This window comes from Orcinus orca, chromosome 10, assembly GCF_937001465.1.
Source record: "Orcinus orca chromosome 10, mOrcOrc1.1, whole genome shotgun sequence".
Classification (NCBI taxonomy): Eukaryota; Metazoa; Chordata; class Mammalia; order Artiodactyla; family Delphinidae; genus Orcinus; species Orcinus orca.
The window spans coordinates 20,705,131-20,777,219 of NC_064568.1; the positions used below are offsets into that span (position 1 = coordinate 20,705,131).

The following is a 72,089-nucleotide window of genomic DNA, read 5'->3' on the forward strand; positions in this document are numbered from 1 at the left end:
GTCATGATAGTTTCTAAGGTAAAATGTTATTTAATCTCTTTATTTCCTCATGAAAATTACATTCTTTAGATGAATATTTTAAATTTTTAGTATATTTTTTCTTAACTCTTAAAGATGAACCAAAGAACAACTGCTTGGGGGAAGGAGGAATTGTAGCATGACTTTCTTTCTGCTTTTTGTAGTTGGAGTAAAATTAATATAGTTAAGGTTAGCAGGAGAAATTTCAGGAGTTACACATTTGACAAAAATAATAGTTAAGAAGCATATACTGAAATTCCTTATATTTCATGGTTAGAATGATACAGTATCTTTAAGAACTGGGTTTCAGTCAAATGTTCCTTCTTATTTTTAATATTTAAACAAAAAAACCCCAAAGCGCTACCACTTCTCAGACAAATCCTGAATCATCTTCCCAAATGCAGAACGTTATAAACGCAACTGTTTTTTTATTACATAGAGTTAGCAATATACCCCCCCCACCCCCGCCAAATATGATGAAGCAACTCCCAGGGGAAGGAAGGACTTTGAGTATCCCGTGTGGAGTACGTCCTTAGCTCAGTACATACGATGGGAATGAAGGTCCCTGAGATATTCATTAGTGCTAATGGGAGGGTTGTGGCCAAGGCACGTAAAAAGTGTGCAGCGTTGGAAGTGTCGGATTATTCGGAGAGGACAGCTAGCATCTGAGTGATCAACACCCTTAGCATTTGTCCTTTGGGGACCTCTTCTTTTTCAGAGAGTGTCTTCCTGTCGTTTTCAGTTGGTCTTCACATCACTTTTTTGAAAGCAGAATACTTTTCCAGAGATGGATAAAATGGTAGATTATTTTACTATAATTACCAGACTGGCCAAAAGAACTGAAAGTTCTTGAGTCTTTTCCTTATTCCTTTCAGATTCAGAAGGTAGGTTTGGAAACAATATGTGGTGTCATTAAGGAACCAATAGCAGAATCATTTGGACTTTGCTTTAGAAAGTCGATGACAAAGACGACTCTCTGCCAAGTACCTTGATTGATCTCTAGAGTCTAGATTTGGTGGAGACCGCTGCTGGCAACACGAGGTTGGACCAGATGACACATATGATGGGACACAAAAGTACACATTAAGCCAAGTGTTCATGTTCCGATACTGCCTCATGACTCATGATGTGACCTTGAATAACTTCTCTAACACAGCTGCCCTAATGGGTAACATGGTAACAAATTCATCCTTCACAGAGTATTGAAGCTCTGTGAATTAGTATATATAAGCCAAACCTAGAATTGTCCTGGTGCTGTTTATTACTCAGATATTCAGATTTGGAAGCAGGGAAAGACACTCCATCCCACCACATATTTAATAACACAACAGAGACTCTTAAGCACTTTGTTAAGTACCTCCAACCACGATGACTGTTTAGAGTCTTATGTGTTTTGACAGTTGTGTCAATGACCTTAGCCTTTAATGAGAATCAACTACAACAGATATGACTAAATGACCAATGGTTGGCCCTCGATGGAACAAAGGATGCTTTTCAATAACCTAAGTGATTTGGCCTGTGTAGTTCTGTACACATGATGACACAAATGAATTCAAAATAGGAAGATTCTTACATCGTGAGTTTGAGGAAAAAAGCAGCTAGAGACTGAAACTGTATTATCTAACATTGGAAATAAGTCTGTTTCTTTGATGGCATAGCAGATGAAGCAACTAACTTTTAGGGGCTCTTTTGTGCAAACATCTTTCTTTGAAGTAAAGGGAACTGCTCATTTTTTGTTTGTTGGGTGGATGTGTGTGTGTCTGTGTGTGTGTGTGTGTGTCTGTATGTGTGTCTGTGTTTGCAGCGTACACTGATTGAGTTTGCTTATGCTACAACTCTGCTATAAAAACCTGGAGGTCAAGAACTGTGTTTTTACTACCCACGACATAGGAATAAGTATTTAGAGGGTGTTTTTTCTTTTTTTCAAACATAGACTTTTTTTATTTTTTTATACAGCAGGTTCTTATTAGTTATCCATTTTATACATATTAGTGTATATATGTGCTTATTAATTGTTTTGTTGTTAGTGCGGTAACTAATTGTAGCTTTTAATGTAATTACTGATTAGAAAGCTTTGAGCCATTGAACAGAAATATGTTGGATCAGTGCTCTGGAGTCCTGGACAAATACTTAGAAGGGTTCCTATCACGGTCTTCCTAGATCTTGATTCTGAGTTCTTCCTCTCATCTCACTGCCCAAATTCAGGCTAACGAAGTTCCTATCCCTCTCTCCCCATCCAGCCCTGGCCAGTGGCCATGATGAGTCTGTTGCGAGGCAGACACCAGCAACCTCGTCTGTCTGCTACTGCCTAAAGTCTGGTCTGGTCCACACTGCAATTCCTCACTCTTCCTTTGTGACTCCATGGTCACACCTGTGATTTCAGGTATCTAGTTCCACAGGCCATTGTGAAACCTACTCAGCTCTCTTCATTTGCCAAGGTGGGGTGTGCTGACCATGGGAATGTGAACCACAGACCTCCAAGAGCAGGGAGGACTATTCACTAAGCCTCAGCTGCTAGGTCTCACGTACATCACTGTGCTTGGGCTGAGGCCACGCTTCCACTGGCCAGGGACTGACTGTCGACGGATACTGAGGTAGGCCCATTCCTGGAGGGCACAGAGCTCCTCTGATGGATGACTTCAGCTTGAGAACTCTTGATGGCCTTGCCAAAGTTTCCTTAGAACTGCACTTAGAACTTTTCTCTCTTTTTCATTGGGAACAGATTTGCAATGAGGTAGGGGAGAGGGTCACCCAGCCTCTCCATTTTCTCTCACAGCCATTTCCCCTAATCAATTTTGTACAGTTAATCCTGTGTTAGCATTTGTTTCTGAAAGGACCCAAACTAACATATTGAAGCTGGACTTTTATACTAGGAATGGCAAATTGTATACAGGGATATCAACCCTATGAGGAATTCTGAAACTGGAACAGCCCTTCAGAGTTGTCCCACTGCCCCAGTGGTATGGCTCTTAGAGCCCTGTGTTGAGAAGGATTCTGAAGTAACAGGGTTTAGGCAAATGTGCTGCCACTCCTCCTTTCTGTGCCCATGACAGACATTGCTAATTGATCATACCTATGTATGGAATAGAGCAGTGCTGAGTTAGCAATCAGCCATCAGCACAAGCGCTTACGGATGCCAGGCACTTGTCATTATGTTTCAGACCTGCCTGCAGAACCTAAGTGTGAAAGTGTTGTATCATGATGGTTTGATTTTAGGAAGTTCAGTCTTTTATCAGGATTCCTTTGTCAAGGTTTTCTAGCAACTCCCAGGGAATGCTTGCATGTTCTATGAGTCTGTGCTGGTTGATGCATGCCATCTCCATCAGTCATCCAGCTCTGCATCTTTGCACTCCCCACTTGTCACCATCACAATGGAGCAGGCCATTTTCTACCACCTCTAACTTTTTTATTAAATAACTTAAAAATCTTTTTTATTATTATAAATGCTTTATTTATTTATTTATTTAACATAGAGGAAGCTTGGTGGCGAATATGTAGCCATTTGATGTTTTTATGACTAAGAGTTAAAGCTCAGGCTCTCTTTCTTATAGAATGTAAATGTGCACCAACACATGTATATGTAATTGTTATCAAAATTACACTTAGTCACTAAAAGAAGATTCGCTATCTGAACTTTCTTCTGTATTTTTTTCACCTTCACCATCAGGCACTGGACCATCTGGCCTCTGAAGAAAACCTGGGTCTAGTCCTTCCGATATCATTTTGTTTCTTATTGCTGTCACTGGAACACCCACTTGAACCATTTTGAGGTATCTGGCATATCTTGGATCCTTGACTACAGTTAAGATATTTTCTGGTGTTACTTCACTTTCCTGTGTCCAGAGTCTTGTAAACTGCTGTGATTGCTCTGAAGTGGTTTCACAGTGTGTTTCATTTGTGATCCTAGTTACACTTATAAGAGATACTTCAAATGTGGCATCATCTAGCCCTGGGATAGACATCAACTTTGCATCTAAAATATTGAGAGTTGTTTCAATTTTCTGGATACGAAGAGAAAGGTCTGCCAGTTTCTCCTCACAAACTGTAGAGAAGTGGTTGAGGAACCATACAATATGCACCACAAATTGGTTTAGAAATGCCACCATTCACCATTCTTCTTCTTTTTTTTTTTTTGTGGTACGCAGGCCTCTCACTATTGCGGCCTCTCCCGTTGCGGAGCACAGGCTCCGGACGCGCGGGCTCAGCCGCCATGGCTCACGGGCCCAGCTGCTCCACGGCATGTGGGATCTTCCCGGACCTGGGCACAAACCCGTGTCCCCTGTATCGGCAGGCAGACTCTCAACCACTGCGCCACCAGGGAAGCCCTGCCACCATTCTTTTTATGCCTGACCCATGAGAGGAAGCCCATCCTCATCCATCTCCTCAGCAGGCGGGGGACCCCATAAATTTTGTATTTAGTGAACACATGCACATAACCTTAAAAGTCTAACATAAGCAGTCCTTAAAGGTTTATAATTTTAAAAGTTATTCCTTGCACTGACCTTCATTTCTGTCCCCCAGAAGCAATGCCTCCTTAACTCTTCTAGCTACCTCCCCCAGTATTGACTTCCTTATTTCTAAAATTTTGCATATACTAAGGTATCCACTGACTTCTCTACATGCTGCATAAGGACTTAGACCATCACCATGTCCCACCATTTTCCTTTTTCTCCATAACACTCCAACATAGGCATATGTTTTACTAAATCAATACTCCATGTTTACATTTTTTATGATTTTGCAAATACTATTCAATTCACTAGAATTATGCTTCCTTTTGTGTCCAAACATATATTTCTGCTGGAGTTAATACTTTATTAATAATGAGTATTAATTTTCTTGGTTCCTAGAGCCCTCCCTCCAGGAGCCCTCTGTCCTCCTCGTCCTGCCTGTGCTGATTTCTCTCTTAGCTTGCTGAAAGACAGCATTCCTAGGGCTGGCCCTTGGCCAATCTTCAGGATAACATGCCATATTTTCCTACACCTCATATCTCCCTCTTTCTTGGTTTACCCCTTTGTTTTGGTCTACTATCAATACTCAGTTTGCTGCTATTCCTCCTTGCATCATTTTACTCCAGTCTTTTCCAAAGAAAGATTGAGAAAGATACTGATGTATTGAGTACTTGTGCACATGAAACATTCTTTATGCCATCCTTGCACTTATTTTGATAGTTATATATTTCTAGGATAAAATCTAGAGTCTAGGAGTAAATCTAAATCTAGGACAAAAATATTTAAAAGGTGCTTTTTAAGATTTCAATACTGCTGTTGTGTTGAGAAAACGAATGTCATTTTGCTTCCAGTTCTGTTATAGTTGATCTACTGTTTTTCCTCCCTGGAAGATTTTACGATCATGTTTTTTTCCTTTGAGTTATGAAACGTTACCACAATACGCCTTGGTATGGTCTCAGCTTGGGTCCAGAGACGGAGATTAATGTGCAGGAAGCTTACTGGGGACTGCTCTTGAAAACAGCGCTGTGAGGGAGAGGGCTGGCAGGACTGGGCAGAGGCAGAAGCTGAGCTGCCACAGAGACTCCAGCCAGTTCTATGAAGAGACTTCAAAGCTATCCCACCTTAGGCAGGTAGGCTGAGCCTTTATGCACCCTTCTGCTGTTGAGTAATCAGGGATTTGAGCCATTCCCAAGAAGGGACTGATCGTGGATGAGGCAACGCCCTTGAGACAGTGTTAAACACCCAAGAGGGAATCACCTGAGAATTGTCAACTATCAACAAAGCTGGGTCATGTGGAAATGAGTGCTTCAGTCCTGTAGGGAAATCTGGGTGGCACACAACATTATCCACTATAATATGGGTCTTATTGTAATAATTGTGTTGAGCTCCTGCTGGACTTATTCAGTCTGAACACCTAAGTCCTTCAATTTGGGGAAAATTTTCTTGTGTTTATTATTTGATAGTTTCCTCTCTTCCTTTTTCTTGTTATCTTCTTTTTTTTCCTATGAGTCATATTTTGCTTCTGTAGAACTAACCTTCTAATCCTTGTCTTTCTTTTTCTATTGACTGTCTCTGATCTTTTCATCCCAAGATGTTTCTTCAACTTTATTTTCCAATATGCTTGTTGCGGTCATCTAATAGCATGATGAATTCAAGAGATATGAATAGGGCACCAATAGCACCTACTATATGGATTAATAACTTACTTATCGCTTTGGTGGCATTTTGTGGAATTTTGGGAGGGGGAATACATAAACCCAGGTGGTCTATCTGACATTTTGAACCAGGAAGCATCAGTTACACACTGTCTTTACTCAGTCTGCTACTGTTCCTCTTCGAATCACCTCACTTCAAGCGTAATCAAAGAGAATCTACTCAACTCAATGGGAGGCTGAGATAAGGCTATAATGTTCAGCAAGACTTTACCAAAGACCGCAGACCAATTGAAGTTCATTACCACACAGGAAAATTTTAAATTAGCCGTTAAATATGTCTTCTCTCAGAGTCCATAGGTCCAATTCATTTCAAGAGGCATCAGTTGCGTGTGTAATTAATCCAAACTTTGCCCCATGTTTCAGGGAACAGCTCACATCTCCTCTTTGGGACACCTTGAGTACACCTCTTCTGCCTGTGTCTGTAAAAACCAAACAGATGAAGGAGGTCTCCTTTTACCCCTGAAGTCTTAGGCTTTCCAATGAAGTCCTTATTTTGGGGTCAGGACTGGCCTCTTTCCAGGATGACTTGTGGTGGGAATTACCATTCTCTCCATAGCTCTAAGGCTTTCAACAGGGCCATGTTTTTCCCAAGAGTGATCTCAGGGCTTCCAAAGAAGTGCTGTCAGACATCAAGAGTTTAGGGAAAGCACAGATGACCAAGGAATTCCTCTGGTTCATTTTGATAATCAGGTCTACACATCCTCCTGCTATTTTATTTTCTTGGCTCTCTTTCTCCAGCATACAACTGTTTAAATACACACACACACACACACACACACACACACACACACACAAACACTTACACACACTCCACTCCAAAACCAAGCAATAATATATAGGCATTGTAGGAACCATAGTCTGCAGAGATGGAGACTTTCATGGACTAAAATAGTTTTATGTGCTCCCCTGCAGAGCATTTAAACTCCTCAAGCCACAGTTCCTCCAGCAAGAATCTTCTGTCACATTTGTATAATCATTGCTTTCCCCTAACCAAGGGACATTTAGCCCCAGAATAATGGCAAGTGTCCATCTCCTGCAAACAGAAAATTGCTCCATTGGGGAGATTTGTAATTACAGAATTTGTTTTTCCATGTACTAGAGCCTAATATTTACAGCCTATGACTGTGAAGTCAGACAGTAATGGGTTCAAATTCCAGCTCTGTAACTTCCAAACAATGAGTCCTTGAGACAGTCATTTCATTTCTTGTGCTTCAGCTTTCTCATCTGCAAAATGGAATAGTTAAGAGAACCCACCTCACAGAGGTGTTGCTTAAGTTGGGTGAGGAGATTCATATCAAAGATCTTCAAGCAGTGCTTAGTGAAAAAAAATTCAATAAATATTAACTGCCATTATTATTAATTAAGAGTGTGGCTCCTTTTTCTGCTTCACAGTTACAATATGTTGAGTGATTTGTTAGGTATTAAGACAGGACACAAGTGATGTAAACTGGAAAATCCAGGCTGTTATATGGAGACTACCAATTAAAAAACCATGGATGTCAGAGGTCAGAGTAGATGTTTAGCCTCAGCTAGTAAGATGACCCCCTTATGTGGCTTGAATCCCATTTCAGAGAATTCAAGAAAGGGGCCCCAAACTCTGCAGCTTTTTTTTCTTCTCCTCCTGACATGAGGGAGAGGCTTCAGAAATCCTTGGCCAATTTAAGGCTTGACCAATTTAAAGCTGACAATTGCCTGCCAGTCTGTACTGTTCAAAAGATGAGTGATAATGAGGAGTTTCCTAATTACCAGGGTTTCAGGCTTCTCTCATTATAAATCTCCTCGTGCGGTGTAGCTAATTGGTACTGTCAAGGAGAGAAATTTAGAAAGACTTAGATAATAAGCAGATATTGAATTCAGTTAGGATGACTATTTTCTACTATTTCTGTTCATAGCCCTCTTATATAATAAATCTCCCATCTCTCTGCTCACTTGTTGGAAGAAACGGGGTTCTGTCCCTCTTTCTACCTCAGTGGTGCATTGGTAAGAAGAGAAGTTTGTGGAATATTACTCCTACTCGTCACTGGAGGGTTTAAAAAATCTAAACCTGAAATCATTAGATAGCATCTCACTAGATTAGTTTTTAAGGCTCAAGTACCATGTCTTGTGAAAGGAACTTGGACTTCTAAAAATGGAAGACAAAGTTCCAAATCTCATCTTGCTACTTTATAACACATGGGAACAGAAGTGGCTTACGCCACTACTCAGAGACTCGGCTTCCTCATCTGTAAGACAAAGAAAAGAACATCCACTTCACAGAAATTTCAGTAAGGTAAATTAGATAAAAACGTAAGCATAGTGGCTGCCCATAGAAGATAGTTGGTAACTTTTTAAATTAAATAAGTAGGACTCTTATTAGATAGATTTTTTAAAAATACAATTTTCAGGCACTTCTTCTTACCTATGCCTGATTGCCACTTCAAACCCAAACAAGTAAACTTGAAAACAACAAGATATTTAAAGAGAATGTTTCATTCAAATTCTTATCACTATCATAAGAAATTAATGTGACGCTCTCTGAAATGCACCCCTTAGATTTACATATGTCAGCAAACATGTAAGTCCAAGTGTGTGTGTGCATGTGTGTGTGGGAGACACACACACACACGTACATACACATAATATTACTGATTAGTAGCCCAACCATCCTTCAATAGGATATAATACTGTGAAGAAGTAGTGTGCAGGAATAATAATACTATGCACACAATAAAACTAATTAGATACTTCTGTATTTCAGATGTCACATATGATCTCAAATATAATATTGTTAAGTGAAAAATAGCAAGTGTGTATGGTTTTCTACTTTTGATATAAAAAAGAAAAGGGTAGATGGGCACAAATACTTGTATATGCTATCTCTGGAAGGATGTACCCAAAATTAGCATCTCTGAACTCCAGTGGAGAGGCAAATGGTGGACTTTGGGTCACGAGCCAGAGGGAAACTTTCTTCTGTAAAGTTTGAATTTTAACAGATGCGCGCATATTTTATTGCAAAGAAAAAGAAAGAGATGAAGAGTGCTGAGATAATTTGTAATCACCTGCAACAGGAACTCTAATCCTAGCAATTTAGGAGAATCACCTATAGAGCTTATTAAGCATACAGATTCTGGGGCCGCATCCCAGAGCTTCTGATAGAGAATTGAGGTGTGTGGCAGCAAATGAGGAATTCACATTTAAGTGTAATATCCTTTCTTTCTGACAAGCAGACAGGTTTGAAAATCACTGGCCGAGGACAAAAATCTCTCTGTGCTTTTCAAACTAAGCAATTCAAACTGTCTTCAGGTATCAAGGCAGTGTCTGGGGCCTATGGTTGGAACTGGTAGGGGTGGCAGTGGCTGGGGGAGAATGGAAGTGAGGCCAAGGGCAGTGGTTAGTAGACAACGATGGAGACACACACATACAAAAGCCCTGCTTTCAACTACTACATATTCTGGGAGATTACCAGAAATTTCTTTTGAGAAAGGGATTCTGCTGCTAAAAATATTCCAAAATTATTGTTCCATCTGAAGGAAATTATTCCTATGGCATCACTTCCAAGCAATGGGTCATCCCCAAGTGGAAAAAGAGCCGATTTGTTTTCCTCCTTTTCTTATTCTCCAAAATACATGTATGCATAAATACATGTGCACTTGTATTCACATACACAACATACAATATGTGCACATGTAGATCTCTTGCCATAGGAACAAAGACTTCTTCATGTGTATATCCTCCACCACAAAGGACAGTAAGCTTTTTCCATAAAGGACAAAGGAGTAAATAATTTAAGCTTTGCAGATCATATAGTCTCTGTGTAATCGACTCAGCTCTGTCGTTGACATGTGAAAACAGCCATAGACAATACATAAATGAATGGGTATGGCTGTGTGCCAATAAAACTTTATTTATGGACACTGAAATCTGAACTTAATATAATTGTTTTAAAGACAATTTTTCACAGCAAAATTGAGAGGAGGGTACAGAGACTTCCCACATACCCCCTTTTCCCACACATGCAGATCTTCCTCCCCCATTATCAACATCCCCCACCAGAAAGGTCCATCTTTCACCAAGGGTGAACCTGCATCGACACATCATAATCACCCAAACTCCGTAGTTTGCCTTAGGGTTCACTCTTTTTTTTTTAGGGTTCAGTCTCGGACAAATGCATTACACGTATAATGATTATCCATCATTACAATCTTAAACAAAGGATCTTCCCTAAAAATCCTCTGTGCCCTGGCTATTCATCTCAGCCACCACCCCTCCACACACACACTCCACCCCGGCAAGCACTGATCTTTTTATTGTCTCCATAATTTTGCGTTTTCCAGAACGTCACAGAGTTGGAATCATACAGTATGTAGCATTTTCAGATTGGCTTCTTTCACTTAGTAGTATGCTTTTAAGTTTCCTCCATGTCTTTACATGGCTTATAAGCTCATTTTTCTTTTTAGTGCTGAATGATATTCCATTGTCTGGATGTACACAGTTATTATTTTTCCATTCACCTACTGAAAGACATCTTGGTTGCTTCCAAGTTTTGGCAATTATGAATAAACAGCTGTAAACAGCTGTGTGCAGCTTTTCAAGTAGAAATAAGTTTTCATCTCCTTTGGGTAAATACCAAGGAGCATGACTGCTGGATCATATGGTAAGGGTATGTGTACTTTTACAAGAAACTACCAAACTGTCTTCCAAAGTAGCAACTTCATATAATTTTCACATATCATGAAATCATGGTCACCTTTTAATTTCTTTTCTACCATTTAAAATATAAAAACCATTCCTAACTTGTGTAACATACAAAAACAAGTGGTGGGCTGGATTTGGCCATCCTATAGTAATTGGTTGACTGTTCCTTTGTCATCCAATTTTTTTTTGTTTTTTTTCTGTACACAGGCCTCTCACTGTTGTGGCCTCTCCCGTTGCGGAGCACAGGCTCCGGACATGCAGGCTCAGCGGCCATGGCTCACGGGCCCAGCCGCTCCGCAGCATGTGGGATCTTCCCGGACCAGGGCACGAACCCGTGTCCCCTGCATCGGCAGGCGGACTCTCAACCACTGCGCCACCAGGGAAGCCCTGTCATCCAATTTAAATGACATTTTTTCCCCTTCTTTGGCATTCGACAAACTTATTCATCTCTCTTAGCATCAGAGTTCTCATCTTTAAAATGGAGTGGTTGGTGGGCCGAATATAACAGAACTACTTGAGAATTATGTTGAAACATCTATGTCTGGTACCCTTCCATCTCCATACACTAATGCATTCACATTTTCTTGGTGTTTTATTTGTCAGGATTCTTTCAAATGCAAATAATAAAAATCCAATTCGCACTGGCTTCAACAGTAAAGGATTTTTTTTAGCTTATACATAACAAAAAGCTGAGATATAGTTGCATCCAGAGGTTTAGGCAATGTCACTGGGGACAGATCCCTCTCCATTCCTCCATGCTGTTTTCTACCTTGTTGACCATACTGTCAAACAACTTCTCTTCCAAGGATGGTATCTGGCAGCTCCAGGCTCACATCATCCCAAGTTTATGGTCAGTCGAAAAGGAGCATATCTCTTTTTCAGGTGCTCAAGCAAAACATCAGAATTAGCTTAGATTGAACCAGATCGGCTTGGCTTAGGGTAAATATCCATCTTTGAATATATCGCATGGTTTCATGAATGTGATATTCTGCTGATTGGGTCTTTGTCACACATCTACTCCTGCAGCAGAGGGTGAAGGGGAGGTGAAAGCCATGCCATTCAAAGATATGAACTAAGGGACTTCCCCAGTGGTCCAGTGGTTAAGAATCCATCCTGCAATGCCGGGGATGCCAGTTCAATCCCTGGTCGGGGAACTAAGATCCCACATGATGCAGGGCAACTAAGTCCACGCGCCACAACAAGAGAGAAGCCTGCACACCTCAACGAAAGATCCCACGTGCTGCAACTAAGGCCTGATGCAGCCGAAAATAAATAAATATATTTTTAAAAAGAAACCAAAAAAATTACATTATTAAAAAAAACAAAAAGATATGAACTAAGAGTGGGAGAAAGATGCTCCTCCAAAACAAAATCCCCACGCTGTTATCTGATTAAAAAAGGACAGAGTTGGGCAGCAAAACTCACAAATGTAAACTTCAGAGTTCTTACTCACAGAATCTGATATCATTGAGAGTCTGGCCTAATTTCTTGCCAACTCCATGGCAATGGAATGAGAGATATTTGCATAACTGATGCTTTTGTTTTTGCAGTTGTTGATTTTATTGGATGTTTTACAATGTTTCAAAGAACTGTGCCTTTTCAGTCTTTATGTTGTTTGTCTCTCCAGAGAGAAATGACTTCAGAGAATTAGATCACTAAGGTTTAATCTCTCCCAAGAGGCCTAATGTGGATAGCACTCTCCTTTCTTGTACCATTTCGTTATTCTCAACAAATTCCTTCCTTCCAATGATTCTACTAGATGCTGAAAACCCAACCACAGAAAGTTTAAGCTTTCTTATCAACCACCAGGCATTCAGTGGGCGTACCTCAGAATTCTGTCTTATCCACTGCTTTTAGTAAAGACACAGATCATTCAAGACACCCTAATCTTTTTCTTCAGATATTTCACTAGTGACAGTCCAGGAGCAGTGTCTGAATTTTAATAAAAACATAAAAATATACTCCATAAACTGTAACTATTCATTGTAGTAGGGTTGACTTGCCCTTTTATGGCCATTAAAATGCACCCTACCTTTGTTCTTTTCCTGTCATTCCAATTGGTCTGGTTCTTCTCTGATCCTCTCATTCCTGCTTTCTATCTCTCTGTGAATCATTTTCTTTCTTCTAGTCCCCACTTGTCTTCTCCAGGCTAAGAGCTCTTCTCTTTCTATACCTACTCCTTTATTTATTTCATTTGTTCTCACATTTCAATGATCACTTTATCCTGAGTAGTACCAGCTACTGTTTGTTGAGTGTATTCTGTATATTTGCTGCTCTCAATGGCTCTGAGAGGTAGCTGGCATTACTTACATCTCACAGTAAGGATCAGTGACTTACTAAAGGTCACACACATAGTAATTGGGAGAGTTGGAGTTCAAGACTGGTCTATCTGACTTCAGAGTCCACTCCCTTTCCACTACACTTCACTATATTGTCTTGTTCTATTATTCAGCCCAGATCTCTTGAGCACCTGCTGTGAACACAAAAGACCCAGTCCCTGTCTTCAAAGAGCTCACAGTCTAGCAAGGGAGATAAGCAGTCAATTTAATTACAATATAACTGCTATGACAGAAGCATGCCAACTTTGCAAAATTACATCTACATCCCAGACCTCTTGCCTGAGTTCCATGCCCATATCACCAAGGACCTGTTGAACATTTTCATTTGGATATTGTTTTTATTATGTATTGCTGCCTAACAAAAACCCAAAGCGTACTGGCTTAAAATAACAATGATTTATTATTTCTCATCAATTTGCAGATTGACTGAGCTCAGCTGAGTAGTTCTTCTGCTGCAGTTACTTCCCTGCCTACACTCAGCTAGTAGTTTGGCTGAGGCTGGAACATGCAAGATGTACTCTCAATAGCCCTGTATCTCTCTGCCCAAGTCCTCTCAACATTCTGTGGTTTAGCCTGAGCTTCCTTATATCATGGTGGCTGGTTCCAAGAGGACAAGACTCAATGCACAGACACTCATGAAGCCTCTTCCTGCACTATGTTAATGTCTCATCAGCCAAATAAGTCACATGGCTAAACACAGAGTCAATGTGGGAGGGAACTATACAACAGCATGACTACTAGAGCCATAGATCACTAGGGACCACCAAAGAGACGGTCCACCATAGGGGTCCATTTTTCACTTCCATATCTTAAACTGAAATCACCATGTGACTTCAAAACAAACTCACATTGCAATTTTTACTTCTGGTATCACCATTCTCAAAATTTAGGAGTTATTGTTGATTCCAAAATCTATCCTAACTACATCTAATTCTTTTCCACTTTTTTCTGTAAAATATCTCACATTCTTTCCTTTCTTTGTCACATACACCACCACTACTTATTTTATTCAGGACAGTCTACTAACTTAGGGGATTCCAGCTGTGCGCTGGTACTCACGACCATGCTATGAAAAGGTTATAAGGTATGAGGATAGGGTGATCATCATTTGAAGATCTTGGGATGAACGCCTAGGGCAGCTGGTCTCTGGACTGGTCACTCCCGACCAGGAGCTGTATTGTCTAATTGCCACAGTGAGCAATACATTCATCTTTTTTCATATGTGCCATAAAATGAAAATTTTGGAAAACACTGTTGTAATTGAATCTTCTGCTTTCTATCCATTGTTCTTACCATCACCAGGCTAATCTTTTTCACTATCACAAAGCTAATGGTTTCCCACTTAGGAAACCACTTCATATTTTACTCTTCTCTCAATATCGTAAGTTGCCCATTGCACACAGTCCAAAAATTCCCGCCATCTGACTTAAATCTGCTTTTCAGTTTTCTGTCCAGTCCTCTCCAAAAAATACATTTCTGCCTAACTGATCTGCTTAGCATCTCCCAAGAATGTCTTATTATTTTCTGCCTCCTTGTCTCAGGGCAAGTCCACCCTCTTAGAAAACTTCCAGACCCCAATTATTCTTCAAATCCATGTCAAGTTCCTCATCCTCCATGAAGGCTACCAGATTATCCTGGCCCACAGCTATGTCTCTGTTGCCTCTCACCTCCAAGAAGACACTGTTTATAATTCTACCCTGTCCAGTAGAGTAGATGCTAGCCTCATGTGCCTATTTAAATTTATATAAAACTAAAATTCAGTTTCTCATTCACACCGGCCTCATTTCTAGTGCTCAGTAACCACAGTGACTAGTGGCCACTATATTGGACAGCACAGACATAGAGCACTTCCATCACTGCAGAAAATTCCTTTGGAAAGCTAAGTCTATGCCAGTTATTTGGCATTTAATCACTATTTTTGACTTTGGGTTGGCTTTTCCATAGCCAATTTCCAACTCCCTTACTGCTTTGTTGCCTATTACAGATCCTGAAAAACTCAGATACTTCTATTTCCAGACTCCCTTGCAAGTAAGCTTGTCCAGATCTGGCCAATGCAATATAAGAGTATGCTTGTCGGGAGGGCTAAAGTTCTTTTGTATGATCAAAGAGAGAAGTCTTCAAGGAGATCTCTCATTGGATACAGCATTCATTGCCTTTGGACACAGCCATGTGCAGATTCTAAACGTGTAGCAGGTGTCTCATGATCCTAAGGAAAATACCAGGACTATCTCAGAAATTCCTATCCCTGAAATGGTTAAATCAATCAATCCTAAGAATACTAACCCCCCAAAATCTTGGTATGTACTCAATTACATTATTTTACTGTTTAAGCCTCTAGTAGTTATAATACTAGTCATGAGTCTTAATTCTTAGGCACTAGCTGCACCCTTAGTAAACGTGCCTATATTTAGGCCCTGCCTCTTCAATGACACTGAAAATACATTAAGACAAGAACATCTTTATAACATCTCTCTGACTCATCCACAGCACAAAGTAGGTAGTAAACTCAGGGGAACTGAATGATTTCTTCCTTCTCCTGGGCTGGACCATGGGCTTACAAATTTCTCTTCTGAAACTCTCTAATCTTAGCCCATGTGAAAAAGTGTGTCATTTTAACAACAGCAACACTTCAATTTATATTTGTACCTGAAAGTTACGCTAGAAAGGTGAGAAAGGAAGAAATATAGTTCTTCATTTTTACCTCTAAGATACACCCAAGACACATCAATTTAAAAAAATTAATCTGATAGCATGATGTCAGCAACAATTTAAAAGGAAGCTTTTGAATCTCATTGAAAGCTTTGCCAGGTAATTTAGTCACACATAGCTTCAAGAATCATTTGCAGTGTATGGTGTATGTAGTGTGATGTGTGTGTGTGTGTGTGTGAGTTTTGTATGTGTTCACCTCAGTGGCTTATTATCAAAGACATGTGAACTAAAATAGGATATTATTGAGTCCACTTTATCTGTTTCTTTAAGCCTTTTGTTTTCTAACCCATGTTAAAGTTCTAGGTCGTGACCCAACAGGAATTCTCATTTCAATCATTCATTTAACATCCATCACTGAGTACGCAACAGACACCAACGATCCAAAAATGCAAAAGACACAAACTCTGACTCATTAACATTTTTATAGTGCTTCCACTTAGAAATTTATCTCCTTTGATGGATTCTTCAACCCCAGGAGGAGGGATCCTTCATGCCCTCAGGTATGGAGCTAGCTCTATGGCCAGCTCTAAGGCTGGAAGTGACTGGACAACAAGGCTGCCAGAGTGAGTCCCAGAACTGAGACTGAGCTTGATTTTCCAAGCCCTGGTTTTTCCTCCCTTCCATGCTGGGAGTCATTATGGGAAAAGGTTTTAGGACACTGGCTTTGGTATCAGAGTCAAATTCCTACATCTCCCTTTTGCTAAGTGTGATGATGCATTACACGACTGCTCTAGGCCTCCATTTCTTTCTCTACAAAATGGAGATCATAATAGTACCTATAATAGTACCTATCCCACAGAGTTAGTGGGATTATATAGGTATACTCTTTTTGATTAGCATGTATTAAGTGCTCAGTAAATGCTAGATTGTATAGCAAACCATTTAAAATCATCAGTTAATGTGAACCAAATGTGTGGTGCAATGAGCAAAAATGTCTGGAGGTGATTGTGTGTATTCACTCCAGATTAAGTGGACAACAGGCTAGCTGGGATCACATCAGAGGTGCGCCTGTCTTCTACAAGGAGGGGCTGCACTCAAGCTCAGCTTCCCATGGAACCAGGGGCTCCCTTTCCCTTCTGGGAAAGGTTGCAACATCGCATAGGCTCCAAGGTCTCCAGGTGCTGAGTACCTGGTATTGCCAGAAAACTCCTTCTGAAGAGCTGATCCCCAAATTGAGGCCACCTAGTACCAAGAAACCTGTGACTTCCAACCCACTCCTCCCACACCACCACAGGAGAGAATGCAGTGGAATACCCTGATCTGGTGTGGACTTCTGTGGAATAATGGGAGAATGGGGACTCAGGCCTTCTCTTCTCTTGCTGATACTGACCTGTGTAAGTTTCTCCCTTCTCCAAGAAAGGCTATTCCTTAAACCACAGAGTTTGTCTTGAACTCGAGTGCATGACAGGTGGAGGCTCAGAGGGGACCCAGCTTGTCTAATAAGTAGGTACAAGATAGATGCTAACTGACTGGATGGTAGCTAGTCTCTAAAGTCTCGTATACCTGCAGGAAAAGAACCAAATAAGCTTTGAGAGAAAGAACATCCAGAGAAGCTGAGCATACCCTAAATGAAACATAATTTGAGTCCTAAATTCCCCTTTTCTCATTCCGTGCATATATTCCCTTTCATGCACAATATTCGTATTTGTGATTTTGTACTCTTTTGCTTAAAGGGGTACCCCCAGTTGTACAAGTTTCAGGCCCCCCAGACCTTGGCTGTGATGGATCAGCAATGGTGTTTCGCAGCAAGAGGAAAGAGAGTAGCTGCACACATGTCACAAATGTAGCACCCTGTTACACCCAACCTCTTTGCTTCACATATGAAGAAACTGAGAATCAGAGAGGTGACATGATCTTTTTTGGCCCCACGACCGGGGATGAAAATGGGAACTTTACTCTCCCATCCTCATGCTTGTATTAGCAACAGTAATGAAGTAACACATCCAGCCTTTCTTCCCTCCTCCCCAAGAAACAGGTAACATCTCTGAAGCACTTTTGGGGAATGGGTAAGTGTGAGGGTTCTGGAACCAGACAGAGCTCAAAGTTCAAGTTCATCACTTGCCAGCAAAGTAGGTAATCTCTCTGCACCTTAGTTTCTTCAGCTGTAAGAATGGAGGTGGTAATAATAATACATTCAGCCACTACAAGGATTCAATGAATTAACTCATGAAAGCATTGAGAAAGTTGGCCAGCACACAGAAAGCACTCAACAAATGTTGGGAGAAGGAACGGAGCAGCATGATTCTTTTTTTAACATCTTTATTGGAGTATAATTGCTTTACAATGGTGTGTTAGTTTCTGCCCTATAACAGAGAAAATCAGCTATATGTATACACATGTCCCCATATCCCCTCCCTCTTGCGTCTCCCCCCCACCCTCCCTATCCCACCTCTCTAGGTGGTCACAGAGCACCGAACAGCATGATTCTTGACTCTCTTTTTTCTTCTGGTTCTGGATCAACATGCACTTGGGATGAAATGAGTGTTTTACGCTCTGTTCCTACTACCAGATAGTAGGGATATAAGAGCTGACCCCAGGACTTCCTTCAAGAATCAGGTTCAGAAGTTCATCTTTCTTTCTCTGTTCCAGGAAGAGGGTAAAGTAGTAATTCCATGAATACAAATTCTTGCTTGGGACATGCATAAAGGTCTACATTTGGGCAGAATACTTATGAGGTCCAGAAGTGGCTGCAGATCAGGCTACTTTCTTCAACTGACTTTTACCAACAACAACAACAAATATGTCCTTAGATCTACTTCTTTCTCATGTGAGTCCATCTTTTCCTTGCTTATGAACTGGGGAGGTGGGTAGGAAGGTAGTGCTATTCATTGGTCTCCTTCAAACACCAGTGAAGTCAACTCTGTAATTTAGGACAAACCAACTCCAAATGTAGCGCTCTCTTGTTGGTTGAAGTCAGAGACTTTCTGTTTCCCTGCCACGTTGCAGGGCAGAGGAATCATTGCTGTGGCCAGAGGTCCAGGGTACAGCCTCCCTGGTGCCCCGCTAGAGCCATTCCCTTCTGAGGTCTTGCCAGCCCCAGACTCCCTACCCAGGGCATGGCCAGCCAGTGGGCACGGGTCCTCGTGGTACTGGTGGGACACAGAGACCTCTGGCCCTTTCCTAATGTTGAAAATACTATTCCTTCTCTCTTTTCACTTTTTTCATATTCCTAGTACCTAGCATCATCAATTAGTCATAACCTAACTGTTTTTCCCTGCTGTGTCTGGCTGCTTTTACCCCCCATGTGATTTTATCATACATCTTTTGCTTCTGTCCCAATCGAACCTTCTTCTTCTTTCCCAGAGCATGAATTCGGCAGTTAGACAGTCTAAGTTAAAATCTGAGATCTAGTCCTTACTGACAGTGTGACATAGGCAAGTTACTTAACCTCTCTGTGCCTCAGTATCCTGATCTATAAAGATAACAATAGTACCCACCTAATAGGGTGCTTGTAAGGATAGTAAGTTAATATATACGAAGTGCTGGGGACACCCTGGTATGTAACCAGTTGCTGATTACCATCACTCAGCCTTCACCAAAACCCCAAGAGGCTGGGTTTCCCTGGTGGCGCAGTGGTTGAGAGTCCTCCTGCCGATACAGGGGGCACGGGTTCGTGCCCCGGTCCGGGAGGATCCCATGTGCCACGGAGCGGCTGGGCCCGTAAGCCATGGCCGCTGAGCCTGCACATCCGGAGCCTGTGCTCCACAACCCGAGAGGCCACAGCGGTGAGAGGCCCACGTACCACAAAAAAAAAACAAACAAACAAAAAAAAACCCAAGAGGTAAAGTTAAAATACTAATTTTATAGACTGGGGTGAGGCTACACTGCTACTCTGGGAATTGTGTAGACATTGATTTATATTAGGTACCATATTCCCATAGGGGTTTTTAAAAAAGGACTGACTTAGGCAATATCCAAGTTTATTTTTAAAGCTGGAGCAAATTATTCTCTAAGTATAATTAAGTCCTTTTGAGAGTCCAGTAGGAAATGATTATTCACTACGAAATGGTAATCTCTGTAATTCAAGATAATTTAAAAAAATCTCCCTCTGACTGATCCTCCGGGAGACACAGCTTTTTCAAGCAGTTGGGAGATATTCTAGAAATCTCAGGTAATGTTATTCCTGTAATTCATTATTTATTTACACATAGGCAGTTGCTAACTCAACTGGCAGGAGATGGGTCATTACTTCATTAATGTCTCATTATTAATCTCATTATTCCCAATACCTCTATATTGGTGAGAGGTCCCCAGATCTTCTGGGACAGCTCTAATTTTAAAGATCCTATTGTGTTCCGCCTCAAATCATCAAAATCTCTCTCAAGGAAGTGCCATTATTAGAGCATCTCAAGTCATCTCCCAGATCGACAGTGGCATACACAAGCAGAATCGTCTTTTCATAGTGTGTGTGCATGTATTTCAACTTGGAAAAAATATCGCCCGCAAGCCCCATAGATTTTTTTCCCCCATAGGTTATTGAGGCAGTAAATTTCAGAGTACAACCATGAAAAATGTCCCAGTGTTAGCAGAGTCTGGATTATGGAAGCTGAGGGTCTAGGGTGAGACCCTCCCTTTGCCACATAGCTGTGGGACCATAGGCAAATTGCTTAATTCAAGTTTTCTACTTGGAAAATAAATGTCTGTAGGCCCCTGTCACTTGCCCTTCTTCTACTTTAAAGCTAAATGTGCAGGTTCATCTATAAACTGGCAACAGAGAACAAAATGCTGTCTTTTCATCTTGGGCTGAGTCAAGAGTTCTTATTTAAGATAGAGCTGATATTTATCTGGTATGCACTGGTAAATAACAGCTGTCTTCCTTTCTGGTTAGGCCAGCAGCTATTCTGTCTGCTCAATCTCACCCTGCACTGAATTTTATATATTTTGGCAACATCCCTTTCCCCCTCCTCCCCTCCCTAATTAAGAGAGTTAAGGTGTGTGTGAGTTCTGGGGTCAGAAAGACCTGGGTCTGAATCCTGACTCTGCCTCCCACCAGCTCTGTGATCTCAGACAAGTTACTTAAGCTCTACTGCCTCAGCTTCTTTAAAACGGGAACAACAGTAGGCACTACTGGATATTAAATGAGCACCAAGCTCAGGGTCTGGCATAATGTACACACCCAATACATGTTTGCTATTATCATTAAAGTAAAAAAAAACCCTGAAAGTCTTCAGCTATAAAATGGTAATTAAAAACCTGTCCAATAGGAGGATTAAAGGAAAATCTGACAATTGTGGAGAAAACCTACAATTATAAAAAGGAAAATTATACCAAAAAGAAGACGAAGAAATGTAACCAAAATTTAAAGTTTGCCTCATTAGTAGATAATATTTAGTTCAGCATATCAAGGTAATTAGAGAATATCAGTTTAACTAAATACATTGTAATAGATCTATATGGGGAGGGTGAGTGAGGGGAAGGAAAATTTTAAGAGTAAAGTTCACATGTACTATAAGAGGCAGTCATTAAATACCAAATTGATTAATCAAGAAAAAGCAGCAGGGCTTCCCTGGTGACGCAGTGGTTAAGAATCCGCCTGCCAATGCAGGTGACACAGGTTCAAGCCCTGGTTCGGGAAGATCCCACGTGCCATGGAGCAACTAAGCCTGTGCACCACAACTACTGAGCCTGCGCTCTAGAGCCTGCGAGCCACAGCTACTGAGCCCACATGCCACAACCACTGAGCCCGTGTGCCACAACTACTGAAGCCCACGTGCCTAGAGCCTGTGCTCCACAACAAGAGAAGCCACTGCAATGAGAAGCCTGCGCACCACAACGAAGAGTAGCTCCCACTCACTGCAGCTAGAGAAAGCCTGTGCACAGCAGCAACAAAGACCCAACACAGCCAAAAATAAATTAATTAAATAAATAAATTTTAAAAGGAAAGAAAAAGCAGCAAGAGCAAATGATTTAGAAATGTGGATGGAAACATGGGAAGAAACAGCAGGAAGTGTTGCACATGGCTGGGGAGCTGGACACAGGCCAGGAAACTACTATTTTTTTCATCATTAGCCTTATAGCACTATATTAGTTAGGGTTGTACTAGGCTGCAAGTAACACCAACAGCAACAAAATGTATGCAAGTAACAATTGCTTAAATATAAGAAAGTCTATTTCTCGCTCAGAAGAAATTCCATAGGGGTGTAGTCAGTTCTGGTGTGGGAGCTCCATTCCATGAATAAAACTCAGGAGGACAAAACTCCTCCCAGCTCACAACCTCTAGGAAGTAGCCTTTGCAATCCAAAGCCACCTTCCTCCCAACAAGGTGGGGAAGGGACAAAGAAGAAAGCAAGTCAGGCTGGGACTAGCAGTCTTTCCAGGAAGTCTCCTTGAAGCCACACAACACTTCTGCTTGCATCCTATTGGCCAGAACCTATCCCATGCCCACATTTGGCTGCAAAGGGAGATTAAAGTACAGTGTTTATTTGGGACAGACACATGCCTGGCTACAGATTTCTTGCTGTGGAAGAACAGGAGATTGGATATGGAATACAACTAGTTGTTCCCATAAGCACTTATTGATTACTTTAAATTTCTGAAACTTTAATCAAAATAAAATCTAAAAGCAAACCAAATACAACACCTTGTGTTACGTGGTAGTTAAGAGTTCAAGCTCTAGGATCAGAGGGCTGGGGATTGAATCCTGTATCGTGCACTTAGCACTACATTTCCTTATCTGAGTTAACAATTAAAGGAGGCGATCCTAAAAAGTACTTATAATAGTTGCTGGCATATGATAAATATTCATTTAGTGTTTGTTTGTTGATGTCATAAACATTCTACAATTATGAAAATAAACAAGTACCTAAGCCTTGGATATCTGAGGAAAACCAATAAATGGAAGAGCCAAGATAAACAAATAAAACAAAGAATCTCCAAGAAACATTTAGAGAATCATAATACTGAATGCATAAAAAATACTGAATGCATAAAAAATAAATAAATGCATAAAAAGGGGCAACAAGACAGTATAAGATACAACAAATACAACTAAGGTACAGCCTCAGATTCTCCAAGCTTCCCCAGTTTCACAGACGCACAGTGGCATTCTGGGCCTCAGCCCACCTAACACTGCAACGACTGCCAGGCAGTTACATCATGTGAGGCCAACCAGTTACACCCCATAGTTTCTGGCTTCTCTCACCATTTCTGGAAATGGTGTGCATTTTGGCTTCCCCCAGAAGGGATGGATGATATAACTAGCATTGGAGGTGAATTAATTCCAGTGGGGCAAACTTTGACCAGTGAGTGATAAGAGATAGGAGGAAGGTGGACCACAAATATGTGAACAATAAGTATGCAATAAATGAGTTCATGAATTTTCTCCTGAGTATGAAAAAGTTAGCAAATGTGTTTTAAATTTTATATATTAAAAATGGAAACTTACATGTACTATTAATCAAAGCCCCAAAATTAATCAGTAGGAAAAAAAACTGAAAAGGTCGAGTTAACAAAAATTGGGACTTTGCTGGGTAATAACAAGCTAGCAAGGAGAAAATAGCTATGCTGTGAAGAACTAACAGCATAAATACAATATGGAAGTTTAATGGTAAATGCCAGGGAAAAAACCCCAAATATGATTTTGGCAATTCTTTCTAGGTAGTAAGACCAGGAGAGACATAACTTTTCATAATATTATTCTATACTGTTTAATAAAAACGTATAATATTCAGATATTATGTTTATATAGCTTCAGATATAGATAATTACTATTTTAATTATTAAAGACTACATAAGACTCTTACATTGGTTGACATGGCAGGGAGAGGTTTTGTCTTAGTTCTGTTACATTTTATATAGCTTTGGTTGTTTGAATATTGATTTTGATTGTGTATGACATTTATGAATAAAGTTATTCTGGGAGGGAAACTGATACGACAATATAGACAATGCCCAGCATGGAGTGAGCAAATAGGTAAGGATTAAATGACATGATATATATAAAGCATTTAGTACAGTGCTTGGCGCCACTCAGTAAACAAGGTTATTACTCTTATCTTGATATTGCTGATCTCTGAGTTTCTAGCTTTCAATTAGCTGAATTGCATCCCACATGAAACTTCCATAAACAAATCTAAAGCTCCCTTCCTTCTATCAACTCAGGGCCCAAAGATTTTCCAAAGACTTTATGGCAAATCCTGGTTCCCACCTTCACTTGTTATGAGATTCTGAGCCTCAGCATCCCCATCTGAGAAATGGGGACAACAAGATGAAGTTCAGAGACTGTAAATGCAACAATGCAACTAGTACATGGCACAGAGTAAAGTCTCAGTATGTGAAAGCTACTGTTGATGCTGTTGTTACAAAGAGCCAAATCCAGCTAACATCTTGAATACATAAGAAATACCTTGACAAGCACTCAGGTCAAAGACAGATTCCTTGAGATCCTCGTCTGTAACTGGGAAGCACAAGGCCTTCATCGTCCAAATTCCCCAAGGCTGCCATCATCACTAGGATCTGCTGCCTCCCTGTGGAGTTTCATAGACACAGTCAATAGACCGGTGAAGCTTCAGGGCCAGGATTTCATCACCAAGCCAATCAGAAAATGTCCCTGTGGTCCTAACTGTTTTGTTCGTGTATTATTAATATTCAAGTCTTTATACAATTGTCAGCTTCTCAATGAGTCCTACGCAGCCTCCTCTGTTTAAAACAGCAACTCACACCCCCTGCTCCTAATCTTTCACGAGGTTCTAGTGTTTCCCTTTTTCGTTGCCTTTATCACCTTCCAATATATTACCTAATTTATTTATTCTTATGCATGTTATTTGTTTTCTGTACTTTCCTTTTACTGCACAAGAGCAGAGGTGTTGGGGGTTTGTTTGTTTGGTTGGTGTAATTTGATTCCAAGTGCCTAAAAGAGTGCCTGATGCACAGAGAGAACTCAGTAAGTATTTCTTGATTGAATGAATGAATGAATGCTTTCTCCTGGCCCATGACATGAAATGCTTGGGAACCTTGAAGCTATTAAGGGTTTTGATTGCAATGAATATATGTGCATGGAGAGCCACAGTCCCTGGTGCCAGATGTAGCTTTTATTCTAATACAATTCATACTCTATAATGATCAGCAATAGAACTGCAGTGACACATATGCAACTCCAGTTTGTACTCTCCCAAGTAGACTCTGCTCTGTGTGTGTGTGTGTGTGTGTGTGTGTGTCCCACATAGGAAGAACTAATTTCTTCTCTGGTAATTGGTAATTAGAAGGTAAAAAGAGGGAATTTCATAAATCTTCAAGACTTTTGTCTTATACTTTTATCCAATGAGAAAAACATTTGAAATTGGGTTTTAAAAAGCACAATCCGAAAGGGGAGGGGCAGATCTGAGTGAGATGTGTGTCCCCTTCTAGTCTAACATAAGTCCAGTCCAGGATGTGTGTAGCGCAAGGCTTCAAAGGCAGGGCTGGGTTGAAATCTCACCTTTGAGACCTCAGACGATTTACTTTCACTCTCCTGAACTTCAGCCTCCTCATCCGTCAAATGGGCACCACCATTTAACCACCGAGAACTACGTGAGGTAACGAATTTACAAGTCAACTACTGGTAAAACCCAAACCCGAAAACACAGCTCTCTGAGTCACTTTCCCTTATTAAAAAAAAAAAAAAAAAAAAAAAAAAACCTGGCTAAATCTATCTTCCCATCTACACTGTGAAATCCAGGGGTCCCTCGATTGTTTTCAAGAGGGAGGAGGTTACTTTTCTGCTACTAGCTTCTTACTCTGGGGTTCCCTGTGTCCTCTGAACTGTGACTGCTCCTTGGCCGCTGCTTTCCTTTCTCTGCCCTGTGTTGAAGGAAATGTGGACTATTTCTTTAACCATCCCCAGCAAGAGTTAATTAGCACAAGGCAATTGTGTGGCCCATGCCCAGTAGCACAGGTGACTTACGTCCCAGCAAAATACAGCTGTCTAGTAAACTTAGCTGCTCTCAAAGCTTTATTAAACATCCCCCATGGAAATCCGTCACTGAATGTGTTTTGCTGGGGATATCACATGACCCCACCACACTTCCAGGCCTCATCCACTTTTTCTTTCTCACAGTCACCTATAACCTCTTCCTGAATGTTTGCGTTTTTAGATTTTCGTGACTCCACCTTAAACTGAGCCTACAGCTGCATATCCAAAATTCTTTAAAGGGTTCTGCTCTACAAGAGGCCATCTACTGGAGGGCCTTTAACTTCTCAAATAGCAAAGCAACCACAGAACCTGTGACATACATCCGTTCTTTAACATGATTACAAAAACCTCAGGTGTGCCTCACCATCCTCTCTGCTCTCAGTATGAGGAAGAAGGGAGACACACTTATCCCCATACTGATATAACTTAGGCTAGCGCCATTAGAAGAAAACTTTTTTATAGTTATATCTTTTTGCCTCTGCACCTTACCTAGCACATAGTAAACGCTCAGTAAACGGAGCCCTTATGATGATGCTTTCCTTGGGGTGAGATATTTGCAGTTCTGAGAGCAGAAGGCAGAAAGCAAAGCCTAAGACAGAGAAATCAGATGCTGTCTTAGTTGGGTTTTCCCAAAGCAGGACCTGAGACAAGGACTTGGATGCTGGCGGTTTATGTGGGAGCCAGGAAGCAGGGAGCGGCAGGGAGAGGCAGGGAGAAGGAGTGAGACGGGAAAGGGAGAAAAGCTGATAGCGGGCGTGGAATAAGTGGGTGAGCACTCGAGGCCAAGGGAGAACCTTGGAGGAACCAGGACAGAGAGAGCAGGGGCCATTTGTCCATTGACTGCTAACCTTCACTGATTGGAGTTTGCCTCTGGGGCATATTAACCCACCCTTCACACTGCACTTACAGGTTTGTCTTGCTGAAGTGGAGTCACTGCCATGGTATTAGAGAAAGTCTTAAGGCACACGGAGAGCAGGGCCATTCCCACACTTAAATTGGGAGCTCTTGTTCTACCCCAGCCACAGGTGAACACAGAGGTGGCCACAGGGAGGTGAAGCAGGCTGAGAACAGCATCCGTGCTGGGGTAAAGGCAAAAGCACTGGATCTCAGTCCTGACGTGGACAGTAAATATTGTTTAACTAAGAACTTAAGCCTTCTGTGCCTTTAACCATTTCTTTCCTACATTTCTTGCCTATTATAGGAAAGGGGAAAGAACGACTTTCATTGTGAGCACATACTGGGTGTAGATGAATCCCCTGGGAATTTCCAAGGGGGATCTGGAACTTTGCAAGTATCAAGACAAGAGATATTTTTCTCTATTGACAGACAAGAAAACTAAGACCAGGAGAACTAAAGGCATATATATGCCCAAGGTCACTCGGCTACTAATGAAAAAAATTAAGCTTTCAGGCCAGGCCTTTAAAATTCCCAAACGCTTGCTCTTCCTATCACCCAAGATGAAATGGGGAAACCCATCACAATCCAATCACAACCCAATCATACAGGGCAGCGCTTCTTGTAGAACATTGCAACACTGGGCAAGCAAAAGTCCTCTCAAAATGATGAAGACTTGTTGCTGTGCTCAGAAAAGTGTGTGCTCTTCTTTCTTTCCTTCCTTCCTTCCTTATTAACTACCCTGCTCACAGCCTCAGTTCATCTTTGCTACTTGTGACACCTGCAGCCAGGAAGCAGGTGGTGTTTAAGTCCACGCTGCCCTGAAGCCCTTCACGCTGTGGAGGCCCAGGGAGCGCCCGGCAGGAGGTGCGTAAGTCATTTACTAAGTCTTGGGAAGCTCCACATTTCACACACACACACACACACACACACACACACACACACACACACACACACACACACACACACACACACACACACACACACACACACACACACACACACACACACGTCATCTGCCTAACAATTTCCAACCCAACGGAGTGAGTTGGGCTGCAAGCAGGGCTGGCAATTCTCTCCTGTGTCTGAGACTCGATAGGCCACAAGAAACCTTCTGCTGGACCAGATCCTGAACTAGTAGAATTCATATTATTTGGATGTTTCTCTGTTTTTCTGTTAACTTTCCTTTTCAAGGGATATTTTTATGAGTCATTTGCTGGCTTGTCTTCTCCCAAGTCATCTGATTTCCATTTAGATGCTGCTCCAGCTTCAAGATGCATTTTCTTTTATAGTCGTTTCATGTATTTGAAAGAGCTTTGGATGTCTGACCTGAATTTGAATCCCAGCTTCCTCCCTCCCTAATTGTCCAATCTCCTACAATACTAACACTTTTCTAGCCTTCTTCTGCTACTTGAAAATGCAAATAACAAATAGTCGATCTTTCAGAATTTTGTGAGGATTAAAGATAACATATATATGGAACCAGATAGTGGTGGTGGTTGCACAACATTGTGAATATACTAAATGCCACAGAATTGTAGGCTTTAAAATGGTTGATTTTTATGTCAATTCCACCTCAATAGAAATTTTAATTTTTAAAAAAGATAATGGGGCTTCCCTGGTGGCGCAGTGGTTGAGAGTCCGCCTGCCGATGCAGGGAACACAGGTTTGTGCCCCGGTCCGGGAAGATCCCACATGCCGCGGAGCGGCTGGGCCCGTGGGCCATGGCCGCTGGGCCTGCGCATCCGGAGCCTGTGCTCCACAACGGGAGAGGCCACAGCAGTGAGAGGCCCGTGTACCGCAAAAAGAAAAAAAGAAAAAAAAAAGATAATGTATGTGAAAAGTTCTAATGCATAGCGGGTGCTTAGCAGAAGAAGTTCATGGCCCTTTCTCTGCCATTAGAAAAGGGTCAAGGGCCATTTCTGATAGTTTTCACTGGGGCCTGATCGTCACAGAGCCAGGGTAGCCTTCCCAGGCCGGCCAGTGCACAGCGCCAGAAGCTGATATTCTCATTGCAGAGCAAGTGAATAGCGCCCCCTGTTGCTGGCAATCCGGCCCACCGTTCGTGAATTTGCATGGTTTGCATCAGAATTCCCTGAGTCAGGGACTTCCCTGGTGGAGCAGCGGTTGGGAATCTGTCTGCCAATGCAGGTTCTATCCCTGGCCCAGGAGGATCCCACATGCCGCGGAGCAGCTGGGGCCGTGTGCCACAACTACTGAGCCTGCACTCTAGAGCCCGAGAGCCACAACTACGCAGCCCGCGCACCACAACTACAGAAGCCCGTGTGCTCTAGGGCCTGCGTGCCACAACTGCTGAGCCCGCGTGCTGCAACTACTGACGCCCGAGCTCCTGGAGCCTGTGACCCGCAACAGGACAGGCCACTACAGTGAGAAGCCCGCACACCACAGCAAAGTGTAGCCTCCGCTCGCAGCAACTGGAGAAAGCCCAAGCGCAGCAATGAAGACCCAATGCAGACAAATAATAATAATGAAAAATAAATAAATAAATAGAATAAAGTAAAATAAAATAAAATAGAATTCCCTGAGTCAACTCATGAAAATGACAAATATACAGGTTCCACTCCCGGAAAATCTAATTCAATAATTCTGGGGTGGGGCTCCTGATTTTCATTTTCGAACTCCCTCCCTGGATGAATATTATATGTGTGAGAATTAACAGTTTAGACTCTTTCATCACCCTGTGATCTCTGAACCATAGTTCAGTGAGCACAGTCAAACCTGTCGGCTAGTACTTTAACTAGGATACTAATAAAAATGCCTTGTAATTGTACTTCATACTCACTCAGTCTTCACAGGCCTTCTCTCCAGTTGGCTGGGCAGGACTTGCTGATCCCATTTTGCAGATGTGGAAACTGAGATGAAGCGTTTCATCCACAGTCACACAGCTCTCCAGGGATGGACCCAGGGCTGGATCCCTGACCTCCTGACATTCATCCACTGAGACTTTCCTTCCTCTGAAGATAATATTCTTCTCATTATCTTCCAATGCACGTTTTCTTCTTTGTTTCTTCTTGTTGGGAATTTTTCCCCACATTCCTTCTATCTCTCCTCCTTTCTTTTTTCTTTCTCTCTTTAAAGTGTTGGCTTCCTCCTCAAATATCACCATTATTCCTCTTCATTTATAATACTTTTTTTCTGTAACAGAGCATTCAGAGGGGGTGGTTATATGAGTGACCATACAACTTTACAATGAATGCATATGCAATCACTAAAAAGAGAGGGAGGGGAAAGGGCTGCTTAATACATTGAACAGGAAAAAAGCAGGTCACAAAGGAGTGTGTGTGTGTGTGAACAAAGTTATGGAAGTACATTTATATATCCACGGAAAAGATACAAAACAAACTTATCTGTGATGTGCCTTCTGGGTAGGGTGAACAACCATCCCAGTGTGCTGGTTCCTGGAAAATAAGACTTTTGTTTCAAAACTGGGAAAGTCTCAGGCCAAGAGGGATGAATTGGTCACCTTACCTCTGGGCCATGATGGGATTGGAGGTGGGGTGGGAGAGGGGAAGATGGACACAGAACTGTGGCCCTTCTACTGTTTTCATTAAATAACGTCTACTGTTTTCATTAAACAACGTCTACAGACTTCAGGGAGTTCCATTAGTTGCTGCGCACATAGCTTTGAATCCAGCTGCCTGGGTCCAGCTTAGATGCTGGGGGATCTTACCCAAGGCAACTCCCAACTCAGGGCATCAGTTGCCCCATTTGCTAAAATGGGATTAGTAATGACAACCATTTCCATAGAATTCAGAAAACTGAATAAATTAATATGCTTAGAATATTATTTAATGCATAGGAAGTACTCAAAAAGTGCTAGGTATACCACATATCTTTGCTATTTGAATATTTTATAAATGCCATTTATTAACTGCATCATTTAAATCACAAAGTTGTTGTGTGTTTTTTAACTTCAGGAAAATAAGACTTAAAAAAAGGAAAAACCCTCTGATTATCCTGGCACCATTTTATGGTCTATGCTGCAACTATAGCTATGTGTGTGATTCTCTGTGTATCATCTTCTAAATATTTTCCACAGCTGTTCTTTTTTACTCTGTTATTAAATAAATCTGTTTGACTTCAATCTATTTCAGTTCTCAAAATATAAAGCAGAGGCTCTCTTTTGTCAAACGCAGGAATGGGTCCAGTCCTACTTATTTGCTTATCTAAAGAGTGTTTGTTTCCTTCTTTATCCAATAGAATGGGATGGCCAAAACAAGCAAATTTCATTTTATTTAACTGCCAGCTGTGGCACTTTCTTTGTCTGAAAAACTGTTTCTCACCCAGAGGTGCTTTGACCAAGACTCAACAATGGAAGACAATTCACTCATTCATGCCTCAGTGTCCTGTTTATCTTTCCATTGTCCGGAAAAGACCTGTTTGCTTAACTAGAGGTCCTTGGGTTAAGCCTGTTAGTAAAAAAAAAATGCCTGCTTGGAGATCACAAATACGTAACAATTGTGTGTCTGGGGTTTCCTTAAAGATTCCTGCTTCCAAATCTCTCAAGATTTTTGGTAGGACGGAGGGATTTAAACTTAGGAAAGTACAACTACTTATTCAAGCTGACAAACATTTTTTCCTCATGACGGGACTGCAAACAGAACTTGATTTCAAGAGTTTGCTGCTCCTTCCAACGTTGCCTTGAAGGCAGAACCTGTTACATACTTGTACTCTTAAAAAAGCAAGTTCTTTTTTTTAGCCAATACAAATGCCACCTGTGCAAATTGCCCAACTTCTTTCTTATCTTTTCATTACTTGTTTTTAATGACCATTAAGCGGAAGGCAACAGAGCTGAATGGTTGAGAATTCAGGCTTTGGAGACATGCTGCCTGAACTCGTATACTGGCCTGGCAACACCAGGCAAGTTCTTTCACCTACCTCATTTGTAAAGATAGTAATACTTTAATCATACAGGGTCTTTGGAGGAACAAATGACATAATAAACACAAGCGACTTAAAACTGGGTTTGCCACTTAGTGAATAAGTAAGTGCTGATTTCCGCTGTACACATGGATGCATTTATACCAGATGGAGTAGGGATTTTGAAACTATCTGAAGCAGAGGTAGGCTACTGGGTAGCCAACAGGTGTTTATGTCTGCTCTGCTCCTCCTCTGGTAACAACTTCATTCTTTGTGAGAATTGCTTCTGGTGGGCCTGCCCACTCCAGCATCCTGGGCCCGGCAGAGTTCACTGGCCCACACTTGGCCAATCAAGTCCTTCCTCTGGATTTAACAAATAGACACTATGATCATGATAATGATGATGACAGCAATGATTAAAATAGCAAACCTTATAAAAAGCACTTACTGTGTGTCAGGCTCAGCTCTAAGCGCTTTATATATATTAACCATCATGACAACCCAAGGAGGTAGACACTACTGAGATAGGCTGGGACCCGGGACCCTTTACCAGGGTGCTTGCACCTGGATAAATGTCTCCTCCAGCAACAGAATACAAAGAAACTATAAGGGACTAAAAATAACTGCACACATGCAACAGTTGGGGCAGTTATGAACAGTAAGATACAAAAAGGCCACAAACCAGCTGCCACTTCTGAGGTGCTGGGAGCAAAAGCAGGGTACCATGCACATCCCTGCACACAGCACCACCAAGGGGGTGGGCAGACCACCTAAGCCACGCCTCCTATCAACCCATGGACCCGCCCCTATTGTTACCCCTTTTTAGGACCCAGTCAGCTCCTCTCTGGGAGGGAGCAAGGGCACTTGTTGCTTGTTTTCGCTCCCTCATGCTGCAGCAGGAGCCCCAGTAAAGCCTTGCCTGGAATTCTTATCTGGACTCTTATCAATTTCTATTGACTAAAGAGCCCAAGGGTCTAGGTCGGTAACACTATGATTATGCCTATTCTACAGATGAGGAAACGGAAAGTTCAAAGAGCTTAAGTAGCTTGTGCAAGATCACACAGCTGATAGAAGTAGGGGTGCTGGGAGGTCTTTTTCTTACTGCTACCCAGTACTATCTGGCCAGTTGAAGAGATTCTCTCTTTCGCCTGGGGTCCCTCAGTTGGTGACGGAAGACTGGATCTCTGTCAGGCTGCATGCTACCCTCTTTTTCTGCCACATAGTGGAAGACATCCTGTAATAGGAGAGAATCAGGCCAATATTCCAAGGAGAGCAAAGATGAAAGCGGGAGGGAGGGGAGCAAGCAGAGAGACAGAGAGAACGAGGATGCACCCTGACAGCACTGTCTGAGTCCTCTACCTTTGGGCTTCCCAGTTTTGTCAGGTAATGAATTCACTCCCGCACAAAGTTCCCTTTTTAAAACCAATTTGATTTGCCACAGTCCCTTGCAAAAAAAAAGAATCCTGACTAATTCAGGTAACAAACATGGGTTTGGTTTATGTTTTCTACTGTGGTAAAATACACATAACATAAAATTTTCCATTAGCAACATTCAGTACACTCGCAGTATTGTGCAACCATCACACTATTTCATACCAGAACATTTTCACCACCCCAAAAGGAAACTCTGTATCCATTAAACAACAAACCCCCATTCCTCCCTCACCCCAGCCGCTGGCAACCACTAATCTACCTTATGTCTCTATGGATTTGCCTACTCCGGGTATTTCATATAAATAGAATCACATAATAAAAAGACTTTATGAAATCATTGGCTTCATGCAAAGAAAGGCTTCGGGGTACTCACAGCACACACATACATGCATGAGGCAGAGTCTAATGTTTGAGCATCTTCCTCTACAAAGCTCTCACCCAAGCTTGGCAGGTGATATAAAAGAGGAATAATATTCACTTTCAGACTTCGAAAAGCACGTGATATAATACAGGCTGTAATTAAATTGCCACATTTGGGTCACAATTTGTGTATATATAGACCATTGTATATACAGACCATTGTATATATAGACCATTTCGTATGGTACAACCTAATACATAAGCAATGATAAAAGTTCACTTGTGATTTGAAGTCTCAGGTGGTGTGTTATTTTCATGGAATTTTATTGCTTAATACATGTATTTAATGAACACTTATTAATTAGTTAATAAAGAAATGCCCTCAAAATGTGCCAAGTATGGTGTAAGATGCTAAGAATACAGGTCCTGATGAGCTTACTGAGCCTAGGACAAATCTGGAGCAGCACCCCACCCAGCCCCAGGAATATTCATTTAGTGAGAAGAAGGGAAATATGCTAAAATGTTGAGCATCTCTTTCTAGGTTATTGGATTATGGGTCACTTTTATTACTCTCTTTTTTTTTACTGTCATATTTTCTAAGTTTTTCTATAATGAACTTGCATTGCTTTGATAGTTAGAAAAACAAACTTATAAATAAATCTATTCTCTTAGGCAAGCTATAGAGAGAGCAAAAATCCAAATGATTTGTGGTGTAGATAAATGGACATTTTTATCATTAAGATGCTCTTTCATAAATAAGGGTGAACGTTTTAAGTTTCTGTTTTGTTTTGTTCAGCCTAAATCTAACTGCTACCTTTTTTAACAGTTAAAACTCTTTGTAAGTGTCCCCAAGCTATGGCAGTGATATGTCTCAATTTCAAACATTTGTTTTATCGTCCCCATATATTCATATTTTGCCCTCTTCTAATTGTGATCCTTACGAGATTATTGCTTTGAGGAATATGATTACTCCAATTAAAACCCTTGGAAAAAGTTAGACTGCGTAGTTCAAGTTTCAAGTTAAAATAAACAACATTAATAAAAAAAAAATTTGCTCTGGGAAATGTGTGCTTTATGTAGTTTCGCAGATTTCTGTTCCTTGAGGGGGAAAGCAATTAAGAAGTTAAAGAAGTACGTTTTGGGTAGTATATTTCAGCATAAATGCATTCAAACATATGTGCTTTCTTCATACATCCAGTTACTATTTATTGAGGGGTTCCTGTGTGCCAGGCACAGTACATTGGTTAATTTGTGCAACCCTCATAACAATGCAACAAACCAGGATTTAGTTCCCGACATTTCAGAGGAGAAACTGAAGTCTTCAGCAAGCTGTTAATTCCCTAAGATCATACAGCTGGTATGAAGAAGAAGTGAGGTTTAGAATCAACTCTTTTGGGTTTCCAAGCCCATGCTTTTTCCTCTATATTGTACTTTCTTTCATGGAGTAATGAATAAAAAATATATTTAAAACCAGATCAGGATTTCTTGATTGACACTATTGACATTTTGAACCAGACAATTCTTTGTTGAAGGAGCTGTCCTGTGTATTGTAGGATGTTTTGCAGCTTCTCTGGCCTCCCTCTACTAGATGCCGGTATCATCCCGCAGTTATAATAACCAAAAATGTTTCCAGATATTGTTAAAGTCCCCTGGGGTGCAAAATAATTCCTGGCTAAGAATCGTGTTCTAAATCATATTCACATTATTCAGAGGGAAAATGATCACTTTTCAGAAAGATAGAATGTAAAGGAATTCCCAAAGTCTGCTTGAAGGAGTCCATGATTATGTCGACATGAAACAAATAGAAGCAGATACTGGAGATCTGACAATAACTGGTCTGGTGCAGACAGCTCAGGGAGGTAACTGACACTCCAGAGCAGCCACCTGCCAACTTCCCCCCTCATTCACCACCCTGTCTCTGGGATAACAGCACTAAACAGTAAGGGTTATGTCATATTTATGCAAGGAAAGAAGGCTTTTTATTATAACACAAAGGAGAGCATAGTCCTTCAGAAACATTAAATCAAGTGAGATAAAAACCCAGAAAAGCAGTCAGGCAATTAACAACTGTTTTAGAAATGCCAACTCCATGATGGTCATTGTTCTAGACCCCAGGGATTCCTCAGGAAAAAAAAAATAGACAACAGACTCCTTCATGGAGTTTGCAGTCTAGTAAGGAAGACAGACATTAGGCAAAACATGTCACTCATAATTAATTAAATAATCACATAGATGCACGGGCTGCAAAGGATGAATCCTTGCTCTTTTTTGATGCCAGGCCAAAAAAGTACATGATCACCATTTATGCTAGGTATCAAGCTGTTATAGGAGCTCCAGATCCATTTCTTTACATTCTGCCTTCTGCTTATGCACAAACTACATTTCCCAGATGCCTCTATCAGGTGCCTTCCTGTTGGATTCTGTTAAAAAGAAACATGGAGGGAGCTCTGAAGGCAGGAAGAAGTGAAAATGAAGTAGGCGGAACTGGAGAAGGGACTCCCTTCTCCCTATTTGCTTAGTGTTTCTGTCAAAGTTGCCCCACCAGTGGCCCTTCAGCCCAGAGCAGCAGCTGGTTCCAGCCTCCAGTTCCTTCTGGCATCCCCAGGACAACTTCGTGCCCTCCAGAGAAGCCAACAGTAGATGGGATGTGTCCTTCCTCAGAGCTCTCCAGGGCTCCTCCTCCAAGCTCCTCAATTCTGATAACCCCAAACTTTTCCCTTTTGTTTCACCAGCTCTAGGGGAAAATTCACTGGATTAGCTCAGTGCATACTTTTTCCCCTCCTCTTTAATCCCTCCAACCTCTATGTACCAATACCCTCTACTAAATCTCCTCTGCTTAAATACCTCGTGTGTTTTCTGTTTTCCTGACGAGTCAAGCTTCATCCACAAAACAGAAGCATAGCTGTTCTTCCTGTGAACCAAGGCAAGGAGAAGACAATGGCTTCGAGTCTTCTCTATTCAGCAGGGCAACTTCGTAAGACAGAATCAGTGGGAAATGGCACTGGCACCGAGCAGTGAATGGGACAAAGTCCCTGCCCCCATGGAGCTTGTGATCTAGCAGAAAGAGCTAGACAGCAGATAAGTTACAAATGAGTCCCATGATTTGGCAGGAATATTAGTTTCCTGGGGATGCTGTAAAGAAGTTCCACAAGCCAGGTGGTTTACAGCAATAGAAATCTGTTCTCTCACAGTTCTGGAAGCCAGAATTCCAAAATCAAGGCTCTGGGAGGGCCATGCTCCCTGCGAAGGCTCTAGGAGAGGCTACTTCCTTGTCTCTTCCAGCTTCTGGTGGTGCCAGGCATCCCTTGGCTTGTGGTCGTATAACTCCTATCTCTGGCTCCATCTCCAAATCACACTTTCTCCTCTGTGTCTTTTATAAGGACACTTGTCATTGGATTTACGGTCCACCTGCATAAGCCAGGATGATCTTATCTCAAGATCCTTACCTTAATTACATCTGCAAAAAGTCTTTTTCCAAGGTTAGTCACATTCATAAGTTCCAGAGCCACCATTCAACCCACTACATGGGTAAAGGAAGTAGAGGGGGATGGGGCCAGAGAAAGGGAGGGAGTTTTAGATAACATCAGGATAAGACCTCAGTGAGCACAAGGAACGGCCGTGGAAAGCTGAGGGAAGAGCTTTCCAGACAAAGGAAAGAATAGGTGGGAAGTGTGGGGTCCTCCACCTCTCCCTTCCTTTCTTTCCCAGTGTACCCTAAACACATAATTTGTTTCTGCTTCATGACCTTTTAATGTTCCGCATGTTTGGAACTCTTTCCCCAGGATCTGCCCCCATGTAGCAGAAACCTATTGTACCATGCTCCGCTTCCCATCCCCTCGGCCTCCCGTGCCTTCAGCCTCCGCTGCAGTAGACACTTCTGTGAGCTCAGATTCACCTTGTGTTCACAGCGTCGTGCCCCAAGCTCCCAGTCTCTCCTTCCTCTTTGTGCTTCAGCTCACCTCTGACCCTATAGGAGCTTCTTAGCCAGCATCCAAGCAGAGACCAGAAGTGTGAGGAGTTAATGCCCCCGGAGTCTGGAGCCGGCTGATAAATGCTCCATATCCTCTAAGTGGACGTTCTGGCAGGTATTTTATATTCCTCTGTCTCCTCCCACAGGAATGTAAGCACCGGGAGGGCAGGGACTTTCTGACTCCACATATCCAATTACCATCTATTGAGTGATTTCTGTGTGCACTGTTGATTTCAATGAGTCTTCATAACTTAGGGATTAAAATCCCCATTTTATGAGAAATCATCTCAATACTATTTAACCTTTGCTATCCTGAAATATACAAAAAGTGCTATCTACTATACTTTATTCTGGAAAATAAATTAGAATTTCAATGTAAGTTACAGTAATTACACCTCCTCCTAATCTTTATCAAAATAACCTAGAGAAAAGTGGAATAAGACTAATGTTATTTCTGTCAAATTAATTTATTTTTAAAATAAAATCCAAAGATTAATTTAAAAAATCCCCTATAAAGCTGAAGAATTGGAGTCTTAGGCAGTTCGTTAATTCCCTGATTGTACTCCAAGATCTTCTCCAAACAGTGAAATTTTTTTTCTGGCTGCGCCGTGTGGCATGTGGGATCTTACTTCCCCCACCAGGGATCGAACCTGTGTCCCCTGCACTGGCAGCGTGAAGTCTTAAACCCTGGACCTCCAGAGATGTCTTAAAAAGTGAAATTTAAAATCAAGTTTTCTAGGGCTTCTCTGGTGGCGCAGTGGTTGAGAGTCTGCCTGCCGATGCAGGGGACACGGGTTTGTGCCCCGGTTCGGGAAGATCCCACGTGCCGCGGAGCGGCTGGGCCCGTGAGCCATGGCCGCTGAGCCTGCGCGTCCAGAGCCTGTGCTCCGCGACAGGAGAGGCCACAGCAGTGAGAGGCGTACCGCTTAAAAAAAAAAAAAAAGTTTTCCAGATTTCCAAATCAATACCTTTTTCACGATATTACGCTTGCTTTCCCTGAGTAATGAAACAGAACTTTGGACAACAATGGCCATCAGGTAAAACCTGATTAGTTCAGTGGGGGCTGAATTCCCTTTATTAAACTGTGTTTTTCCTAGATTAAATAGGGAGGGGAACTCATGTTTATTAAGCATCTACCTAAGGATTATTTGATTTCCTCATTAATCACATAATGGAAGATGTACTCTATAAACCCTTAGAGTAATCTGGAAGCCCTCGATTTGACATAGAAGCACTTCCTTCTGCTAGAAAGCTGGGATTGCTGGTAAAAAAAAAAAACCTCATCAAAGGTCACAGGTCAGTTGCTTTCAGTCAAATCAGGCCCAGTTATGATAATGGCAGTAACATCCTCAGACCAATTACAGGAGGTACCATGTGGCCAGATGAGAAAAATGCTGCCAGTCATTAGGCAACTCAAAAAAGTCCACTAATACAAATTACATTTACTCTGGCTTTTATTTTTAATAATAATGTTAATCCCCATTCTGATCTCCTCATCCAAAGTAATATTTACAGGCACCTGGCATTCTGTCCATGATATTTACCTACTGTAATCTATCCCCACAGCAACCTCGAAGGTGTGTACCATAAATCCTCATTTAACAGCAGGATCACATAAAGTCTTAACTATTTGGGGGATAGGAAAATTTATAGGCTACTCTGAAAATCTGATGAAAGCTTAGGGACACTTTGGGAACAAAAATGTATATAATCAGATGACACGCACTCACACACACACACACACACAACATATATACTTTCAAGGGTGTACATGGAACCCCATAGGTCCAAATATAAAGTTACACAAGAACTTGAAGTTAAGAAATTCTGAGTAGGAGACTCAGGCTCAGAGAGCCCCCGGCAGCAGTAACTTGCATGAAGTCACTGAAACATGAAAGCGCTAGGCATGTGGAGACACATATCTGTTTAAACCCAGAGACTGCTTCAAAGCCAACACCATGTAATTTCCCAAGAAGTGTTACTCAATTCAAACCCAAGCACATTTAGATTAAACTAGAAAGCATAAGGAAGAGCATCACAAATATTAGTAACTTCATTAACCTCGGGCAAAGGGCACTTGCCTTCTAACTCAGGGAAGATCTGAAAGTGGAAGCCCATTTGGCTGGGCGCATCCCACAGCAGGACAGTCCACTTGGCCATCAGGCACGTCCTGGTTTTGCCTCACCACTGCTGGTCTGCGGACCCTACCCAGGAGCAGCCAGCTTCCTTTGCTATTGATCAACTCAATTCCCATGGCCCGAACATCCGCAAAGTGCTGGGCTGCTGTGGACTGTGTCTGAAGGAGATGCAAAATAGGACATGCTAAAGATAACAGTTACCAATGGGCTTTTGATTAAGCTGAGCAAAGGCAAGTCTTTTATGTTAGACTTGTCAGTTTTTATCATCTCCACATGAAACGAAGAGGGAGCGCTCTGATGGGCACTTGACTGAGAAAGTTAAACTAATTTAGCCCTAATCTGGGAAACTGCAGAGAGCCTGGGGCTCTGGGCTCTTTCGTTTGCTGATTTAGCCCTGTGAAGATGATGAAATGATAATGATCTTTCCTTAAATGAGAGATTTAAAAAAACAAAAAAACACTGAGATTGGCATTTCTTCACTTTTATAGGGAAATCACTCAGTTCTTTTGGTACCTTGACATTTTATTTATATTACCTTACTATTCAAACATAACTCTAATTTGGATCCCAGGTTTTACTTGAATTTGAATAGCAAGAATTTTGAGCCCTGAATTACAGTTTTGAGTCGTCCAAAGTTGCATTTTAGAAAATTACCAGCAGATGGCAGTATCTGACAACGTTTTGATATTTTCTCCCCTCTACCCTCCCAAACCTCCAAGTACAAAAAGTTGCTTTCAAAAGCCATGGCAAATAGATGCAAAAATGTAGGCAATGCCTTACAAATGCACACTGCAGCTGAAACTAGTTTTTCAACCCTTTGCAAAAGTAAAAAAAAATAATTATTTGAATCTTTTTCTCTAAATATCCCAAATAATGGGTTCACTACCATTAACTGTGAGATTAATTTATGGTAATATAAATGAATTTGCATCAATAAGAATGATTTTTTTTAAAAAATACTGCTTTAATGGAGATGTTCCATCTTTTTTGGCCTCATGAATTTCTAATAACAATATCATTAGATTTTGCTATTATTCCAATTCAATTTATTATTAATGTGTGCCAAGCACTAAATTACAATCAAGCCGCTAGATATCTCCCTTTCCTGTAAGCACCAAGAAATAATAAACAAAATAATAATAATCAAACGTTAGGAGAAAGGAATTTGGAATTTAGAGTCGGCCAGTTCTGGCTAGAACCCCAGTTTTACTTAACCTGAAAATAGCATTTTACTATTATAACTTTTTTTTTCACAGTATTCTCCCTTTCTGTCTGTCTGTTTGAAACTGTATCTCAGGAACTGTGCTTTACAATGAAAATGACACTATTTTATTCAACAACTAGGCCAGAAATTGAGGATACAGTGGTAAGTAAGCCAAGTCCTTCCTATACGAAGCTTGCATTCTGGTGAGCAGAGACAAAGAGTAAAGATGTATACAGGGACTTCCCTGGTGGTCCAGTGGTAAAGAATCCGCCTTCCAATGCAGGGGACGTGGGTTCAATCCCTAGTCGGGGAACTAAGATCTCACATGCCGTGGGGCAACTAAGCCCACGCGCCACAGCTACTGAGCTCATGCACCTCAGCTAGAGAGCCTGCATGCTGCAAACTACAGAGCCCTTGCACTCTGGAGCCCATGCCACAACTAGAAAAGAGAAAACCTGCACGCCACAACTAGAGAGAAGCCCGCATGCCGCAACGAGCGCCTCAATGAAAGATCCCACGTGCTGCAACAAAGATCCCACGTGCCACGACAAAGACCTAATGCAGCCAAATAAATAAATAAATATTTTTAAAGAAAGATGTATACTAATAATGTATACTAATAATGTATGAGTTTTAGAAGTGATAATTGGTACCAAGAAAATTAAGCAGGGTAAGGAAATGCATAGTGGAAATGGAGGTGGTCTGGCAGGACCTTTAAGAGTTGTCAACTTTTAAACGTAAGGTAGATAGCTAGTGGGAAGCAGCCGCATGGCACAGGGATATTGGCTCCATGCTTTGTGACAGCCTGGAGGGGTGGGATAGGGAGGGTGGGAGGGAGGGAGACGCAAGAGGGAAGACATATGGGAACATATGTATATGTATAACTGATTCACTTTGTTATAAAGCAGAAACTAACACACCATTGTAAAGCAATTATACCCCAATAAAGATGTTAAAAAAAAAAGTTGTCAACTTTTAAGGTGAGTCCTGAATAATGAAAGTGGTGAAACAATCTGGGGGAAGAACATTCTAGGCTGAGGAACAGCAAATGCAAGGGCACTGAGGCAGGAAGGAACTGAGTATAATTAAGCAACTGTAAGGAAGCCCATGTGACTCAGCAAACTGAGTGGGAGAGAGTGACAGGAAATGGAGCTAGAGAGTGAGGCTGAGGTCAGATCATGGAGACCTAGGGTCAAGGAATCTGAATCTAATTCTAAGTGTATGGGTTGTCACTGAAGGTTTAAAGCAGGGGGGTGATAGGATCTGAGTTACCTTTTTATAAGAGGATCTGAGTTACCTTTTTATAAGATTTCTCCAGGAACTATCATTATTCTTATTTTATAGTTAAAGAGATTGAGGTGTAGAATGATTAAGCAATTTGCTAAAGATCACCTAGCTAGGAAGGAACGGCTTAACATGGCCAAGAGCTTCACTCATACATGCAACAAGCACTTACTAAAAGCCAGTTTTGAGATCTGTATTGATAGTTATGAAGAATACTAAGAGATGCTACCCTTGCCTTTTTTTTGAAATCTAACTGAAGAAAAGAGAGAGATTTAGAAAGAGGGCACAATTTGAATAAAAACTATTATATATCAGTTGATAGAAATAACATAAAGAAATAACTGGATTAACCAGGATGCAACCATCAATTAATCAGATTTGGACTCTACCAAAGAAAACAAAGGCACACCTAGAAATTTAGAAGTGTACTCTGGTGGACTCACCCCAAGATGATCCCCAGAAATGCATGCTTTGTATAATTCCCTCTCCTTGATCAAGTCCAGGACCTGTGACTTGCTTCTAATCAAGAGAGTATGGTAAATGTGATGGGGTGTCACACCTGTGATTACATTTCTTTATAAAAGAGTCTATCTTAGCAAAAAGGGTAGAGCCTCTCCCTTGAGCTGGCCTTGAAGAAGCAAGCTGCCATGATTTCTACAGCTGCAAGGAAATGAACTCAACATTGTGAATAAGCTTGGAAGAGAATTCTTCCCCAATTGAGCCTCTGATGAGACCTCAGCCCCAGCCAACCCCTCGACTGCACTAAGGCAAAGAACCCAGTTAAGCCATGCCCAGAGTTGTGACACACAAATGATGAGATAATAAAGTAGGTTATTTTAAGCCATTAAATTTGTGGTAATTTGTTACACAGCATAGAAAACTAATACATGCACCAATGTTCAGGAATCATCCTAGGGTTCTTGTAGCTTTATCCCAGCCTTGTCTGCATCTCTTGATGCTTGACTATAACCCAACAATCCTCAAGATAGGAAGACCCAGATGTCACCCAACAAATATAAAACTCACTGGTATTCGAGGGAGGAGAGCAATACCGGTTGGAAAAGATTATCCAAAAACAAATATGGAAACAAATGAACTAAAAGGTTTTCTGCTTAAGCCTGAGCTCACCAGGACTTCAGATAACATGAGCTCTCTATTTTCAAAGCATTATGCAATGGAGATTGTTATTCAAAGTACAAAAGAGCATTTCCCAAATTGTGTTGGGCAGAGAAATGTCCCCAAAGATCTGAGTAAAGAAGGCAAAAATGCTTCATGTTATATATAGTCTTTGTCGAAGATTCCCAATGCATATAAGCATGTTAAAGGCCTGACAAAATATACCTCATAACATGGGTTTAATCAAGAATTTCCCAAATCAAATGTGGAATATCCACCTCCTCCCTCTTCAGTATTTCCTCTTAATTTCAACAGAACTAGTGTTACTTGGAACATATCTTGGGAAATGCTGGTAATAGGCATGGGTATGGCCTGCCTGACTGCACATAGAAGAAGTTTAGGTAACAGGAGCAAGAGAAAGCGTTCAGTAATATTTAGTTTGAAGCAAACATCCCCATGAAGTAGGAGATGACACAAAATGTGCTGAGATTATTCTTTGTACCTTCCTTAAAGGGTCAAATAGTTGAGCATTAGGCTATGCATGCTATGATGATAAGTTGGTTTGTAGCAAGGTAGATTCAGCTCCACAAAGAACTAATTTTGTGATTACTTATCACTACATAGAGCTTACCACGTGCCAGATGCTACTCAAAGTATACTACAAACATTTATTTTCCTATCTTACAGATCAAAAAACAGCAGCAACACACTAGCTGAGGTATGTGTGTCAATTTCCCATGCTTATGTATCTGGAAGGTGGCAAAACTGGGATTTGAACCTGTGTAGCGCAGATATAGAATCCAGCCCTGAAGCTCCTTTGTGAAACTGCCTCTGCCATGCTGCTGTCTCCTAAGAAGCTGTTAAGATGATGCTGGATTTGCAGAAAGTGCCAACTTCCAGGTACCAAGAAAGAATAAAGTGAAAAAAAATTAGAATGAAACACTGTATATTTTATTTTTAAAAGATACATATATATAAAATATATATCTGAGACACTGACTCTTTTTCTTTTGATTACTTACATTTTCCAAATTTGTCTTTAATGAGGATATACTGATTTTAAAAACATTCTAATTTTTGTACCAGAGAAAAAAATTTTAGTTTATGTACAGTGAACACTGCAGTAAACACCCAGTCTAGTCATCATTCAGAACTAATGTCATCCCCATCGTCATATTTGCTACAGATTCTTTGATAGAATTAACATCTATTACAGCTCCATTATATTGGGTTGGCCAAAAGGTTCGTTCAGTTTCTTCTGTAAGATGGCTCTAGTAGCACTTAGTTGTCTTTAACATCATTCAAAACAAACTTGCTAGATTGTATGAGACAGCTGTCATACCAGTGTGCATTTTAAAAAAGGCTTACAAAAATTGGTGCATTTTTGTGTAGCCATTTTAATATTGAAGATGGAAGAGAAAAAGCAACATTTCCAGCATATTGTGTCTTATTATTTCAAGAAAGGTAAAAATGCACCTGAAAGGCAAAAAAAGATTTGTGCAGTGTATGGAGAAGGTGCTGTGACTGATTACACATGTCAAAAGTGGTTTGCAAAGTTTCGTGCTAGAGATTTCTTGCTGGACGATGCTCCACGGTCGGGTAGACCAGTGGAAGTTGATAGCGATCAAATGGAGACATTAATTGAGAACAATCAACATTATACCTCGCGAGAGATAGCGGACATACTCAAAATATCCAAATCAAGTGTTGAAAATCATTTGTACCGGCTTGGTTATGTGAATCGCTTTGATGTTTGGGTTCCACATAAGTTAAGCAAAAAAACCCTTCGTATTTCGGCAGGTAATTCTCTACTTAAACGTAAAAACGTTCCATTTTTAAAACAAATTGTGACGATGAAACGTGGATACTGTACAATAATGTGGAACGGAAGAGATCGTGGGGCAAGTGAAATGAACCACCGCCAACCACACCAAAGGCTGGTCTTCATCCAAAGAAGGTGATGTTGTGTATATGATGAGATTGGAAGGGAGTCCTCTATTACGAGCTTCTTCCGGAAAACCAAACGATTAATTCCAACAAGTACTACTCCCAAGTAGACCAACTGAAAGCAGTACTCCACGAAAAGCTTCCAGAATTAGTCAACAAAAAAACGCATAATCTTCCATCAGAGTAACCCAAGACTGCATGTTTCTCTGATGAACAGGCAAAAGTTGTTACAGATTGTCTGGGAAGTTCTGATTCATCCACCTTATTCACCAGACATTGCACCGTCAGTTTTCCATTAATTTAGGTCCTTACAAAATTCTCTTAATGGAAAAAAATTTCAGTTCCCTGGAAGACTGTAAAAGACACCTGGAACCGTTCTTTGCTCAAAAAGATAAAAAGTTTTGGGAAGATGGAATTATGAAGTTGCCTGAAAAATGGCAGAAGGTAGTAGAACAAAAGGGTGAATACATTGTTCAATAAAGTTCCTGGTGAAAATGAAAAATGTGTCTTTTACTTTTACTTAAAAACTGAAGGCACTTTTTGGCCAACCCAATACAAATAATACATTAATTACAGAAAAAAAGAAAATATAGGAAATCAAGAACAAAAATTAAAAGGAAAATATCTATTTTAATCAAACTTCTCATAGGTAACCATTGTTTTTATTTTGGCACGTTACTTTCCCAATCTTTTTCTATGCATATATCCACGTATTAAAAAAGCAAAAGGTAAATACTGTTATGTCAATTATTTAAAAAGTCTTATTATATTTTGAAATCTTTCCTCTTTGATACTAAAGGACAAATACAAGTTTCTGAAGTAACAAATAAAAATAACAAGTTGCTTTTAACTCTTAGACCTGCACTGTCCACGGTAGTCACTAGCCACATGTAGCTCTTGAGCACTTGAAATGTGGATAGTGTGAACTGAGTTGTGCTGTGTCAAATACACTCTGTATTTCAAAGACTCAGTACAAAAACAAAATGTAAAATATCTCATTAATAGTTTTTCATGTCGATTACATGATGAAATAATATTTTTTATATATTGGGTTAAATAGTACACTATTAAAATTATTAATTTCACCCTATTTCTCTGGGTTAAATAACATATTATCATATATTAATATATTACTAATATTATTTTCACCCTCTTCCTTCTTACTTTGTTCAGAGTAGCTGCTAGAACACTTGCAATGCCGTATGTGGCCCACATTCTATTTCTGTTGGATGGCCCTCTGCTTTCTACACCCATGTGCTCTCTCATGCACATGCATGGCACCCTCAGTTCTGGGTCTTCCTCTCAGTTCCTGTTCAGCAGTAAAAAAAAATAATGCAGAAAGAATAACCCCATTTCCTGATTTGGAATCTGCCTATGCTACTTCGGCAGATCTTGACCTTGAGGTGTAGCAGATGTGTGAGAAAACTCTAAACCTGGAACCTTCCAAAAGGTCTAGCAAACTTACAGAAAGCTTTCTGGCATCCTGGCTCCTAACCATGGACCACACGGCACCACAATGAACCCTTCCAGCTCAGCATCTAAGCCCAACCAAATAATACTAGGGTGAGACATGGAATATCAGCTTATATTTGGGTAGCATTTGGGGTCTTACTGCCTCTTTCTGGCTAATCCCCCAGCCCAGGAAGGCAAGTGAAGGCTGTGCCAATGTGCAGGGAAGCCTGGCGCTCATTAACCCACCCTAGCGCATTATCAGGATTTATACTTTCCTGCAATTCACACCATTTCCTCTCCACACCCAACAAACTTCCTACAGTGCCAATGGCAGGTGACAGCCAACCTCACCTCCTTCCTGCAATGTGTCCTCATTTCCCAGGAGCCAGAGGCAAAGAGCCTTGATGTTTGCTGGGAAACTAGCTCCAGGGAGCAGACAGAGGGCCCCAGAGTGTGCTAAATCTTGATTAACATCCCTACAGCAGCCAAGTCGCTCACTGTCTCCCTCAGACATAATACAAATAAGCACTTCATGCACTGAGAGCCCTCACAAAGGCGCACCAGTGGTTTCCAGGCGGCAGTTGGAGCGGATTTCTGTTACCTCTGAATGAATAAGGAAAGAAAAAAAAAAAAAAGAACATGATGAATTTTCCCTAAGTCAAAATTTAATCCTTTGAAAGCCTTGTCCTTTATCCCTTTATTTTTAATACTAAGATGTCCTTGCTTTTATGAAATAACGATCATAATAAATAGCATGGATTTGTATGTTTAATGTCTTGATAGCCTCATGTTAGCCCCCCAAATATGGGAAGTGTCATAACTGGTCCAAAGACAAGTGTCTGGGAATCACTGGTCCAGGCTGACATTGAGGGGCAGCTTCCATCCCTAATATGCATAAAATCTGTTTTCTATAATAAAGACAAGTCCTTAGATTTCCATAACAACATTATCAAATTATTGCAAATAGAGATTGCCCTTTCCCTCCGCCCATCTTACACCCACAGGGTGGCTAGAACAGTGCTAGGTACATAAAGGTCCTCAGTAAATGCATATGAACTTGTGTAATGCAGTAAGAATAATTGCTGATGCTTTAAAACTCTATTTGATGCCCTGATTTTCCTCTGATTCTATATAATATTTTTACAGAGATCCCAGAAAAGGAAGATTTAGTGTACAGAAGTAATAACAATTCCTTTTATAGATAACTTTTGAATATCAGTTGCCTTTACTAAGATCCTATGTGTGTGTAAATAACCAAAAACAGATATGAAATATATAAATAACAAAAGCCCTTGAGCAGTTTTCAGTCCGTGTTTTTAACTCTTCACTGACGCTGAAGAGGAGCCACCCAAATCTTCATTAAGGGCCTAACCAGGAAACATTCTAGGCTCCTGGAATGGAGCTGACAAGAGCTCAGCCTTGCGAAGTTGTAAGTCTCTAAGGACGAAGCAAATATTAACCAGGGGATAAAAGTAGTGAGATGGACTAGATCTGAATTCAGAAACTCCTGGACAAAGTTATCTAGTAAAAACAAGGGTGGGGGGATGGGGTTGTTCAAGTAAATATCTAATTAGTTCCCAGGGGCTTCCCTGGTGGCGCAGTGGTTGAGAGTCCGCCTGCCGATGCAGGGGACACGGGTTCGTGCCCCGGTTCGGGAGGGTCCCGCATGCCGCGGGGCGGCTGGGCCCGTGAGCCGTGGCCGCTGGGCCTGCGCGTCCGGAGCCTGTGCTCCGCAGCGGGAGGGGCCACATCAGTGAGAGGCCCGCGTACCGCAAAAAAAAAAAAAAAAAAGGCATAATTAGTTCCCAGGTGAGTATAGAGGGGATAAAAAGAAATTTTGAGGTGGGGGAGCAGGGTCTCTAAAAAAGGGGGGACTAGAGATTAGCGAGGTCTTCATTTGTATCTTATGGCTCTCTTGATTGGAAACTTGCTGGGGGAACACGGGGTTATTTTGAGATTTGTTTTGAAACCCTGAGTGAACGAAGAGGCTGCCCAGATGTGGGTGCATACATCTGTACAAACATTTGGAAGAAAAGGAGACTAGGCCAGACCAGTTGTGGGTAGCGTCCCTCATAGTAAATGGCAATGATGGTCACTTCTTTGCACCCCAGGGAAAGAGACACATGACTTTAAGCCAACTTGAGTCACCAGCTCATTTCCAAGAAAGCATCACTGAGGAGACTTCATTTGGCAAAACACATTTTAAAAAGACACCAACATATTGGATAACATAAGGATTGTTTTGTCTTGTTTAGGTTAATTCAATTTTCCTGCATTCACACTCAGTAACAATGATGTTTGGGAAATAACAGAATGATATAGGCATAAGGCAACTTCTTGGACCTACTTAGTAACATTCATGAGAAACTTTGATGTCTCCTGGTTTCTATCAGACAGCTGCTGGAGTTTTTTTAATTACTTTTTTTATTCTCATCATAGTGATGGTCTAATGAAAAGAGGAGGAAGAAATAATGGATTCTGCTGTCTTGATCAATGGGTCCCCTGAAAGCCTGCCGTGAAGGTGTTAGGAGTCTAAGCGCTTTAGGGGAGGAGGTCTGTTGTACCTATTTATTTTAAATTGGAGTAAAGTTGACATTATATTACAAAACATCATGTCATTTTCCATGTTCATGGAGCAATTAACCTGGTAAATAAGCCAGAAAAAGTGAAAATGTAAACTGCTGGAGGCTGGCTGGGAAGGAGGGGGTTGGACTTTTGTGAGCTAGTGTGCAACAGTGGACTGAGTTTGGTTCCATGGCTCTACATACTGCCAGCGGTATGATATTGGACAAAGACTCTCTCTGGGCCTCAGTTTGCTCATCTACAACATGGGTATGAAAACCCCATCTCCCTCCCGGGTTACTGTGAGGAGTAAATTTAATAGGTGCATGGTGTTCCTAATGGCGCCTAATAATAGTAAGCACTCCATAAATTATTTTTATAGCATCATTATTATTATCATCATCATGCAGTTCACTGGCTTTTATCCTGTGTTACCAGGACCTCAGAGACTTCAGAGGGAATGATCACCCCACCCTCCCTGCATACCTCTCTGGTGGGGAAGGGTCACTGCTGTCTTTAATCTTCCCTTTCAAACCATGCAGCTGTGCTTATATCTGTTTTAGATACCAAAGTTCTGTAGAAGAGCTCATTTAAAAAAACGTATTTTCTGTTACCAAAATTTTTAAAGTTTGAAAAAGCACTGATCTAGCATAACTCTCTCAATTACAAGTGAAGAAATTGCATGAAGGAGTTAGGTCTTTGAGCTCCTCTTAGCCCTGACTTTGCACCTCTCTTTTCTTTTCAACTTTTTGTAATGAATTGTGAATAAATACAAAAGTTGGCAGAATAATGAATGCCCATGTTCCCATCACCTAGCTTCTACAGTATTTTATTTTGTTATAACTTTAAAGTAAATCCCACACAGCATATCACGTCATTTCATAAATACTACAGCATCTACCTCTAAAAGATTATGGACTTTTAAATATACAACCAAGGGACTTCCCTGGTGGCACAGTGGATATAACTCCATGCTCTCAATGCAGGGGGCCTGGGTTCGATCCCTGTCAGAGAACTAGATCCCACATGCATGCCGCAACTCAGATTTTGCATGCCACAACTAAGGAGCCTGTGTGCCGCAACTAAGGAGCACACCTGCCACAACTAAGACCCAGTGCCAAATAAGTATATAAATATTAAAAAATAAAAAGTAAATACACAACCAAAACGGCATTACCTCAATAATAAAATGAACAATATTTCCTTAATATCATCAAATATCTAGTCAATGTTTAAACTTCCAGTGGTCCCATTATAGTAATTTTTTTAAAAATTTGAATCAGGATCTAAAGGTAATCTACATATTAAGTTTGGTTAATAAGTCTAAGTTTTTAAAAATCTGTGGTTTCCCCCCATCTCTTTTTCCCCCTCACAATTTATTTATTAAAGAACCATCTCTTTTGACTTGGAGTGCAATGATAATAATTTTTAATGTTTGTTATGATTATAGAACATTTTCATATATTTTAATAATTATAGTGGTGGTTTGCAAATTTCATGCTGTGCCTCAGGGTTAAAAATAGCAGCAACCTAATTTAGCTTTTATTGAACGTTGATTATACGCCAGGCATTTACTTGGATTCATGTAAATCAGTATGAGGAAAATGCTGTTATTATCCTAATTTCACAGATGAGGAAACTAAGGAATAGAATGGTTAAATCACTTGCCCAACAGGTAAGGGAGGGATCCAAGCACAGTGACTTTAGAACTTGGGTCCCTAACACAAAGAGAGACCACCTTTTATATTTCCAGGTGCTCTGGGGGCATAGAAAGACTTCTGGGTGTTTTGGTTTTGTTGCTAGCTTTTGTTTCTGACTTTTCACTGAGGGATCCCTTTCTCCCTCAGTCTGACCCTGAGCAGAATTTATAACCCAGGACTCAGACAGTGAGCACTGGAAACAGAGATCAAAAGTGGGTATGTCATACAGACGGCTAACAGGCACGTGAAAATATGCCTAAAATCGCTAATTATTAGAGAAATGAAAATCGAAACTACAATGAGGTACCACCTCACACCAGTCAGAATGGCCATTAAAAAGTCTACAAAATAACAAATAATAAATGCTGGAGAGGGTGTGGGAATGTAAGCTGGTACAGCCACCGTGGAAAAGTATGGAGGTTCCTCAAAAAACTAAAAGCAGAGCTACCATATGATCCAGGAATCCCACTCCTGGGCATATATCCAGATGAAAACTGTAACTGAAAAAGATACATGCACCCTATGTTCATAGCAGTGCTATTCACAATAGCCAAGACATAGAAACAACCTAAATGTCCATCGACAGAAGAATGGATAAAGATGTGGTACATATACACAATGGAATACTACTCAGCCATAAAAAAGAATGAAATAATGCCATTTTCAGCAACATGGATGGAACTACAGATTATCATATTAAGTGAAGTAAGTCAGACAGAGAAAGACAAATACCATATAAAACCACTTACATTGTGGAATCTAAAATATGACACAAATGAACCTATCTACAAAACAGAAACAGACTCACAGACATAGAGAACAGACTTGTGGTTGCCAAGGGGGAGGGTAGGTGGGGGAGGGATGGATTGGGAGTTTGGGATTAGCAGATGCAAACTATTATATATAGAATAGATAAACAACAAGTTCCTACTGGAAACTATGTTCAGTATCTTGTGATGGACCATGGTAGAGAGGAATATGAAAAAGAATGTATATGTATAGGTGGGTCACTTTGCTATGCAGCAGAAATTAACACAACACTGTAAATTAACTATACTTCAATTAAAAAAAAAAGTGGGTATGTTACCCAAGCTGGTCCATATGATGAATCCTAAGAATTTTATGGAAATGTTGGGAAAGTCTTTCTTTTCCTCGGCATTTGAAATTACTGTCTTTATTTTGCAATCTCACGTAGGCTGAGAAAGAAAGAAACACACAGAGGACGTTTAAGCCAAGACATGGAGAGAAATTAGATCCCGGTCACTTTGTTTAAGCCCTGAGCAAGCCATGCCTGCAAAAAGGCTGGCCTTGGTCTTTCGAGTTGCATGATTCAGCAACTTCCCTCTTGGCTTAAAACAGTTTGGTTGAAGGAATATAAATAAAATAAAATAAAATGTACTCGACAGAGAACACTGCACAATTTAAAAACAGAAAAGTCGTCATCCCTCCTTTCATGTGGCCAGTCTTTCAGTTGCTGGCTAGTAGAATTACGTAAAATTTTGACCTTAACAGGATATGGTTAAATGCAAAGACTAAAAGATCTCTAGGAGAATAGCTCATCACACCAAAAACACAGTCAAAGGACATGTGCCAAATCACAAGTCCATTATTACCTTTATCTTGTTGCTACATTGAGATATGACTTTAATATCTTCTCCCCACGAACTGAATTTTTTTTCACTGTGTGGCTAATCATTCTGAACTTCATGAAGTCAATATAACACAATTTGCCTCTAGCAGTAGGTCTTAATGCAATCTGTCCTGTGTGAACTCAACCACAATTCAGAGTTGTTTGTTTGCTAAGTGTTGCTTGTATGTATCCTGACCAAGGCACATTTTCATTTTGGCTGTTTTTTTAAAAAATACACTTGCTAGGCCACATTGTGATTTTCATGGACCCTAGACAATTTTGATTCATGAGCTGCTTCCTCCATAAAAAATATTAAAAATTCTTTGTTATCACTACATTGGTATTAAGACGAATACAGTCCACACTGGATAACATTCATTTTTAAACCTGATTTTAAAATAAACGATAACATTTTTGTGGACCCCTAAAAATGTATCGTAGGGCATAGGCACTGTACCTAACCAAGTCTGCCCTGAGTAATTATCAAGTACTAATCAAGGTATTTTAGAATTAGCACAGGTGGAAAGCCCAGGGTCTAAACTTGAAACCAGCCCCCTCTATGTCTTTTCCACTATCACTATTCGGCAAAAAATTTCTCTTTTCTTGCTGTAAATGATCAGGAGCTTTAAAGCCAGATGGGCCTGGGTTCCAAATACCAGCTCCCATACTTTCCAACTGTGTCAGTCAAACTTGTCTGGGCCTCACTGAATCAAGCGTAAAAACCGAGATCACAAAGTTTGAGAGCTTAGCGGAAAGAATGCATATAAGAGCGCTTATCACAGCGTCCGGCCCATAGAAGTGCTTCATGATAACATTAGTAATGTAATACCCCTTGTGATCATTCCATGCAGAGGCAGCATGGCATGGAGGCTAAGAGTGTGGGCTTAGGAATCAGGTCTCTGGGGCTTGAATTTGGTCTCTGCTCCTAACTAGCAGAGTGACTTTAGGCAAATAACTTAACCTCTCTCAGCCTGTTATCTCCTCTTTAAAGAAGCCACAATAATATCTGTCTAGATGATTCTCCTAAAGATAAGAAATAAGGTACATACAGTGCTTGGTACTTAGTAAGTGGAAAGTAACATTGTTATTTATCTTACCATTTTTTGTACTATTTAAAAACCATTCTGTTTCCCTTATTTATTTGAGCTTTTTAAAAATAACTTTTAAAAAAGATACTTGAAAACTTAAAGTTCCAGAATAGTACAAAAATGTCCTGAATTTCCTTTTCTTGGATTCCCTAATTGTTAATATTTTACATCTACTCCATCACCCATGTTCTTTATACATATTCCCACTACCATTAGTCATGATAATGATAGACATGATATTCCATTATCCCTGAACAGTCTAGTGTGTCTCCAAAAATAACAACATTCTCTTGCAAAATCAGCATCTAAAGCTCCCAACCAGCACAGCTCAGATCCAATGCACAGATCCCTTTCAAATCTGCCAGCTTCACAATAATGTCTCTTTTCCTTCTGGTCCAGAAATATGTTTTGCATTTAATTATCATTTAGTTGTCACTCAGACTCCTCCAATTTGGAAGTCTTTTCCTGTATTTTACGTCAGTTATACTTAGAAGTGTAAAGGGATTGCAGGCTTTTCATTCTGTAGAATGACTTCCAATCTGGGCCCACCCAACGTTTTCTTATTATCAAACCTTGTTCATGCATTCTCGTCAGGAGTACCCCAGGAATGATGCTCTTTTCTGTGCATCACAAAAGAGAGTGCGTCATGTTGACTCGTCCCCTCACTGATGATGTTAACCTTGATTACCTGATCAAGTTGGTGTCTAAGGTTTTTACACCTTAAATTCACTTGTTTCTCTTTGTTAATTGATTAGTATTTTGTGGGGATGTTTTCAAAAACTATACCCAAATCTTATTTCTTACCAAATCTCCACTCCCATCATTAGCATCCATTAATGACTCCCACCTGAACCTACCACCTCTATTCCCCCATCAGTATTTATTTATTTATTTATTTATTTATGTCAGTATTGTGTCATAGATTCCCAGTCTATTCAATGGATTTGTAATTTGGTAGCATCTTTATTTGTATGCTCAAAATTTCCCCTATTTGCTAAGTGGGAGCTCCTTCAAGCTGGCTCTTGTATTTTCTTACATTCTGGCACAATAAGATATTTCAGATTCATCTTGAACGTTTCCTGTCCCAAAACCTTGGAATCGGCCATTTCTCCAAGAAGCCCTGGTTCATTTTAGAAAGGATGATATTTAAAAACCAATATCTGAGCACTCAGTGTGCTCATTGCTACTGGGGTGTCATTGCTTTTTGGCTCTCAAGAGACAGAGATAGAAAATATATGTATATATACACATACACATATGTATATATACACACACATTTATAAATGTTTATATCCCTCTGTGTATGTATATTATAAAACCATAAGTTTATACTGCTATCTTCTAATTCTAATCCAACACCACTGGGTTCTTTCTAGCCTTCCTTCTTCCGCATTTGTAAATATCTTCTCTGGCAGTGAGAAATTTGGCTACCATTATCCTCAGTATACTTATTTGCTCAGCCACCATGCTGATTCCAAGCCAGAGAGGGAAGGAAAAGGAAAGCAAGAGGAAGGAAAAGAAAAATAGGAAGAGGAAGAATTCTCCTTCTTATTTAAAAATAAATACTGAGGGGCCTCCCTGGTGGCTCAGTGGTTAAGAATCTGCCTTCCAATGCATGGCACACAGGTTTTGAGCCCCGGTCCGGAAGATCCCCACATGCCGCGGAGCAACTAAGCCCATGCACCACAACTACTGAGCCTGCGCTCTAGAGCCCGCAAGCCACAACTACTGAAGCCTGCATACCTAGAGCCTGTGCTCTGCAACAAGAGAAGCCACCGCAATGAGAAGCCCGCACACCACAAAGAAGAGTAGCCCCCGCTCGCCGCAACTAGAGAAAGCCCGCGCACAGCAACAAAGACCCAACGCAGCCAAAAATAAAAATAAATAAATAAATGAATTTATTTAAAACAAAATACTGAGTTCTGGCTTCTTAAATTCAAACTTAAGTCCTAAAGTTCTACATGAAACTTGAGGGTAATTCTATCCTACCCAGTTTAAAATTCTGCTTTGGAAATTTCTAAGTAAGAGAGGCATTCTTCACAAACATAAGTAATTATCTTAAGCAAGGAAGTGAAAGAATAAGCTGATTCACATCAGCCAACATAGGAAAGACATTTTCATCAGTGTATGTATAATCGGTTTCATATTTCCCAGTAAATACTTTGAGAAAATCTGATTAATTTCAACAGAAATAAACCTGATATACCTAAGAGTACACTAAAGGTTCACTGAAATTTTTTTTTAACAAAAAGAGCTTCTTTTAGTTCAGAGAGAAGTCTGAATATCCTTAATTGGTGTTGTTTTTAACCTTCTCTTATATACCTTCACTGTAGATATTACAAAAATTGTTTGGAATATTAGCACAGCAATGATAGTAATCACCAAGAAATGGATTTGTCCTGAAATGATTATCTCAAGGCCCTTGCTTGAAGTGCTCACTGGCCCCAAGGTACAGATTGGGCACTGTACATCTTTAGGGAAGCATCATTCACAAAAACTCTTATTAAGTCTCTAATGTAAATGGTCCCCTTAACCCCAGAAGAAGTACAGAGTGCAGAAGTACAGAGCTGCACACAGTGGTCCAGATGTTGATCATTATTCTTCCCTCTCAATGCCTTTGATGTTTGTTGAGCATGTATTACGTGTGTGTGTGTGTGTGTGTGCGCACGCGCGCGTGCGCGCTCTTCTCTCCTTGCCTTTCCATGAAGCCTCCCTAGACACCTCTGGTTCATGTTAATATCAGCCCTCCATATCTGCAGGTTCCGCACCATCAGATTCAACCAACCAGGGACAAAAGTATTTTTCCAGAAAGTTCCAAAAAGCAAAACTTGAATTTGCCACGTCAACAACTATTTACATAGCATTTACATTGTATTTATAACTATGTACATAGCATTTATGTTGTATTAGATATTATAAGTAAACTAGAGATGATTTAAAGTATATAGGAGGATGTGTGTTGGTTATGTGCAAATATAATACTATGTCATTTTATAAAAAGGACTTGAGCATCCTCAGATTTTGGTTTCCATTGGGGTTCTGGAACCAGTCCTCCACAGGTACAGAGGGAGGCCTGTATTTTGTTCTCACACCTCATGTCCTACAGCACTAATGTCCAACTTAGCATACATTACCTTATATTTTTTATTTAACTTTAAACCTATGTGGTAGTGGTTCTCGATCAGGCCAAGGCTGTAATTCAGGTATGTTGGGTCCAAGTCTGAAGACTTTGTAAGACAGGCCTAACAGAAACCTACTGATGTGAGTAACTGAGAAATTTTCTCCTAGAAAACTTGTCCTAAGTGGAAAAGGAACAAGAACATGGTTCTCAAGGGTAAGCTTGGGTCTTGCCTTGAAATGAACTATCTTAGCCTTAAGCCAGTCACTTTGGCTTTCCATGCAATGAAGAAGTTGAATCTCATCATTTGAAGATATTTTCAAAATCTAACATTCTTTAAAAATAGTTTCTATAAAAATAATGTATATTATTTAAAAATTCAGAAAACAGAAAAATTTAACAAATTTATATTCATGTAAACCTACTACCCATAGAGAATCACTGTTAACATTATGGCATATAGCCATCCAGACTATTTTATTAATTTTATTCTTCAATTCTAAATGTACATACATCTATTTTGGGTGTTAGGGCATAAACGGAGTAATCACAAATGGGGCCACATTATGTGCACTCTTTCATATATATGTATATGCATACATATGTACAAAATTATATATATATAAATCATACACATACATGTTATATATATGTATAGTACATATATCATTTTTAGGTCTTTTGCATCTTTTAAAAATTAATGTATCTTGGAGATCTTGTATAACAGTACATACACTGTTTCATAGCATACTCTCCACCTTAAAGCATTTCATGTTTATCATTCCATATTAATATATATTTCCAAATAATAATTTTTAATTGCATCATAGTATTTCATTGTGTAGGTGGACCTTAATTTATTCAATCAATCCCAATCAATGGACATTAAAATTTTCAATGTTATAATTATCAATGAATGGACATTGTTATGCATAATATATAAAAGCATCATTGTATATGTATAATATGTAAATTAACTTTAATGTATAATACATTAACAATATATAATGTAATAACATCTCAATCTTTGTAACCAAAAAACTTTAGCAACTTAAAAGATTATGCGATACATAATATGTATTGATTACTTCTGCTCTTATCTTACATTTTCTTTTGTATTAGGTCCTAGAAGTAGAATCGCTGTAGCAACGGCAATTCCATTTTTCTAGTGGACTTTCAATAAACGTTTTCTGAGGATGACAGGCTTTCACAGTAATAGACTTCCCAAGGAACAATACTATTGCATTGTGAAGGTGACCTGTGGTTTGTTAACTAAGGAAGTCGTGTGAAAAAAAAAGAAAAGCATTTTGGGAAAAACAGAAGAGTTTTGAGTTGTGTCCAATCTCATGTTTTTGATAATCTCTAGAAGATAATTTCTAAAAGAAAAAGAACAAAGAAAAATTAAAGGATAGCTAGTGATTTAATTTAAATCTATACATTTTAAAGAACCAATACTCTCCCATGTGGGTTTACCTGTAAATATAGTTAGTAATAAAACATCAAGATTCAACTGTGTTTATGTTCCAAGAACATGTACCATTAGAACGTAAAACTCCAAACAAATCAACTGTAAAAAGACATTGGTAATATAAAGAGAAAAATTTGAAGAAAAAAATAAACTGACTAGAAATTAGATGATATTAAGAAATCATTATTAAATGTTTTTAGGTGTGAATAATGATATTGTGCTTATATGGGGGGAAGAAGACACTTATTGAAATGATATGACATCGGGATTTACTTTAATATAATCCAGAGAATTGGGAGGGAGACTTGGCAGAAGAAGGAATTAATAAACAAAAAGGCCTATATGTCCTTAATTGTTGAACGGGATAATGGTATATAGGCACTCATTATACTTTTCTCACAACTATTCTGCATGTTTGCAATTTTTCTTATTAAAATTTTGAAAAAATAATGTAAACCCCATAGAGGCAGGGATCCCACCTGCTCTGTTCACTCCCACGTCTAGCACAATGAATAAATGTTTATAATTGGTATGTAAGTACTAGAAATGTTACTCTATTTTTTATTGTGTTTTTATCTTAGTTACATGGTACATAGTTGTTTTAGGTATTCAAACCTGGCAATTACAGCACAATAGTGAGATCCCCATTGGTAGAAGTATTCAAACACAGATAAAACCTCTTAGCTGGGTGTATTTTTATGGGAATCATGGATTAGGTAAAGAGTATGAGTAGCCTGACGTTAAGTTCACTGCCAATTTCGGAAGTCTATTATGAAATGTTTCTCTATCTAGATTTAGATTTACATTTTAGCATTTTTTTAGAACTGAATGGAAGAAAAAAATCTATGTTTTTCTCAAGCTGGAAGTCACCTCTCTTTGGCACTGGATTTCTTGCTGGAGTTTCATGTCTGTTCTGATCTTTGAGTGTAAGCACCAGAGACTCACATGTTACTCCAAATAATTGGGTTAACTTGAAAATAATGGAAATAAAGGTAAGCATCAAAAGAGGTAAGAGTCCCAAAGGTGGAACAGGATTTCCTAGAGGGCGAGGTTAGGGTCAAGAGCAGTAGGCTGGACTATCAGCGGTGGGAACTCATGGATTCCCTGCCATTATGCTGAACCCCCCTCTTTTTCCATCACTCCATATCTTCTGCTAACTCATATCTTTGCTTCCCTCACAACCCCATATTTTTTATGGCCTTTCTCTGGACATCTCTGTAGCTTCTACTCCTAAAAGTAACTACCAGCTAGCCCTCTCCACACATCTTAGTACTTTACATCATTTGAACGCTGAGAGGGGTCTGGGGCGTGGCTAAAAAAAGAATGGGGGCTTCCCTGGTGGCGTAGTGGTTGAGAGTCCGCCTGACGATGCAGGGAACATGGGTTCGTGCCCCGGTCTGGGAAGATCCCACATGCCGCGGAGCGGCTGGGCCCCTGAGCCATGGCCACTGAGCCTGCGCGTCCGGAGCCTGTGCTCCGCAACGGGAGAGGCCGCGGCAGTGAGAGGCCCGCGTACAGCAAAAAAAAAAAAAAAAAAGAAATTTCTGAGTAACCATCATAACTGTCTGGATAATGCTTTCAACACAGGGCACCTCACAGGCTACTCTTAGGTGAACTGTTCATTCCCAGTCTGCGGTTAAGATTATCTGGTTATACTATGGTTTTGAACTCGTGTGTAAGGAATAGCTGGGGTGGGGATCTCCTAGAAGGAAGCGATGGTAGGGCAGACATCCTATCCCCAAGTCCAATACAGATTGGCAATGAGAAAGGGGCCAAAAGAAAGGTGGAGGCCTAAGGAGGGAGAAAACCCATGGATCAGTGACCTAGATAAGGATGTCAGACAAGCAGCCATGGTTAACCAGAGGTCCTAGTGCTGTTCTCTGGACACTGAAGAGAGAGGTAAATTGTACTTATAATCTCATCTCGGATATGAATCCCAGATCTATCTCATACTAGCTGTACAACCTTGAGGCAAGTTCTGTGTCTCTGAACTGCAATCTTGTAGACTGTGAAAAGGGCATAAAAATGCTTTCTTTGCTGGGCAGGCAAAAAGGTTAAATGAGGTAATGAGTGCAAAACATTTACATAATAGGCACCTAATAAATGATCTTGTTCTTATGCCAGTCCTTTGAATGTTCTCTGTGAATTTCAGCATTCTGAAGCTGAATTAGAATCTGAAACTCAGCAATATTCAGGGAAAGTTGTTGAGAGGCAGGATTCTTGCAGTTTACTGTATAAGGTAAAAGGGCTCAACTGAACTTCGCTAGAGGCTCTCCTCCTTAAAAACGTCACACGTTAGCCCTCCAGAGGTGAGCTGTCATCAGCAGATAAAAGGAGTCTGCAGGAGGCCACGCCCAAGAGCCTCTAGATCTACTTGGATTTCCAGTTTTCTACAATCCCTTCAGCTCTGAGCATCCTTCTGCCCTTTTTATTGCTCCATACCCCCCACACATACACACACCATTTTCCCCAACATGCAAGAAGAAAAAACAAAGGGTATTTTTTAAATAGGAGAGAAATAATGTCATGTGGGTCTTGAGGATGAGATGTCCTTATTAAGATGGAGCCTGACCAGCACTCTGTATCCTTTAGGGTTGCTTTTTGGAGGCCTTTATCTAGATTCCTTCTGAAAATGAGCATTTCCTCAGGAAATGTTAGTAAACTATGGGGATTTAGAGCTAAGTAGATCTGGGCTTAAACATCACCCCTATTGTGTGTGGACCTTGGGCAACTTGCTCCATCTCTCTGAGCCTCAGTTTCCTCATCTGAAAAATAGAAAAATAGCGCTACCCAGACCCACCCACAGGATACTTCAATGCTTAAAGGAGAGCATGTATGAACAGTTTCCAGCACCGTGCCTGGCAAGAGTGAGCCCTCAGTACACAGTAGCTTTTATTATTCGCTAAGCTTTTTACCCCTATTCTTTTTTTTTTTGGCTGCGTTGGGTCTTGGCTGCTGTGCATGGTGGGCTTTCTCTAGCTGCAGCGAGCGGGGGCTACTCTTCGTTACAGTGAGCAGGCTTCTCATTGCGGTGGCTTCTCTTGTTGCGGAACACGGGCTCTAGGTGCGCAGGCTTCAGTAGTTGTGCCTCGCGGGCTCTAGAGCGCAGGCTCAGTAGTTGTGGCCCACAGGCTTAGTTGCTCCGTGTCATGTGGGATCTTCCCGGACCAGGGCTCGAACCCATGTCCCCTGCATTGGCAGGCGGATTCTTAACCACTGCGCCACCAGGGAAGTCTCCCCGCCCCGCCCCCCCCCCCCGCATTGTTTTTATAGTGGCCGTAAAAAAAACCCTCAGGCGCACTTTTAGAGTGACCTCAGAATCCTCAGGTGATATTGTTATTAAAATATGAGGCTTTAGAATCAGATAGTCCTGGGTTTACATGCTGGCTCTGACACTTACTAGTCATGTGACATGGGCAAAGTCATTTAAGCCCTGTGAGCTGTAGTTTCTTTAACCATATTGTAGGGATGATCACACTTACCTCAAAGGGTTATCTGAGGTAAATGGTACCCGATATAGCACCTGGAACATATTAAAGGCTCCTTAAATAGTAACTCAGGTGATGATGACAACACTGATGAAGAGGAAAATGTCAAAAATGATGCTGCTCATGTTGCATAAAAAACAATGGAATTTCATTTCTGGTTCTTTCTATCATGTTCTAGAGATTGCAAGCTCTTGAAGGCAGAGACAATATCAGATTTACTTTCATTTTGTTCTTCGTACTTAGCAACTAGCATATAATAGGTGCTCTATAAATATTTATTGAATGAATCAGTGAGCTGATAAATAAATGAATGCTTTGGTGATGCAAAAAGAAATTATTTCACATATCAACAACTCTGGCTTTGGAGTCAGACAAATACGAGTTTGTATCTTGACTTAATCATTTAAGATGTGAATTTAGCTAAGTTACTTATTTCTCTCTGTCTCACATTCCCTACCTGTAAAACAGGAATAACAGAATCTACTGCATAGGGATGTGAGAGTTAAATGAGAAAATGTATGAAGAGCTTAGCACTGTCCCTGAAACATAGTCTGCGCTCAAAGAAAGTTAGCCACTATGTGCTGCATGGACGGAGGGCCATTTGACCCGAACTACCCACAAAGGAGGCTCATTTGAAGTCATGCCATGTTTTCCTAATGTCCCAAAATAGTCTCCCAAGTTGGAGGGACACAAATGTTTAGAAAGCCTCATCATCTTCTAATACCCATCAAGATAGCAAAAATAAATGTGGAGGCCAATTACCTTCCATGAAGTTGTTATAACCCCTGCTCAGTAACTTGGTCTCAATGCACCATTACAATTAAACATGCAAATGGCAGGCCTTTTGTTTCTTATCATTTCTGCCAAGGATAAGCATTTTCAATCTGGTACATTTGCACCCATTTAGATAATGATGATGATGCCAACAGATCCCTTTCCATTCCACTCTGCCTTTCATTCAAAGAGTCAGGCCCAGAGGTGCTTTTAGAGACCACATTTATAGATTAATTCTAACATGATGAAGCTGCAGGAATCCCTGGGGTAGCAAGAAGCACATATTAACTTTTGCCAATGTCACTGCACAAACATCAGATTATGAAACCGAATGGCAAATAACTCACCCCGTTGAAAATGTAAGGAAAATTTATGAGGCCGGAAAGAAAGACAAAGCCACAACCAGTGGCACTGTAATTGAGCTACAAGTTTCAAATAACAAGGAATCCACAAACTAATGTCACTTCCCCAGCACTCTAAATGTCATGGAGGGATTGTTTGAGGGAATGACTCAACAGGAAGGGAAACAAATTCACCTCATTTCTCCCCACCCATACTCCCTGTCATTCCAAAATTCCACAATGAACAAGAGAGTGGATGAACTAAGCTCTGGGCTTGCACTGCATGCTACTTAGGTTCACATCCTTCCAGCCACTGATACTTTGAGCATCCCCCACTCTTAAGATGGAAACAAAACAGTCTGGTTGACTTCATTCTTCAAGGACCCTTGTGCCCACTTGTATATCTCTCAAAAGCCCCCACTGTCCTTGGATTTGTTTTTTTGTTTGTTTGTGTCATGCAGTAGAGAAAAGATGGACCTTAGTTTACTGAAGAGATTGAATTATAGCAGTAACCCTACTGTGACATCACAAATGGGAATATGATGGACACATGGACCAGCTACTCAGATAAAAGTGCACAAATACCCACACTCAGATTCAATCACAATTTAACATTCATTTTAGACGAAATTCACTGAACCCCTGCAGTTTCTCTGCAGATCCCTGGTCAAAAAACACCTATACCAATTGATTTCTAAGATTGTGTCTCTTTTGTTTATTCATTGATTCATTTATTCGTTCATTCAAGATTTGGGCTTCCCTGGTGGTGCAGTGGTCAAGAATCCGCCTGCCAATTCAGGGGACACGGGTTTGAGCCCTGGTCTGGGAAGATCTCACATACCACAGAGCAACTAAGCCTGTGCACCACAACTACTGAAGCCCGCACACCTAGAGCCCGTGCAATAAGACAAGCCACCGCAATGAGAAGCCTGTGTACCGCAACAAAGAGTAGCCCCTGCTCGCTGCAACTAGGGCAAGCCCGTGAACAGGAACAAAGACCCTACTCAGCCATAAATTAATTAATTAATTAATTAATTTAGAAAAAAGATTTATAGAGCCACCATGCTCCAAGCACCATGCTAGGTCCTGGAGTTACAAAGGAAAATAAAGTATTGCCTCTGCTTTTGATGCCTTCACAGCCTGCGAGAGGGTGGTAATGTATGATAACTGACTCAATCAAAGTATAAAAATATACTGAGGGAACGTAAGAGGAAGGTGTGACTAAGCATAGTCAGGAAGTCAAAGAAGGCACTACCGAGGAAGTGATATTGGATAGCAGTGTTCAAGATGTAACCCATCAGAGGGTTGGGAACAATGACAGGCATTCCTGGCAGAGACCACAGCAGGGTCAAAGGCTTGGAGTTGTGAAAAAGCCTGGCATGACTAAGTAATGCTAAGAGTTGCGTTGACTAGAACATACAGTATGTAAAGGAGAGAAATGTTGGGAGAAGCTGCCAAGAACATACAGATGTTATAAGTCATGCTTACGTGAAATTTAAACTTCACCCTCTGGGCAACAGGGAGCCCCTGAAGGATTTTAAGGATGCATGAGCAAAAAAAAAATCATATTTATGTCACACAAAGATGATTCTATGATCTGTATAGGAAAAACAAGCCCAAGCGTTTCTGATGTCAATGAAACTATTATCATCCTCCATTTTCCACTGCTAGTGACACAAAATAAAATCAGGCATTTAAACCAGTTTTCAGACTACTCAAAAAGCCCAGTGGAAAAGGAAGTATATTTGCAGAGTAATGTCTGGTACCCAGTGGGGATGGACATGCAATATTAACAGATGATGACAGCAGCAACACAAATTCAAACCAAGAAAAAACAGCTGCTACCTTGAACTAGTCATGAATAATATTTAAACACTAGCCGATAGCACTTTGTGGATACCAGGCCACCACTGAAAAGTGTCCAAAGTAATTTGTTATAAACACGTGGAATTTCAGCTTACGATGGTGGTGGTGGGAGGCAGAGGGGAGATGTTGCCTAAAGCAAAAAATGGTTACAGCCCAAATTACCCTCGGAATTTCCTTAAATTGCCCATAAAGTACAGTTAAGACACATGCAGTATAGATATGGAATATTATTTATAAATGCGATCTGTACACAATAAGGTTTCTAAAAGGGCACATATTAAAATGTAATTTTGCAGGAGTTTTGCTATACCAATGGATATTTGAATCTGCGTAAGTTAAATGCATGCCTAATGTGAATGCTGCTGTAACACTTAAACAGTGAAACTGGCAAATAAATGTAATTTTAAAATATAAATTAGAAAAGCTTCAAGGTTGTCCCCACAGTAATATAACGGTCCTGCATGCTGATATGCTGTCCTGAGTGGAAAACAGCACAGCCGGAAATTGGAAATACACAGGGAACTTACATTGCTCATAATTCCTTTAGACTGTAATTAGGTTAATATTTATTATGGAGATCAGAGATTACTGTGGGCTTTTATTTCCCATCAAAATATTTTGGGATTCCATCAAAATTTGGGTAAATCCATTGAGTGGTGCACTGTATTGGAACAACATGTGTCAATTATCCTGAAGACAGTAGCTGAAAACTATTGATAAATTGGGGCTTGGTCTACAGACTTCCACACAGGGCAGGTAGAGTGGGAAATTCTGCAGTTGATACTGGAATCCCAGATAACAGTAGGTCAACACACACATTTCCATGTGAAAACTCATGTGTGCCGCCCAGATGTCACCCTCTGGAGCCAGCCCCTTCCCTCGGCCCTGCGTGGTGACAGGTGGCTGCTGTCCACCCAATGCCTGGCGGGGGCTGGCGGATCTCCTCCCCGCTGCCAGGACCGCCCGTGGGAGATGTCATTTCAATTTCAGGGTAGAATATCTTTTTCGGAAACTCAGGAGGCTGACCTCAAGGGCTAGTTTTGTATAAATCTGAGTTCAGCAGTGACGAGAAGCCAACTTTGAAAGACTGTAATGAAAAGTGTTTTTACCTCTTACTATAATTCCTACTATTGCTAAGGGCGAAGTGTCAAGCTGCTGAGACCTGTCATTGCCAGGAAGACTGATGCACCCTTAAAACCACATCACTATCTTCCTCCCCTCTCTCTCCTCCTCGCCCCCTCAACTCTTCCCTCTACATTCTTTCTCCTTTGTTCTACATACACACTCACACTGCATAGTGATTAAAAGCCTGAACTTTGGATTCAACACACCTGTATTCTAATCCCAGCTGCATCCTGAATAAGTTGTTTACATTTCACTTTGCTCAGTTGTAAATTGGGACTAATATAACAGTTCCTACTTCCTAGGGTTGTTTTGGGGAGAGAATAACAAAACACACATACCATACTCAGCACAGTGCCGGTCACACGGGAATTGCTCAACAAATCCTATTAATATTTATTCCTATTATTTTTATTGTAATTACACACTTCCTTGTAGCGTGTCAACATTTAATTATAACATACACTGTGAACATTTTCTCGTATCAATAATGTTCTTCTACAGTATGAGATTGAATGGTGGCATGGAAAGCCATTGTACGGATAATGTAACAATATAATTTATGTCTTCTTAATCTTATTTTTCTTAGTAAGCAAGAAGAAATGTTATTAAGGCTCCTAAATGCTTAGCCATATGCACCTAACATATGGATTTGTTTTCCCTTCATTTCAATTAGAGAAAAAAGCAGAAATAATTTTTTGCTAGATTACTTTCCTCTATAGATCAGTATAGATTCAGAATAAAGTATATATTTCTTATACTTCTCATGGAGTTTCAATATCCTAATTATCACATGAAACTTTTAATAAATCATTTCACCTCTGAAGTGGTCCTGCCACAGGCTCTTAGCTTTGCAGTTAAAAGTGGGTACAACTTTGCCATTTCCTTTTTTTAAAAAATAAATTTATTTATTTTTGGCTGCGTTGGGTCTTTGAGGCTGTGCGTGGGCTTTCTGTAGTTGTGGTGAGTGGGGGCTACTCTTCGTTGCAGTGCGTGGCCTTCTCACTGCGATGGCTTCTCTTGTTGCGGAGCATGGCTCTAGGAGAGTGGGCTTCAGTAGTTATGGCACACCTGCTTAGTTGTTCCGCGGCATGTGGGATCTTTGTGGACCAGGGCTTGAACCCATATTCTCCGCACTGGCAGGTGTATTCTTAACCACCGCACCACCAGGGAAGTCCCAGCTTTGCCATTTCAAAGAGAGCTTCAGTGGATGACTTGAAAAGACAATAATCATCTGAGCCCTGTGAAACTGTTTAAACTGCTTAGTAATGATGATCATGCTGATAATAAGAGAAAAAAAAACAGCTAATATGATTGAGGATTCATTATATGCCAAGCCCTGTTTCAAGCATTTTACATGTATGAATTTATTTATCTTTCCCAAGAACACTTTGAGGTACATACGATATGTCTTCACAGTTAACAGATGAAGAAACGGATACTATTTCCTCATCTGTAAAAGACAGATGCTACCGTCCACTGGTGAACATCACAGGGCTGAGTGAAAACGAAATGCAGTAACACTTTAGGATATTATTCACATCTCATGACGTGAATAAGTCAATAATTACAACCTTCATTTTGTGCACAAAAAAGACTTTTTAATAGATCTTTGTTGGAGTATAATTGCTTCACAATATACTGTTGTGTTAGTTTCTGCTGCACAACAGGGCGAATCAGCCCTATGCATACACATGTCCCCGTATCCCCTCCCTCTTGAGCCTCCCTCCCATCCTCCCTATCCCACTCCTCTAGGTCACCGCAAAGCACCAAGCTGATCTCCCTGTGCTATGCTGCTGCTTCCCACCAGCCAACTATTTTACATTCGGTAGTGTATGTATGTTGATGCTACTCTCACTTTGCCCCAGCTTTGCCCTCCCACCCCATGTCATCAAGTCCATTTTCTATGTCTACCTCTTTATTCCTGCCCTGCAACTACGTTCATCAGTACATTTTTTTTTTAGATTCCATAAATATGCGTTAGCATACGGTATTTGTTTTTCTTTTTCTTACTTCACTCTGTACGACAGACTCTAGGTCCATCCACCTCACTACAAATAACTCAATTTCATTTCTTTTTATGACTGAGTAATATTCCATTGTATATATGTGCCACATCTTCTGTATCCATTCATCCGTCGATGGACATTTAGGTTGGTTCCATGTCCTGGCTATTGTAAATAGTGCTGCAATGAAAATTGTAATGCATGTCTATTTTTGAATTATGGTTTTCTCAGAGTATGTGCCCAGTAGTGGGATTGCTGGGTCATATGGTAGTTCTATTTTTAGTTTTTTAAGGAACCTCCATACTGTTCCCCATAGTAGTTGTATCAATTTACATTCCCATCAACAGTGTAGGAGGGTTCCCTTTACACCACACCCTTTCCAGCATTGATCGTTTCTAGCTTTTGTGATAATGCCCATTCTGACTGGCATGAGGTGATACCTCATTGTAGTTCTGATTTGCATTTCTCTAAAAATTAGTTATGTTGAGCATATTTTCATGTGCATTTTTGCCATCTGTATGTCTTCCTTGGTGAAATGCCTATTTAGGTTTTCTGCTCATTTTTAAACTGGATTGGGGTTTTTTTTGATATTGAGCTCCATGAGCTGTTTGCATATTTTGGAGATTAATCCTTTGTCAGTTGTTTCATTTGCAAATATCTTCTCCCGTTCTGAGGGTTGTCATTTTTTTTTTCTTTTTTTTTAAGGAGATATTGGGGGTAGGAGTTTATTTTTGCTGTGTTGGGTCTTCATTTCTGTGCGAGGGCTTTCTCTAGTTGTGGCAAGCGGGAGCCACCCTTCATCGCAGTGCGCGGGTCTCTCACTATCGCAGCCTTCTCTTGTTCTGGAGCACAGGCTCCAGACACGCAGGCTCAGTAGTTGTGGCTCACGGGCCTAGTTGCTCCACAGCATGTGGGATCCTCCAAGACCAGGTCTCAAACCCATGCCTCCTGCATTAGCAGGCAGATTCTCAACCACTGCGCCACCACGGAAGCCCCTGACGGTTTTCTTTTTGTCTTATGGTTTCTTTGCTGTGTAAAAGCTTTTAAGTTTAATTAGGTCCCATTTGTTTATTTTTGTTTTTATTTGTTACTCTAGGGGGTGGGTCAAAAAATATCTTGCTGGGGCTTCACTGGTGGCGCAGTGGTTGAGAGTCTGCCTGCTAATGCAGGGGACGCAGGTTCGTGCCCCGGTCCAGGAGGATCCTGCGTGCCGCGGAGCGGCTGAGCCCGTGGGCCATGGCTGCTGAGCCTGCGCATCCGGAGCCTGTGCTCCGCAACGGGAGAGGCCACAGTGGTGAGAGGCCTGCGTACCGCAAAAAAAAAAAATCTTCCTGTGGTTTACGTCAAAGAGTGTTTTTCCTATGTTTTCCTCTAAAAGTTTTATAGTGTCTGGTCTTACATTTAAATCTTTAATCCATTTGGAGTTTATTTTTGTGTATGGTGTTAGGTACTGTTCTAATTTCATTCTTTTACATGTAGTTGTCCAGTTTTCCCAGTACCACTTATTGAAGAGGCTGTCTTTTCTCGATTGTATGTTCTTGCCTCTTTTGTTGTAAATTAGGTGCCCATATGTGCAAGCGTTTATCTCTGGGCATTCTATCCTGCACCATTGATCTATATTTCTGTTTTTGTGCCACTACCATACTGTCTTGGTTACTGTAGCTTTGTGGTATAGTTTGAAGTCAGGGAACCTGATTCCTCCAGCTCCATCTTTCTTTCTCAAGATTGCTTTGGCTATTCAGGATCTTTTATGTTTCCATACAAATTATAAAATTTTTTGTTCTAATTCTGTGAAGAATGCCATTGGTAGTTTGATAGGGATTGCACTGAATCTGTAGACTGCTTTGGGTAGTACAGTCATTTTTACAATATTGATTCTTCCAATCCAAGAACATGGTATATTTCTTCATCTGTTTATGTCATCTTTGATTTCTTTCATCAGTGTTTTATAGTTCTGTGAGTACAAGTCTTTCACCTCCTTAGGTAGGTTTATTCTTAGGTATTTTATTCTTTTTGTTGCAATGGTAAATGGGAGTGTTTCCTTAATTTCTCTTTATGATTTTTTGTTGTTGGTATATAGGAATGCCAGAGATTTCTGTGCATTAATTTTGTATCCTGCAACCTTACCAAATTCATTGACTAGTTCTAGTAGTTTTCTGGTAGCATCTTTAGGATTTTCTATGTATAGTATAATGTCATCAGCAAATAGTGACAGTTTTACTTCTTTTCCAATTTGTACTCCTTTTCTTTTTCTTCTCTGATTGCTGTGTCTAGGACTTCCAAAACTATGTTGAATAATAGGTGAGAGTGGACATGCTTGTCTTGTTCCTGATCTTAGTGGAAATGCTTTCAGTTTTTCACCAGAGTATGATGCTTGCTGTAGATTTGTCATATATGGCCTTTGTTATGTTGAGGTAGGTTCCCTCTATGCCCACTTTCTGGAGAGTTTTTATCATAAATGGGTGTTGAGTTTTGTCAAAAGCTTTTTCTGCATCTATTGAGATGATCATATGGTTTTTATTCCTTAATTTGTTAATGTGGTGTATCACACAGATTGATTTGCGTATACTGAATAATCCTTGCATCCCTGGGATAAATCCAACTTGATCATGGTGTATGATCCTTTTAATGTGCTGTTGGCCTCTGTTTGCTAGTATTTTGTTCAGGATTTTTGCATCTATGTTCATCAGTGATATTGGTCTATAATTTTTTTTGTGATATATTTTCTGGTTTTGGTATCAGGATAATGGAGGCTTCGCAGAATGAATTTGGGAGTGTTTCTCCCTCTGCAATTTTTTGGAAGAGTTTGAGAAGGATCGGTGTTAGCTTTTCTCTAAATGTTTGATAGAATTTGCCTGTGAAGCCATCTGGTCCTGGGCTTTTGTTTGTTGGAAGATTTTTAATTACGGTTTCAATTTCCTAACTTGTGATAGGTCTGTTTATATTTTCTAATTCTTCCTGGTTCAGATTGGAAAATTGTACCTTTCCAAGAATTTGTCCATTTCTTTGTGATTGTCCATTTTATTGGCATATAGTTGTTTGTAGTAGTCTCTTATAATCCTTTGTATTTCTGCAGTGTCGGTTGTGATTTCTTTTTCATTTCTAATTTTATTGATTTGCGTCCTCTCCCTTTTTTTCTTGATGAGTCTAGCTAAGGGTTTATCAACTTTGTTTATCTTCTCAAAGAACCAGCTTTTAGTTTTACTGACCTTTGCCACTGTTTTCTTCATTTCTACTTCATTTATTTCTGCTCTGATCTTTATGAATTCTTTCCTTCTACTGACTTTGGGTTTTCTTTGTTCTTCTTTCTCTAGTTGTTTTAAGTATAGGGTTAGATTGTTTGAGATTTTTCTTGTTTCTTGAGGTGAGACTGAATCGCTATAAACTTCCCTCTTAGAACTGTTTTTGCTGCATCGCATAGGTTTTAGGTCATCTTGTTTTCATTGTCATTTGTTTCTATGTACTTTTTTATTTCTTCTTTGATTTCTTCAGTGATCTCTTGGTTATTTAGTAGCGCACTGTTTAGCCACCATGTATTTGTGTTTTTTACAGTTTTTTTCCTGCAATTGATTTCCAGCCTCACAGTGCTCTGTTCAGAAAAGATGCTTGATATGATTTCAACTTTCTTAAATTTTCCGAGGCTTGATTTGTGACCCAAGATGTGATCTATCCTGGAGAATGTTCCATGTGCACTTGAGAAGAAAGTGTATTCTGCCACTTTTGGGTGGAATGTTCTATAAATATCAATTAGATCTATCTGGTCTATTGTGTCTTTTAAAGCTTGTATTTCCCTATTTATTTTCTGTTTGGATGATCTGTCCATTGGTGTAAGTGGGCTGTTAAAGTCCCCTACTATTATTATGTTACTGTTGATTTCTCCTTTCATGGTTGTTAGCATTTGCCTTATGTATTGAGGTGTTCCTACGTTGGGTGCATAAACATTTATAATTGTTATATCTTCTTCCTGGATTGATTCTTTTATCATTATGTAGTGTCCCTCCTTATATCTTTTAACAGTCTTTATTTTAAAGTCTATTTTACCTGATGTATTGCTACTCCAGCTTTCTTTTGATTTCCATTTGCATGGAATATCTTTTCCATCCCTTCACTTTCAGTCTGTTTGTGCCCCTAGGTCTGAAGTGGGTCTCTTGTAGACAGCATATTTATAGCTCTTGTTTTTGTATCCATTCAGTCTGTGTCTTTTGGTTGGGGCATTTAATCCACTTACATTCAAGGTTATTATCAATATGTATGTTCCTATTACTATTTTCTTCATTCTTTTGGGTTTGTTTTTGTGGATGTTTTTCTTCTCTTGTGTTTCCCCCTTAGAGAAGTTTCTTTAGCATTTGTTGTAAAACTGGTTTTGTGGTACTGAATTCTCTTAGCTTTTGCTTGTCTGAAAAGCTTTTGACTTCTGCATCAAATCTGAATGAGATCCTTGCTGGGTAGAG

General features: G+C 40.4%; 1 protein-coding gene across 1 annotated transcript; it reads right to left on the reverse strand.

Moving 5' to 3' along the window:
- Positions 1-3,620: 3,620 nt before the first annotated feature.
- LOC101287305 (WASH complex subunit 3-like) lies at positions 3,621-4,124 on the reverse strand. Its single transcript, XM_033424369.1, has one exon. The coding sequence runs from the start codon at positions 4,122-4,124 to the stop codon at positions 3,621-3,623; it is 504 nt and encodes a 167-aa protein (XP_033280260.1).
- Positions 4,125-72,089: the final 67,965 nt, after the last annotated feature.

Bases quoted from the DNA above. Each gene is read 5' to 3' on its own strand.
- LOC101287305 (XM_033424369.1), bottom strand. From the start codon at position 4,124: ATGGTGGCATTTCTAAACCAATTTGTGGTGCATATTGTATGGTTCCTC.